This window comes from Bidens hawaiensis, unplaced genomic scaffold, assembly GCF_021521415.1.
Source record: "Bidens hawaiensis isolate Kalapana, Puna unplaced genomic scaffold, B.hawaiensis_p1.1 tig00033618_1, whole genome shotgun sequence".
NCBI lineage: Eukaryota > Viridiplantae > Streptophyta > Magnoliopsida > Asterales > Asteraceae > Bidens > Bidens hawaiensis.
The window spans coordinates 57,748-129,836 of NW_027495784.1; the positions used below are offsets into that span (position 1 = coordinate 57,748).

At 37.6% G+C, this 72,089-nt stretch overlaps 2 protein-coding genes across 3 annotated transcripts; one reads left to right on the forward strand and one right to left on the reverse strand.

Annotated features, from left to right (window-relative positions):
- Positions 1 to 26,700: 26,700 nt before the first annotated feature.
- On the reverse strand, positions 26,701 to 28,700 carry LOC143585185 (uncharacterized). The gene is made up of 2 exons (XM_077067030.1): positions 26,870 to 28,700; positions 26,701 to 26,738 (listed from the first exon to the last, which is right to left on the reverse strand). Exons 1-2 carry the CDS (start codon positions 28,698 to 28,700, stop codon positions 26,701 to 26,703), a joined length of 1,869 nt encoding a protein of 622 aa, XP_076923145.1.
- A 7,062-nt stretch (positions 28,701 to 35,762) lies between these two features.
- On the forward strand, positions 35,763 to 37,041 carry LOC143585189 (uncharacterized). 2 transcript variants are annotated; one of them, XM_077067034.1, is made up of 3 exons: positions 35,763 to 36,004; positions 36,422 to 36,664; positions 36,746 to 37,041. In XM_077067034.1, exons 1-3 carry the CDS (start codon positions 35,774 to 35,776, stop codon positions 36,761 to 36,763), a joined length of 492 nt encoding a protein of 163 aa, XP_076923149.1. In that variant the 5' UTR covers positions 35,763 to 35,773; the 3' UTR covers positions 36,764 to 37,041. The 2 variants fall into 2 exon arrangements, with proteins under 2 accessions (XP_076923149.1, XP_076923150.1); XM_077067035.1 differs by having other exon boundaries at positions 36,422 to 36,547.
- The last annotated feature ends 35,048 nt before the right edge of the window (positions 37,042 to 72,089 follow it).

Sequence of the window (72,089 nt, forward strand, 5' to 3'; positions counted from 1 at the left end):
CTTTAAACATCCTGAATGAAATGCGTGTATGTCCGATTTGCGTGGCATGTAAGTCCAACGTTCAACCTCACATATGTTTGTAGATTTAAAAAGAAATATCTTATATATTTTCAAAAATATGTTCTGTCATTAAAAGTTTTTAACCAAACCAGGGGGTCAAAGTCAAATTGGGGTGATCTGGAGAAAGCCAAATAAGCCTTGAGAATAGATAAGGAGCATCAGAACACAATATGTGTTATCCATTAAATTTTCTGCAACTTAATTGAAAATTAATCATATCACCAAAGAAATGAAAATCATGTTAAGTCTAGACCTGCTGTTGACCTGTCTTTGTAAGTCATAATAATGCTGAGAAGAAATATTGAGAAAGCTACTTAGTCAATATGATTCCATTCCTGAGATCTTTTCAGCTTACAAAAGAAATTGTTTTGAAGAGAAACATAACTGAAATTTGATCTCTAAATGCACCATTTGCTCTTAAACTATGATCTGAAATGCTACATAACTCTGAAATGTCTTTGACAAGTGGTTTAAGTCAAACAGTATTGCATTTTGCCTTTAATAGGTTGAATATGTAAGTTCGGGTAAGGTTTGATGTTCTCTAACCTTTCCGGGCACAAAACAATTAAATATGGTTGAATATGTATTTTTAGGTAAGGTTTAATATTTTATAACCTTTCCGAGTACACTTAGATGTTTTTATCTAAGTTTACTATTTTCGGGCATGCTTTGAAGTATTTGATATTTTTCGGGTAGAGTTACTATTTTAGTTACGTTCCGGGCAAGCCTATTTGCTTATGATTGAATATGTATTTTCGGGTAAGGTTTTATGATTTTTAACCTTTCCGGGCACACTTAGTTACTTTTATCTAAGTTTGTCTTTTTCGGGTATGATTTGATGATTTGAATTTTCTCGGGTAGACTACACTTTTTAGTTTAGTTCCCAAGCGTACCTGATGTTTGAATATGTTAATCCTAGGAAGCTTAGTGCTAACATAGGATTGTCGGGCAAGCTCTTTGAAATTTTTTAAACTATAGCACACTTAGGTGTTTTATGTTTAAATTTCACTCCGAGCATGCTATGTATTACTTGTGATTATGATTGCTTTGAAATTACAAGTGTTTTCGGGCAGACTTTGTCTTCCGGCACACTTTATATTCCGGGTAAACTATTGTTCCCTCAATATACTTGGTAATTTCAAAATCTGACTTTCCGAGTACACTGTCTGCTTGATATCTTTTCAGGCACACTTTCTACTCAAGGAAAGGTTATTCGGGTATACTTTGCTTATGGAGGTTGTTCGGGCACACCATACATTAGGAAGGTTTCTCGGGCACACTGTTCATCAAAGTATGTTTGATTGAATGTGTTTCTGATTTTGATAGGGTTTTTGCTAGATTGAGCTACTTGATTTATATGTGAGAAATTAATTTGGGCATCTTAATTGATTCCTAGCAAGGATGCTTATTTGATATTTTATACTTGATTGTTTGTCTTGTGATTAAGTTCTCAAGAAATCTGGTATTTCGAGTAAGCTTTCCTCATCTTTACTTGACTTTAAATTAGTTAACTTGACCAAGCAAGGTTTGTAAGTGGAAGATGCCAAGTAAACTTTGTCAATTAATAATGAAACTTTTTCCGGGAAAAGTTTAACTTATTAATATTATCGGGTAAGGTTTTAAAGTGGATAAGATTATTATGTTTGACAGCTAATAATTCACTACCGACAAAATGCATTTAAAACTCACTCTCAAAAGGTATAAAAGGGGGAGTTAGGGATATTTTCAACATTATTCTCTCTCTCTCTCTCTCTCTCTCTCTCTTCTTCCATTGCAACTGCTTACTCTCAAAGAAACCTAACCGACTTATCATATTCATCACTAATACAAACCCTAATTTTAATCAGCCCCCTAATTCCGACTCGGTAAGCAATGATAATGTGTTTTCCGATAACGATTAGACTATAATGGGCTTCGATTATGTACTTGATTACTAGTACTCTGTTTTTGTGTTTAGGTTATTAATTTGTCGAAGAACAGGTTCTTAATAAAATTTCTCTCTTTCTTCTACAAATTTATAACTTGAAATTGTGTAAAGTAATAAACTTTTATGCTAATTTCACTATGAATATGTTTGATTGTGTTGTTCAGATATGGAAGAAGAAGAAGAAGAAGAAGAAGTTCACCCTAAGTATGCCTTTGAACCAAAGCATAATATGTGCGCACTGTTGGAAGTCACTCCCAACAATGAGCCAGTGGAGAGGATGATTTCTTGGATGGCTAGATCCAATGTGCGATTTGCTTTAATAGAATCCCCAATCATCTACAGAAATCATTCCCTAGATTTCTGGCGTTCTGCAAGACTTGTGAATGACATACATGGGAAAAGAATTGAAGCAACTGTTGCAAGCCATGAGATTCATGTTACAGAAGGAATGATAAGAAGATGTTTGCAGTTACGAGATGATGACCATAACCACATTAATTTCAAGACTGACCATTTGATGAGAATCTTTGAGCAGACAATGGGGTATCAGGGAACTGTCCATGACGGACAATTTCAAAAGAGGATGTTCCCAATGTTGTATAGATTCTTTATTCACCATGTGATACAGGGATTTGCACCAAGAAAAGGATCATGGACTCTGATGAGTCGTGATTTAGCAAATGCCACTGTTGGTATTATATATGATCTGCCTTTCAATTTTTCTAAGATGATCTTTGATGGCATGATTGGGAATTTGAAGAAGGCAGAAGTTGATAGATTCCTGCAATACCGTAGATTCCTACAGATAATCTTTAACAGGGAATTACAAGGTCTACCCACAATTGGCATGACACATCAGCTGCAGGATCCAGACACTTATAGAAGAATTGCCAATCCAGGAAGGGCAAACAGATACAATCCCAACATTCCATATGAAGTATTACCATGGTTGTTGAACCATAATTTGGAAATTATGCCGGTGCCTATATTAAGCTCAGAGGAGGAAGAAGGTGATGATGATGAGGGTAATGAAGATAGTTCTGAAGAAGGAGACGATAATCATGATGGATATGAAGGAGGATATGAAGGAGGGGCTGGAGTAGCCATGGATAATGTTGCACTGGATCAGGGGGAGCAAATTGATGAACCTGAACAACCACCACAAACCCCATCACACCATCCATTACCAACTGACCTACCTATTCCAACACCTCCACAATCACCATCACACATTGACCAACCCATTATACCATCACCACCACAAACTCCACCACACCAAACTACTCAACCACCTCAAACCTTAACCTTGAGTCAGCCTGACATAACAATTCTTATATCCCCAACACCACAAATACCACCAATCACTAGCCCAATTCACTCAGATCCTTTTATTCCAAGCCCACCTCGTACACAATCACCACCACAACCCATTATCCAAACTCAAGCTACAACTCAAGAACAACCTGATTATGAACCTTTCTCTACATCACCACCCACAACACCACCCACTAACTTAGACTTATTCCAAAGAAATTTGGACTTGATGTTAGAGAATGCTGAATTGAAAATGAGGAATGAGGAGGTAACCATGGAGAATGTTATGTTACTGGATAAGTTAGTTAGAGCTGAATTGAGAATTCAAGCCCTGGAGAAGGAGGTTGAGAAGACCTCAGCTGCCCCAAAACAGGGGGAGAATGTAAATATGCCAACTGAGGCTATGGTTAGTGTTGAAACAGAAATTGAAACAGGTGTAGAAACTATTAATGGTTTGACATGCATCATGAATGCATATGATGATGGTGAGGAAAGTGATGAAAGGAGATCAGAGGATGTTGATTATGAAGGAGATAAATCAGATGTGGGAGAACAAAATTATGATGTGAATGATGAAGTTTTAACTGTGGTATGGAGTGAGGAGGAGGAAGAAATGAGAAATGTCGAGGAAACAGGAGATGGAGTAGAAAAGATAAATGATGAAGAAAATATAACTACCATTGATGTGGCTACTGATAATTTAATTGAAGATCAGAGTAATGAAAATGCTGCTGCTGAGGAGCCAATTGTTGAAATTGAACAACATGAAAGCTCCAAGACTGTAGAGAATGATGAGGAAATGGATGAGTTAGATAGGGATATTGATAATTTCCCTCAAGAAAATGAAGAGGAAGCAGTGCAGAAAAGAATGAATAAAGGCAAAGAAAAGGTGACAAAAGAAGAGCCAGTTAAAGCTTATCCTGAGAAAGATATCTTGTTTAGAGATGATGAAGAAGCTTCTGCTGCTGCCAGAAGAGAACAAGAAAATATTCAAAGAGAAACAAGGGAGAGGGAGATTTTGGCCTAAACCTTGACTCCAGAAGAGCTGGCAGAGCAGGAAGCATTGATCAACCTAGCCAATTTGGCAAAAGTAATTAATGAAGAAGTGGCTGATCAAGATGTGATTGAAGCTCTAATTAATTTGAAGAGAGATGAGGAAGTAGACAATTCCTTAGCCATGGTGGTTAGCATGTTTCAACCCCAAAGCCAACCTAAAAATAAGTCAAATGAAACTGCTGAACCTACCAATCTGAATACTGAAACTGATGAACAGACCAATATGGGTACAGAGATGATGGCTGAAGAGGAGATTGGTGAGTCCATTGCCTCAATGTCTGAAAAGAAATGGGCTCAATAGATTAAAGACGACATTAGACAGAACCCAGATGAATGGGAGTATGTGGATGATCCCAAGTATGGAAAGAAATACTCAAGAAAAAGGGATAGACCATAAACATTTATGCCAGCTGAAGGTACTGAGTCTGCAAAGAAAGGAAGATGGGATGATCAAAATAAATACTTTGTAGAGTCTCCTGATGATGAGGCAAGTCCAATCAGGGCAATACCTTTGCAAATCTTAAGACCTGAAGAATTTATGCAAGGAGTGCCAAATGTGCCAATCCAAGAACATCCACCTTCTGATGAACCCAAGATAGATGCAGTAAATGACTCAACTGAGGATGAGTCTGATGAGTCTAATGATCAAAATGGCAATGATGGAAAAGGTGTAGAAGCTGCCAGTGTTATGTCCTCTCAAGTCACAATGACTGAGGAACAAAGGGCAAACATTGAGCAGGGTCCAAGGGGCAGAGCCCCTGGCTGGGGTTAAGCTGCCAGGTCAGCTTGGAAAAATTTTATTTTCATTAACTGTCTTATCACATTTTCCATTAGCATTTTGAATCATTGAATAATATGCTACTTAAAAGTTCAAGGGTTTATTTGTAATTAAATCATTCTTTTTCTAAGTCCAGGGACTGTTCTGTCATTTTATTAAACTTTCTAGTTCGTTATTCAATCTTTAACGAATTGACTTATCTTAGCGAACTGGTCATTTGTAACAAACTGAGCCCTCTAGCGAACTGGACCTCTGACGAATCCGTCCTTGTACGAACCAGTCCACATAGCGAATTAGTAACGAATTGGACCTTCTAATTCATTATCTCCTTTAACGAATGGCTATAACGAATGGCTATAACGAAAGGGGGGGGTGTTAATTCGTTATCTTTTCCTTAACGAATCAGGACACGAACTAAGCCTAGTTCGTTATCTTTCCTCAGCGAATCTACTTAACGAATCACCCTTAATTCGCTAAATTCCCGTTAGCGAACTAGGGTTAGGTCAGGGAATGTCAGAACATTCCCTGACATACCCTTAACCTCGTACTACTTTTCCGGCGCCGCCTTTCCGGCACCGTCATTGCCGGAAGGCCGCCGGAAAAACGCAAACTCACCGGAAAAACGATTTTTAACTCGTTTTTCACCGTTTTTGGCCCCGTTCGATCCAGATCTGAGCTAGGGTGATCCCAAAGCTCATCATAGGTTCGGTTTATACCCAATTCCACCCGGATCTCGTGATTTAAACGGTTTAACGGTGTTGGCTCGTTGTTTCGCAACTTTATCTAACGGGTTAAGCTCATACAATATTAAACTATCGTTACCTCGGACCGGTGCTCGGTTTCCTTCTTGATTTCGGCTAGAGATAAGGAAGAACTAGAGAGAAATCTTAAGTGTGTGTTTTGGGTGGTGTATGGAATGTGTGAGAATGAATTAAATGAGGGATTAATGGTTTATATAATTATGGATCATGGGCTTAAGCCCATGGTCCTTTCCTCTTTCTTTCATAATCCAAGTCCATAATCCATATCCATTTAACCCAACACTAGGCCAACTCGTATTCTATTTCTCTAAACCGATAACGACCCACTATAAAATAGATGATATTTATTCTATTAATAAAACCGAAATCAGGATGTTACAAAAACCTTGTTGATTGAAAATGTTTCCAGAATCTCCTGGTCGGACCTTCAGCTTGTCTTGTGCACGGATTTTGACGAACGCCTCGTAAACTGACACCCTATTCCTTATGCTCTGACTATGAATTTCCTTTTGACTCTACTACTCTGACCTATGTTCAACCCTCGGCCTTACCTGTTTTATGCTCTATCATAACAAACTCTAAACTTCAGATTTTCTACAAGCACTACAACAAAAAGGGCTTTTTAGGACCTTTTGTGTGGGACGCTTGTAAAATAGGGTCCTAAAATCTATTTAACAGGACACATGAAAATTTGGGGTCCTTTTACAATATACGCTACAGAACCGGTGTCCTAAAAAGTTATTTAATAGGATGGATGATTCTTTGGGGTCCTATTATCATATAACTTAATAAGACACTTATAATGTAAATCCTAATAAAGTAATCTATAAGACATGTAGTTGTTGGTGTCCCATTATGTGGTAATGTAATAGGACACTTTATCACTGGAGGACTTATTATAACATAACTTAATAGGACACTTTGTAGTTAAGTCATAAATGTTCGGTGATATAGAACCCTTTCTAGTCGAAGTCATATAAGAACATAACTTAATAGGACATTTTACACTATGGTCATATAACTTTAACCTTTATAAGACGCATAATCATTGTGGTGTCATTATAATACATCGTAATAGGACATTTGATATTTTAGTCATAAAACATCTGGTTTATAGGACGTTTATTCGCTGGAGTTTTATTATAACATAACTTTAAACAGGACACTTAACACTTGAGTCTTATAACTTTAACCTTTATAGGACGCTTAACCATTGTGGTGTTATGATAAAACACCGTAATAGGACACTTGATATTGTAGTCATAAAATATATGTTTTATAGGACGCTTATTCGCCAGAGTTTTATTATAACATAACTTAATATGACACTTGACATTTGGGTCTTATAATTTTAACCGTTACATGACGTTTAACCATTTTGGTGTTATTGTAATACACCGTAATAGGAAACTTGATATATGAGTTATAAAACATCAGTTTTATAGTACGCCTTATTCGCTAGAATTTCATTGTAGCATAACTTATTGTGACACTTGACACTTGAGTTTTATAACTTTAAACTTTATAAGACGCTTAATCATTGTGGTATTATTATAATATATTGTAATATGATACTTTATATTTAATTCATTAAACATCACTATTATATCACTACAAATAAAATGTCATTTAGTGGCACGCAATTAACTTCTTCATTAAAAACCGAAAACATATTAAAAAAACCAAAATCTCAATAAACACTGAGAACTCAAGTGTTGACCGAGAACTCATAAGTTGACTGAAAACTCATAAGTGTTGACCGATAACTCATAATTTAACCAAGAACTCGTTAGTAGAATTGAGAACTCATTACAAAACCGAAAACCAAAACTTTTCAAAACTAAATAGGTTATTGTTAACTAATTAAATGATATGTTCAAAAATGATGTATTATCTAACAATCTATATAATTGTTTACCATAAAATTCTACTTGTTAGCTTTCACATTGCTCCTCACCCCTCATAGAGCCATCAAATTAACTACTTCAATTCTAAATGGACCCGTTTACCACGTATAGCAAAACACGTGTCATAACATCTCAGTCAAACCCTTAAAAAAATTCAACACAGCCATCTCCACCATATCTTAAACCCGACACCAACACCATTACCATCTCTGCCTGCCACCGGAGTATCCTGTTGCTACTGTGTAGTGTGTAGACGGGTAAAAGATGCGTCTGGGTGTGCCTGATGGTTCGACTGAACGCATCTGGTGTGGTTGTTGACTGTTTATTTTTTCTCTGGTTTGCCTATTCTCTCTGATTTGTAGGTCACTGATGAAAGGAGTTCTTCGAGTTTAGGGTTTGCAAATAGATGAAAGTATCATCCCTTCATATTTTCTTACTTCCGATCAGATATTATTCAACCAACTAGCAATTCAATCGATTCAAGATTCAATCAACGGTGGAAACAATACACAGGTTTGATACTCATTTAATTTTGCTATTGTGTGCATAATGTATTCCATACAAGTTCAATTTTGCGGTTATCAGTGAAGAGGTATGTACCCGCCTCAACACCGAGCGAGGCGGGTCAACCCACAAGATATGGACAAGAGGCTTGAAATCAAGACATTATGAAGGCACAAAGCCAAAACCTACGCGCATGGCGCATATCACATATGCTCACGCATATCACATATGCTCATGCATCGCATGCTCAGGCATCATATGCTCAGGCACCACATATGCTCACGCATCACATATGCTCACGCATCACATATGCTCACGCATATCACATATGCGCGTGGCGCATCCGCGCGTGGCGCATCCGCGCGTGCTCGTGCATATCACATCTGCGCATGAAACATCTGCGCGTGAGAATAAAGAGAAGACCTCGCGCATCCTCAGGATAGGCGCGTATCACACATGCACATAATCAACCTCGTCCTTATCCAAATCAGGATTAGGGCAACCTTGATTGTGCACGTCAGACAACCTTCCAGAAGGTATTTTTTTTAAGGAATAAGAATATGCTGATGTTGACAGCTGCCAATGAAAGGTGGACAACTCAGCAAAACCCATGTGCTACCACGTGATTATAACCAATGAAAAAGCACCAGGTGTCCCAAAGGACACGTGGCGCAAAGCAATTGGAGGAGGCCAACAAGGCCCTAATTAGGTCTGAGCCCAATCATGGGAAACCCTAGCACTATAAATATCACATCAACTCCACAAGGAGAGGGGATCAAATAACATCCAATTACATCCAATTACAGAGTATTCAGCTATTAAGCAATACATTCCATTTCCTTACTCTCATATTATTATCTTCTCCTACAAACACTTATTCTCACACCGGAGGGTTACCCCAAAGAGGACCCCTCTGTCCCTTTCTGAGGGGTAAGTTTACGGTGCTGTTCATTTTGTAGGTGGAAGAACCCAGATCCAAGAGAAACCATCGGTGAAATAGCATAATCACACCCGAGGAAAGTAGATCGTCTACCAGTGAGTCGATCCACGTTTCTTCATTGGCGCCATCCACTGATACAACGGCAACAAGATCTCATCAGATCTCTATAAAAAACAAATTTTCACCATGGTTTCTGGCGTTCGTAACGTTGATCAAGTTCTGGAGGATATTGAACGTGAGGATGTTAATGAGGGACAACAGTTTCTGAGGATGCCGCGTGATTCTACGCGCGCCACCAGTAACCGTCCCTTCATCACAACTCCTCATGGCCAGACTGAAACCCCTCCAGACGATCTCACGTTACAAAATCTTGCCGGCGCGAAACAAAAAGGACCAATGGGTCCAGAAGATGAAACCAATGACCCCAAAGAATGGCTCATAAACGAGCAACGACGTCTAATGGACAAGTACAATGAGATGGTCAAACACAAAAAGTCAGCCGACTTAACACAACGCCTAGCGTTTGACAAGCAAAACGTTCATGGAACAAAAGGGGCGCGCGCGCCGGAAGATGGTCATTCCGTTCACGCTGCACACACTGAGTTTAGTGATGAAGAAGTGCACAGCATGAGGAAGACGCGAGATACTCATGCAGGAGGCTCACAGCTCCGCGCGCACGTGAACATGGCGCCTGGAGCCAGAGCCGATCTGGATCTGCACGCGCCATACAGCCTACCAGTAAGAGGGCAAGTGGACGTAACCACACCATACAGGCCAGCCATCTTGGTGAAACATTCAAAGTTCACCGAGCGCATCGCGAAGGCCCCCATTCAGCACAAAACCAAGATGCCAAGTGGTTTGGGCAAATATGACGGCACAACAGATCCAGACGATTTCTTACAAGGGTTTTACAACACAGGAAACCTAGAAAGCTGGACGATGCCAACATGGTGTCACATGTTTGCTCGCTGCCTCACGGGCGCGGCGCGTGTCTGGTTCGAGAGCTTGCCGACTGGGCAAATCGATGGGTTCGAGGAGCTATTGGAAAAGTTCCAAGCCCACTTCGTACAGCAGCGCAGACACACGCGCGACCCTGATGACATCATGCACTGCGTGCGCAAGAATGATGAAACGATTGAAGACTACATAACTCGTTTCAATCAGGAGTCTCTGGCAATCGGAGGCATCACTGAGCAACTCTTGCGCGTGGCCTTTATTCAAGGCGCGCGCAGTGATCAACTCCGCCGAGCTCTCGTAAGCAGAGATGGCATGCCAACCACTTGGGCCAAACTAATGGAAGCATCGCGAGTCTTCGCGAGAAATGAAAAACAAATTGCCCAAGATAGGGCAAGAGAAAGAGCGCATCAAGCTGAGTCACCGCGCAGCAACGAAAAAAGGGGCAAACAGAACTCTGTATGGTCCAGGTTGCAACCAACCAGTTTTTCTTCCGCAGAAAAGCAGGCGCAACCAAGCTCACCCCAGCCCCAAAAAGACGTTCGTAATCGCGGGGAGGGTGACAAGAGGGAAGGCGGCAGAGATCCTAACAGACCTCTGCCAAGAATATGGACTCCCCTCACTAAAACGCCTTCACAGGTGTTAAGCACTGAGAATGTCCAATTCAAAAGCCCCAAGCCACTACACTACAAGGGACCATCAGACAGTGGCAAGTACTGTGAGTTTCACAAGTCCACAAGGCACAACACTGATGCATGCCACCACTTGAAGGATGCAATTGAAAAAGATGTGAAATCAGGCAAGCTGGCTCACCTGGTAAAAAACTCAAGACCAGAAAATGAACAATCAGGAGCCTCAGCCAGCAAAAAGTACAAAAGAATCTGTGTAGCCGAGGGAGGAAGGCAAGGGCAAATATCAAGAAAGAGAAGCGCGCAAATCCAAGGAGATTGGCGCGAGCAACAAGTCATCTTCCCAAGAATCAGGGGAGGCCCTTCCATCAGCAGTCCTCTTGTCATCACTACACACATTGCTCATTATGAAGTGTCAAAAGTCCTGGTGGACACTGGCAGCGAATCAGACATCATGTATGAGCAATGTTTCAGGAAACTGGATCCGGCAGACCAAGCAAGGCTTGAGATTGTGAATGCACCGATCTCTGGTGTTTCAAATGAAATCATTCATCCCCTAGGTCAAATACAATTTGAACTAACCATGGGGGATGAGAAACACAAGCGAGCCGAAGTTGTCAACTTCTTGGTCTTGCCCACCACTTCTTGCCACAATATGATCTTGGGTAGGGGAACGATTGCCCAATTCAACGCCATACCGTCGCCAGCGCACGGCGCGTTAGGGTTCCCAACACCAACAGGTGTAACTTTTGTTTACCGAGATCATTTGTGTGCAGTGACAAGTACTCCGCGGGAAGGGAGAATGAAACTTCCAATGGCAAACAATGCGCCAGAGGAATGGATTCTCAACCCAAAATTCCCGGAGCAAAAAATCACAATTGGCGCTACGATATCAGACGACACGAGGTTGAGAATGAAAAGATTGCTCACAGCATATATGTCGGTCTTCGCGTGGCAACACTCTGATATGACTGGGGTTCCGCGAGACCTGGCGCAACATTCTCTCAACACCTTCAAGTCTGTAGAGCCAATTGCTCAAAAGAAGAGAGTCATGGGGGATGAGAAGGCGAGAGCCATGAATGAGCAGGTTGAGGATCTATTGCGCGCAAACATCATCCGCCCGATACGATACCAGACATGGGTAGCCAATCCTGTGATGGTAAAGAAAAGTAACGGGTCGTGGAGGATGTGCATTGACTTCAAGGACCTCAACAAAGCGTGCCCAAAAGATTGTTACCCCCTCCCAAACATCGACGCAAAGGTGGACTCCGTGGCGCCATTCAAGCTCAAATGTTTCCTGGATGCCTACAAGGGCTATCACCAGATTCAAATGGCACCACAAGACGAGGACAAGACCGCCTTCAGAACCGACAAGGGTGTTTTTTGTTACACAAAAATGCCCTTTGGTTTGAAGAATGCGGGAGCCACCTACCAAAGACTTATGGATGCTGTTTTCAGCGAGCAGATTGGAAGAAACCTAGAAGTCTATGTGGATGATTTGGTGATCAAAAGCAGGGAGGAAAAACAAATGCTCAAAGACATCGAAGAAACCCTTGGGCGCCTAAAGGAAGTTAACATGAAGCTCAATCCGAGCAAATGCACTTTCGGCGTACAAGAGGGAAAATTTCTAGGTGTAATGGTCACCAAGGATGGTTTCAAGGTGAACCCTGAGAAGGTGGAGGCCATCCTTGACATGCCCTCGCCATCCACCATGAAAGAAGTCCAGAAGCTGAATGGTAGATTGGTATCAATCAACAGGTTCCTAGCGAACCATGCAAGCAAATCTACCCCATTTGTCAATACATTGAGAAACTGCTTAAAGAAAAGCCAGTTCAAATGGACTCCTGAGGCCGAACAAGCTTTCAGAGAGATAAAAGAATGTTTGATAAATTTGCCCGCGCTCACAGCTCCACTTCCTGGTGAAACTTTGACATTGTACCTATCAGCAGGAGAGCGCGCCATCGGCGCAGTATTATTGGTGGATCGCAAGGGAATCCAAACGCCAATATACTACGTGAGTCGGGTGCTGACAGATCCTGAGACGCGCTACTCCATCATGGAAAAGTTAGTTTTGTCACTAACACACGCGTCGCGCAAGCTTCATAGATATTTCAATGGTCATCCCATTGAAGTTCTAACTGGTTACAACATCCAGCAAGTCTTGCGGCGTCCCGCGCTCTCAGGAAGGTTGACAAAGTGGGCGCTGGAATTAGGTGAGCACACGATCGCCTATAAGCCCCGTCCAGCAATCAAGGGACAAGTCTTGGCTGATTTCATTGCAGAAGTCCCCGAAGGAAAAATTGAAGAGGCTCAGCGCGAGGTAGACCCTCCGCGAGCCAATGATGAAGAAAATGTGTGGAGATTATTCACCGACGGAGCTTCAAACAACGAAGGATCCGGCGCAGGCCTTAAGCTGGTGGATCCAGAGAATCATGAATATACTTACGCCATCAGGTTGGACTTCAAGAGCACCAACAATGAAGCTGAGTATGAAGCCTTGCTGGCTGGCCTGCGCATCGCGCAGAAATTCGGAGTTAAAAAGCTAGAGGCCCATGTTGATTCATACTTGGTAGCTGCACAGGTCAATGGCCTTTATGATGCCAAGGAGAACAACATGCCACTCTATCTAGAGCAGGCGAAAAAGCTCATCAAGCAATTTGACTGCTTCAGAATCATTCATATTCCGCGCAGTGAAAACAAATCTGCTGACGCGCTGAGCAAGATGGCATCAACCAGCTTCGATCACTTTGGCAAAGATGTCAGGGTAGAAGTAATGAGCAACCCGTCGGTGGGAGCGAAGTCTGTCCTTGTAACTCATACAACCCCTACATCATGGATAACTCCAGTAGTGGAATTCTTGAAGGAGGGAAAAGTACCGGACGATCGCGCACAGGCGAGGAAGATAAGACACAAGTCGCAGAACTATGAACTGCTTGATGGTACATTATATCGACGCTCTTATCTTGGACCGCTCATGAAATGCCTAGACGCTGAGGAAGCAAGCTATGTGATCAGAGAGATACACGAAGGAAACTGTGGAATACATGCTGGCCCGCGCATGGTGGTTGCCAAGGCAATGAGCGCAGGTTACTATTGGCCAGGCATGTACTTGGACGCTTTAAAAGAGATCCAAAAATGCAAAGCATGTCAGAGCTATGCGCCAAACACCATGCGGCCAAAGAACAACTTGATTCCGGTGACCTCCGCATGGCCTTTCCACAAATGGGCAATCGATATTGTGGGTCCCCTACCGCAAGCGCAAGGGCGAGTAAAATTTTTGGTAGTGGCAGTAGACTATTTTACAAAATGGGTTGAAGCCAAGCCACTAGCAAAAATCACAGCAGAAGCGATGAAGCAGTTTATCTGGAGCCACATCATATGCCGTTTTGGCTTGCCCATGGAAATTGTGAGCGATAATGGCAAACAATTCGCTGACAGAAAGATATCCAACTGGCTTAAGGAATTGCGCATCAACCAAATCTTCACTTCGGTATACCACCCTCAGGGGAATGGCCAAGTGGAGCGCGCGAATCAAAGCTTGTTAAATGGGCTGAAGAAAAGGTTGGAGGGAGAATCCCATTCTTGGGTCGAAGAGCTACCTAATGTCCTATGGGCACACAGGACATTAAGCAAAACCAGCAATGGCGAGTCCCCGTTCAGCCTAACCTATGGAACGGAGGCAATGATTCCAGCAGAAATTGGATGCCCATCCCATAGAGTGCTCATGATGAGCAAGATTGATAACGAGCGCGAAAGAAGGTTGGATCTCAACTTACTTGAAGGGCGCAGAGAGGCGGCTATCATCAGTGAAGCAAAATACAAGAAAAAACTGGAAAAATATTACAACCAGCGTGTGAAAGAATGCCACTTCAAGAAAAATGATTTTGTCCTTCGAAACAATGAAGCTAGCCGCGCGATACCCCCGGGAAAAATGTCCCCCAATTGGGAGGGACCTTATCAAGTCTCGGAAGAATTGGGAAAAGGCGCATACGCTTTAAAAGATTTGAATGGAAAGAAGATCCCGCGCGCATGGAACGCGGCACATCTTAGAAAATGTTTCATGTAAAAAATGTCAAGTTTGTAATCAAGGCTTTTTAAGCCATTATGAATAATGATACGCGCTATCTTCTCTTAATGTGGATTCTATTACCTTTTGCATACATGTTTCACACTTCCCTTTATTAATTTTGAGCAATATGACAACATTGTATTGACATCAAAACGAAATAAAAACGAAGTAAAACATACATGCGCGAGCTTCAAGCTCAAACGCGTTAACGAGTCTTAACTCTAAAACGTCAGGGCCTTAGCCCAATTCTATTACCTTTTGCATACATGTTTCACACTTCCCTTTATTAATTTTGAGCAATATGACAACATTGTATTGACATCAAAACGAAATAAAACGAAGTAAAACATACATGCGCGAGCTTCAAGCTCAAACGCGTTAACGAGTCTTAACTCTAAAACGTCAGGGCCTTAGCCCAATAATGTGAGCCTTAGCTCAAATCACTCACAACATCCATCCTACATACTGCGCAGCCTGACCATAAAAATACCTAAACACAACTAAGGCAAAACAAATGCCAAAACATAGTTGTTAAGGTCTCAGGTCGAGGTCGCGCATGCAATTGTAATGGATATCTGAGCAACACATATTGATACGTAAAGGCTACAAAACTCATAATTCCATATAATAAATGCGCGATAACGTCGCGCAAAAGAGGAATAATGAAAACGCCTAGGCACGTGTCAACATAATCAAGATATGGCAAAATCACTTACAATATGACAAGGATTAAGTATAATAATTTCCTTACAACCTTGTTCTTATTTCAACGTGCAAGCATATCTTATATTCAACAAGCAAACATGCAATATAAAGAGATGAATGGGGAATGCGCAAGATGCGAAGAAGGGAAAAACAAAATTTCATTCCAAAGCATTGAAATTTACAAGTTTACAAGATGATGAGATACAAACTACAAATATAAATAAAAAAAAAAAAAAACATTAAGGGCTTCTCAAGTCTCCACGTCGACGTCAGCCTCTTCATAGTCCTCATCACCGCCCTCAGCGCCTGGCGCAGCCCGCTCCTCGTCATCTCCAAACTGACCATAGTCAAGTTCTTCGTCCTGAATGGATTCTTCTATCACAATAGTGTCAGGAGCGGATCCTTTGGCCACGCCAGAGCCGCTAGCAGGGGCAGCATGCCCCGCGTCATCATCGCCGCCACCAGCCCCTTCGCACTCATCAAGTAATTTCTTTAGCGCGCCGAGATCGGGCTGGTCAGCAAGCGCGGATATCTGCAAATCATAAGGAAAAATATGAGTACAAAAAGACTAGGAAAATAAGTCAAAGTTATCTCATTAAGGTTAAAATACCTGTGCAAGGATGGGAATGGGAGTATTCAAATACTTCTCCCCCATCGCGGCCATGTCCGCGCAGGCAACGTCGCTCTGATAAGGGTACTCGGATGGGTTCTTCTTCAACATGCCATATTCATAGCCATCCGTAAACCCTTCAGCTCGACCCACCAAGCGTGCGGCAGCGTTGAAATCCATCACAAGGGCCTGAAACTCGTCTGAGTATTTCATCGCGTAAGCGCAACGAGTCATGCCCTGTGAGATTAGCCATTGGCGATCCTGCGCGAGGGAAGCAACAGACGTCTCGAGGGCAGGAATCTGAGAGTTTAACAACTCAACAGTTTCCTTAGTCTGTTTCAGCTCCTCTTTGTCGGACGCTGATGCCGCCAAGGCTTCTTCCTTTTCCGCCCGCGCAAGCTCGAGTGCTTCCTGGCTAGACGCTGCCGTCGCCAAGGCTTCATCTTTTTCGGCCTGCGCGGCCGCCAGCTCCCTCTTCAGGCGCGCAACCTCACTCTCCAGCGATGATTTGTCAGTTATAGACTGGACAAGAGCTTGGTCATGCGCCTCCGCGTCCAGCTCCAAGTCGCGCACTCTACGCGCGTACTTGGCCGCGTCCGCCTCGGCTGCCTGAAGCTTCTCCCGCGCAGCCTGGAGCTCATGCCCGCGCTTCACAAAGGCGGTGTTGGCACTTGCCCTGTTCTCATTGAGCTCTGCTTGGAGCTTCTCAGCTCTCTCTCGAGCATCAGAAAGATGCCAAACAGATACTTTAGCCTCTTGCTTGGCTTCCGCAAGAGCATCACGTACCTTTACGTAATCATAGCGAAGCTCTTGGGAGGCAGCAAAGAAAGCCGACCCAGCAAACAGATGATCTTTGAGCAAGTCATCGCGAGCGCGGGCCTCCTGAAACCTCCTTTCAGCTGGAGGCACAGAATGAGCCCAGAAGTCCTCACACACACCCATGGACTGAAATGAGCTGTCCTCAGTAATGTTCCATCTCGGGCGGTAGATGTGATCGGCTTCCTGCAAACACAAAGTAATGATCTAAGTCATCAAAACACTAATATGAAAGTCCGCGCAGCGGAGCAAAAACGAACTTATACCTGCGGAGACGAAGCAGAAAAGTCAGCGGCAGGCCCACGAGAAGACGGCGCCGCGAAACCTCGTGGCGCTGCAGGGCTGGCGCGGCCGCTGTCGGAGCCTTCAGCTTGAACCTCCTCATCCTCCTCAGAAACAGGCCTTTTCTCCTGCGACCTAGAATCAAAATCAGTCTCGCGAGGAGGGCTGTGCGCAGGAGGAGGTGAGGGAGGTAGCGATGCCGCCAGATCGGCGCGTAAAACGGCCTCCTGCTCCTTAGTAATCCCGATGAGGGGAGATTCATCGCCTGCAGGAGCAGGAGCAGAGCCAACGGCGCTGGCACAGGCGCCAAGAGTGCCGCCAGCAGCTTGTACGCCAGCTACGACTCCTATGAAGAAATCAACAAAAAAAAATGGTTCATGACTTGATCTAAAAGAAAAAAGTCAGAAAATAAAAGCACAATACGTACCTTGGCGCAACTCCGTTCGCGAGGCAAACATCGCCATGAAGTCCATTCTACCCTTTTTCGAGGGTAAAACAGGGGACTTCGAAGCGACCTCCGGCGCAGCCTCGGCATCTTGATGCGCTTGAGGTTGATTCACCAAGGTCGCCGGCTCTACAAACATTTGAGTGAGCAAAGATTCATTAGTAATTCTATCAGAATCGCGCTCATAGAACCATGAAAAATAAGCAAAGGATAAGCAAAGTATACCTGTCGAAGGCGCAACGCCGCTTCCCTTCTCCGCCGCGCGAAAGAAGGAGGTAGTAGCACCATACCTCGTGTGGACAGGAGGTCTGCCCACTTTTTGAGGCAGGGAAGATAAGGAAAACTTGAGGGGAAATTCCTGGGTTTTCTCAAATCCCCTCGCCTGAGTAGGAGGATCCTGAGCAACAGGGGCAACATCTTTCTTCTGTTTCTTACTGGCCCCTGCGCCAGTTTTCCCCTTAGCTTTACGCTTTAGTTGGGGCGCCTCCTCCTCCTCCTCCTCTTCCGCGAGCTCCAGCTCGTAGTTTTCAAGCGCGTCTACAATACGTGCAAAAGAAGTGTTAGCCAAATTTGGTATTATAAAGGCAAATGCATAAGTACAAAGGCTTACCAGGCGCATCGCTGTCAAAGAGAAATCCCAGATCAACAGGGATGAACATGTCATCGAAGCGATCGGGGAAGCCAACCTCCCCAGCGCCCAGCGCGACGGAGCCACCCTCCATATGCTCGTCATAGGCGGCGTGGATATACTCCTTGCTGACTGCACAAAACAAGTCAAATGATATCAGCAAAAAGATAAGTACTCGCGCAGAAGTAATGCAATGAGATTAACTTACACAAGCCGTCAACTTGGATAACGGGCTCAGTCGCGCTGTCAGCCCACCTCCTGCTCATACCAACCCCCACCAGCGCCTCCTCGCAAATTTTCATGGCGGGGGATGGTTCGGCAGTCAACTTTTTCACCCAGGCGCCAGTTGGGTTCTTGAAGACACCCACATCCGCAGGCGCAGAAGAGATCTCGCGCATGGTCATGCGGATGGGGATCACACCAGCCTTAATGTAAAAAAATCTCTCAGACCAGTCATGAAGGCTCTTGAATGAAACAGTGCAGCACTTGACCTTCTGACTGCGAGGAATAAATGAGAACCAAGAATCTTGGATCTTGGGCTTGTAAAAAAATTGAAAGCGACGAGGGGTGGGCTCCTCGCGCTGAGATTTGCACATGAACTCAAAGTGAGTCATGCGCACGAGTCCAAACGGATGGACTTGGGATATATGAATCCCATAAAACCTAAGCACCGCACCCACAAACCTTGTCATCGGGAGACGAAGGTTGCAGTGGGTGAAAAAATGGCAGTAAAGGGATATATAGCCGGTAGGCGGGTCCGCCGCCGTTTGCCCGGCCCCAGGCAACATGCAGCCAAACTCAGGGAGAAAACCCTGAGAGGCGATAAGGCTGTCAAATCGGACTGCCTAAGTTTGCAGGGGATCTCATCCCATTTCTTCACGGCCTTGGTCCTCCCTACTTCCTCCGACGAGGCCTCAGCAGCCCTTTTCCCCTTGCCGGTCTTCTTCAACGTAGACATTACTAATGATTTAACACGGCGATGGATAGGGGAGATTGTGTTGTCTGAGCTATCAGACATACAACTGTGACAACGAACAAAGGATGCTTCTGAAGAACAGATATCTGGAAACAGAACAAAGGTAATCGGAATACAAGGAAAGAAAGGAAAGCTTTGAATAAAACAGCAAAGAAGATGAAGAATAAAAACTCTAAGGGCTTGCTTTTATAGGCCCAGGAGAGAGAAAATTTTGGTGTTGATCGGACTACACGCGCCCCCACTCGCAGGTGTTCGCCAACGCGAGCGCGACACGTGTCCCTGACACTGTGTGAGGGGACACGAAAAGAAACGATACAGCTGCTGCCAGAGTTCACGCGCCACCACTCGCAGGAACGGACCAACGCGAGCGCGACACGTGTCCCTGACACTATGTGAGGGGACACGAAAGGCAACTGTAGCACCTCGAGCACACGAAAGGTCTGACACGTCTCCATCACTGACGCATGTCAGCAACAACCAACCACGTACAGGGACGATTCGTTTTCAACAAAAAGGATAGAATTTCGCGCAGCGATGAATAATAAGAAGAAAAAGACAAACCCATACTAAAAGAGCAAACTACTAAGTCTAATATCTATCTTACCTCGCTCGCGCGAGACAAGACACACATTAGACTGGGGGGGCTTGAAGAGGTATGTACCCGCCTCAACACCGAGTGAGGCGGGTTAACCCACAAGATATGGACAAGAGGCTTGAAATCAAGACATTATGAAGGCACAAAGCCAAAACCTACGCGCATGGCGCATATCACATATGCTCACGCATATCACATATGCTCATGCATCGCATGCTCAGGCACCACAGATGCTCAGGCATCACATATGCTCACGCATCACATATGCTCACGCATCACATATGCTCACGCATATCACATATGCGCGTGGCGCATATCACATGCTCGTGCATATCACATCTGCGCATGAAACATCTGCGCGTGAGAATAAAGAGAAGACCTCGCGCATTCTCAGGATAGGCGCGTATCACACATGCACATAATCAACCTCGTCCTTATCCAAATCAGGATTAGGGCAACCTTGATTGTGCACGTCAGACAACCTTCCAGAAGGTATCTTTTTAAGGAATAAGAATATGCTGATGTTGACAGCTGCCAATGAAAGGTGGACAACTCAGCAAAACCCATGTGCTACCACGTGATTATAACCAATGAAAAAGCACCAGGTGTCCCAAAGGACACGTGGCGCAAAGCAATTGGAGGAGGCCAATAAGGCCCTAATTAGGTCTGAGCCCAATCATGGGAAACCCTAGCACTATAAATATCACATCAACTCCACAAGGAGAGGGGATCAAATAACATCCAATTACATCCAATTACAGAGTATTCAGCTATTAAGCAATACATTCCATCTCCTTACTCTCATATTATTATCTTCTCATACAAACACTTATTCTCACACCGGAGGGTTACCCCAAAGAGGACCCCTCTGTCCCTTTCTGAGGGGTAAGTTTACGGTGCTGTTCATTTTGTAGGTGGAAGAACCCAGATCCAAGAGAAACCATCGGTGAAATAGCATAATCACACCCGAGGAAAGTAGATCGTCTACCAGTGAGTCGATCCACGTTTCTTCAATCAGAAAATCATGTTATGTTTATTCAAATAGAATACCTGTTTGAAGTTTGTATACGAGTTAAATTTTAAACTAAAATCAGTTTAACAAACCTTGAGTTTAAACTAAAATTATTCAAACACTGATTATGTGTGTTCTTAGGAAATTTTATATTATTTGGCCCAATACAAGGAATTTGAGTTATAGAATCTTTATTGAGGATAATTTGATCAAAAATCATAATTATACATAATTAGCTTGAACCGAAAACTTGAAGTGTAAGAACTCAAAATGATTTTTTTAGTTTGAATCAAAACATGAAATGTGGGTGAGTGGTGCATCGGTTTGGAATATGAGAAAGAACCAAGTGGGGAGGGGTTAGAAACATGAATAATAATTTCAGCATTGAGATAACAATGCTTTGAGGTTTTGTGTTCATATATATTTTGTTACTTTCTGAAATTTCTAATTAGAGGTTGTAGCAAAGCCCAATTTCCGTTTCATCTATGGTCTCACTCGCATATTTTGGATTTGAGCAGCTTTTGAATTCAATCAACGGCAGTGTTGCAAAAATCCCGACTAGTCACAGATTAATCCCCGACTAATCGCTAGTCCCCACTTCACTGATTAATTTTGGGCTAGTCGGCCAATTAATCGGTTAACAGTCAAATCCGGCCAAAATCGACGATTTTCGACGAGATTCCGACCAAAATCAGTGGTTTCCGGCGAGATTCCGACCCAAATCAACTATTTTCGGCGAGATTGCAGCAAAAACTAATGGTTCCAGCGAGATTCCAGCCAATTTTTGACCAAAATATGTTTGTGTATGTATAAAACTAAAAATTACATACAAAAATGTGTGTGTGTATGTGTATGTATAAAACTGAAAAATATACATTAAAGTCCGATCCGATTAATCCCGATTAATCTCGACTAATCCCGATTAATCGCTATTCCCTACCCCATCGCCCGACCACCGACTAGCGATTTTTGCAACATTGGTCAACGGTACATAAAATCCGTTGTGGACCAATTTATTTTAGTTACCATGCCATCAAATTTGGTCTAACTTACATGGTTACTAACATAAAATGGTTATTTCTATTGAAATAAAGGTTATTGGCCTGGAAACAAGTTTCACTTTTCTGCAAATATTATCTCCATTTTTAAGTATTAGAATTAGTTTCCATTGTAATTGCTTCATATTTTTGATCACATAACATGGGACGCAATAATTCATGCTGCAAGGCTATGACTATGAGTATAGCATGTCGTGAGAGGCAAAGAAGGGAGATGTTAAATAACATCTGACTTTTTTCTTAACAAAGCTTTCCCTTTATAACACTATCACTATTTAGTGTAGATGATTTTTTTTTATTGTGTTTGCATATTCTTAAAATTAAGCTCCATTTTGGAACCTGACCTACCCGCCACCACTGGTAAGTTATTTATACTGTAGATACTATTCAAGTTCTGAATCAACTCAACAAAGAATCTCAGTATTTCAAAGGATGAATGAGAAACTATTGGAAGAAATTAAAACATTATAGGTTAGTTTATGAATTACGCATATTATAACATGTATAAATTTGGCAAAATCAACAGGCGAGAGAAACAACCCTCGTGAAGAGAAACTTGTATGGGTCAGGTAATGTTGGGTTAATCGAGTTGTTCACGTGTCATGTGTATGGGTCATCAGTTGATATTTTATATCTTAGTTGGTATGCATGGAATAGGGAAAAAAAGGTCACGTACTACAGGCTGGATTATCGAGTTATCTAAATTTCTCACTGAATCGGTGCAACTTGCAGCTCTGCAATTATCGTTGTTGCGTAAGGGATCAACCGACGATCCAAGTAGCTGAAATTGGAGCGAGTCATGTAGGTCTATTTGGTTTGTATCATGAGCTTTATTTGTTTGATAAATAGTTTATGGATGACTTCTAAATAGAATGCCATGGTTGTTTTCAATCTGTTTTGGCCCAACCCATTTAGAATTCCAATTTTCCAATGGCCAAGTTTAAAAACGGTTATGGTCCAGAACCTTTTAAACACCGAATTTATAGTGCAGCCCTTCTGAACCCGAACCCACCAAGCCATAAAAGGTTTTTGTTTTAGCCACCTAAACAGTTCGGTTCTCGGTCCCCGACTTACGTACCTATTTAGAGTTTGGATCAGTTCCGACCTGTTTGAGATAACTAAACATTTTTGGTTTGACCCAATACGCATTACATGGTCTGGTGATTGGGAGTTGGAACACGCGCCCAATAACTAAATGGGCCAGAACGGGTTTATGGTTCACATAAATCTATTTAGTTTCTTTTTTATAACTGGTAAACGAGTATTTAGTATTTCGAACCAAACGTTTCGGTACCGTTACCGGTACCAAATGTTTCAAATGTTCGGGATCAGGATTTTTAGGATCAGTATTGGTCGCGGTGGGTATCGGTACCATCCCGAGCTCATCCCTAGCTTGAAGTCTTGATTGCAAGTATGTAAATTTCTTTTTAAAGATGAAAGCATATGCCATTTAAAAGATGAAATCATATAATAATTTTGTATTATGGTATTGCCTGAACAGTCATGTGTTCATATTTACCTTATTTCACAAGTTTTAACCGCACGAGAGGTAGTAACTCAATTATATCAACTGAACATGATTGAATCTGTAGGTTTATTTCATGCGGTATTGTTGTTTTGTATGGCAGGAGGTTTGATACAATTAAATCATGGGAGACCGCAGCCTCTTCAATATGTCGCCAATGCAGCAGTTTTAGCAGCACTCTTTAGTGACTTTCTTGATGCTGCAGACACTCCTGGTTGGTATTGTGGTCCGAATTTCTACTCAACCGATATTCTTCGTAAATTTGCTGAATCTCAGGTATGCTAAAAACGGGTCGAGTCAAATTATTGTTATCTCTAACTTGTCAGCTTAAACGAGACGGGTTAATCTTGAGTCTTGACTGGTTAAATTTTTGTCTTTTCAGCTTGAAACGAAACGGTTCTATCTTGACTGGCTAAAAATTATATCTTTTCAGCTTAAAAAAAGGGGGTCAATGTTGACTTGTTAAAAGCTGTATTTTTTAGATTAAAAATGAAACATGTCAGTATTGACTGGTTAAAGATTGTATTTTTTCTGTTTAAAATGAAACTGGTTAGCTTTCACTAGTTAAAAACTTTATTATTTATTTCAACTAGTACGAAAATGGGTCCATCTTGAATAGTTACAAGTTGTATCTTTTCAGCTTAAAAACAAAACGGGCCAACCTTGACTATTTAAAAATTGTTTTTTTAGTATATATCTTGACTGGCTAAAATTTATATCTTTCCAGCTTAAAACGAAATGGGCCACACTTGACTAGGTAAAAATTTTATCTTTTATAGCTTAAATCAAAACGGGTCAATCCTGACCATAATAGTAATTTCTAGAATGAAAGAATAACAGCTTAATCTATGTGTATTCTTTTACAGCGATGTACACAATCTGCGAACATAAAACTCTAAGTAGAAATCCCGAACACAACCGTGCAGTTTTATTAGAATTCCCGATAATATCAATACTCCAGGTTCTTCAACAAAGTCCACAAAAAAGTCAACGAGACCTACTGGAATCTATTACAGAATATTTTGTGATTTATATGTTTGATATTTAAACTAAATTTGACAGTTATTAGACATTTGTGTTTAAACATATGGAATGTGTTCAGAAGAATATTAAACTTTGTATTGAAATGATGATATTATAGTTTCTACATTTTATAGTTTTATTTTCATTTTTATTAACATGATAAGACGTCTGTAGCATTTACCTTGATGTAACTTTTTAGCGACACATGATAGTGCCAAAAAGCCAATTTTAATTGTTGTATGTTTCACCCAGCTAAGCCTACATAGGTACACAAAGCACAACAAAAATCACAAGAGATAGTAGGTTAGGCGACAAAACTAATATGAAAGAATACGATCATTGAAACACAAATCAAGTATGAATATTGAAAAACTAAATTCGAAACATTCATCATTTCATAGAAAACTATACGCAAAAAACAATAGTTGCTCACTGATAAGACCCTCTAATTTATCTAAAATACATACAAATTGAAAAAGTGCATGAAAGTAATTAACTAATAAAAATCATGAAGCAGCTTCAAATAGATCTTCATCTCCGTTTAAAACTAAGGTATTATTGTCATATATTAAAACCCCCTCTAACCAATTCAATATTCATATCATCATCAAGTTGAAGACCCAACGATGTGTCACTCTGCAAATGTGTTTCCACATCATCAAGACATGTTTGTTCATTCATGTCATAAGAATCTCTAAGCGTTGTCTTGATCACAACTTTCCATCCTTTATGAACACGATCTACAACGTAAAATACTTGTTGTGCTTGAGAAGCTAGTATAAAAGGCTCGTTATTAGGCTTCAAACCTTCAAAATTGAGTATAGTAAACCCATTCTCATCTTGTTTTTTCGTTGAACCATTTGAGATCCAATCACAATGGAACAAAACTACTTTCTTGTCAACATCATACTCCAACTCAATGATATCATTCAAAACCCCGTAGTATGTTACATATCCCACGATAGGATTGTTATGTCTAGCACTCGAGAAGCTATTAGTCATGGCCTCAAGCATAATTCCACTATTTTGTGTTTTCCTATTCTCTTCCAGATCTTTGGTGTGAAATCGGAAACCATTTATGATAAATCCTTTATATTTTTTCACAAACTCAACTGGGCCACTTGCCAAGTTTCTTAGATCATCTGTGATTCTATGATCCCCTCTAGTATGCAGATGTGAAACCTGAATTAAGGCAAGATGCGTTAACATTTAAATTATACATCCCGTTATTAGAAGCTTGAAATTGTTATATCATTAAAATTGTATTTCGAAAGTAATAAACCTATGTCTATTCCTTACATGATCTTGAAACCATGAATCAAAAGTCTCGCTGTGTAAACGTTGAATCTCACGCTCGCGTAATTTCCGATTTTCATGACGAACAATCGTCAGATGTTCCCTATAATTAATGTTAACAGATGATAATGATGATAACAACAATAAAAACTAAACGGTATATATAATTTAATAAATTGAACTGATCTCAACTTCTAAATAACTACTTACGTTCTAAATTCATCAATTTCACTACAATTGAACAACACATATGAATGTGCTTTAGCCAAAATGTCAAGGTCTAGTATCTCCACCTTTGTACCACCAATCGGTCGACCCGACATAGAAAAGACAGGTAAAATACCCTCATAACCACCGTCATCATAATTTCGACTTGTCTTATTATGTATGGTCTCGACATCACTCGATAAGTACAATGAACAAAATGACAAACATTCTTCAGCTAAATATCCTTCCGCAATGGAACCCTCGGGTTTACTCCTATTTCGGACGTAAGATTTTAATGTAGATAAATACCTGAGTGACAAAAAAATATAAGATCAGATTTATTAATTTTCTTTAGAAAAGGTATTTACAAAAATATAAATGTGTACCTCTCAATTGGATACATCCAACAGTAATGAACCGTCCCTCCTAATTTGGCCTCTGAAGCAAGATGAACCGAAAGATGAACCGTGACATCAAAGAATGATGGCGGAAAAATCCTTTCTAAATCACAAAGGATTTTTCCAATCTCAATTTCCATATGAACTAAATCATTTGTATTAATAACTTTTGAGCATAATTGTTTATAGTAACAACATAGCTTTATCACAGGATAACGCACGTGTTTAGGTAACACATTTTGCAAAGCAAGGGGAAGCAACTGCTGCATTAAAATATGGCTGTAATGACTTTTAAGGCCAGACAGTTTTGGTGGTTTTAACTCTACGCATCTTGATATATTAGCTACATAGCCATCTGGAACTTTCACACTTTTAAGCACACGACAAAATATACCTTTCTCTTTTTTACTCATTGAGAAACAAGCAGGTGGCAAATACACTTTGTTGTTATTTTGAACCTTAGGATGAAGTTCAGGTCTAATACGCATTTCTTGCAAATCAAGGCGTGCTTTTACATGATCCTTGGTCTTTCCATCTAGATTCATTAACGTTCCAACGACACTATCACAAACATTCTTCTCAATATGCATTACATCTAGATTATGGCGTAGCAAGTTATCTTTCCAGTATGGTAACTCAAAAAAAATACTTCTCTTCTTCCAATTAAATGGTAGATTAGGGTTGGAGTCCACAAGTTTTCCAAATTTAATTTCAAAACCATTTATCTCATCAAGGACTTCTGACCCTGTTAAGCCACGTGGTTGCCTCTTCTTTTCTTCTGTGCCATCAAAAGACTTTTTATCTTTTCGAAAAGCATGATCACTTGGCAAATATCGACGATGTCCCATGAAACAAAATTTTTTGCCATGAGTTAAGCGTTGTGATTTTGTATGCTTATGGCAGCAAAGGCATGAAAGTTTACCTTTGGTGCTCCATCCGGATAAATTCACATAAGCAGGAAAGTCACTTATCGTCCATAACAAAGAAGCACGCTTCTGAAAGTTACTCTTTGTCGATGCATCATAAGTCTCAACTCCATTAATATCCCACAACTCTTGTAGCTCAGCCACTAACGGTTCCATATAAACATCTATATTATTCCCAGGAGCAAATGGGCCAGGTATAAGTAAAGATAGCATGATATAAGGTTTTTTCATGCACATCCAAGGAGGTAGATTATATGGCATCAAAACAACAGGCCATGTACTATGAGAAGCACTCATTGTTCCAAAAGGGTTAAACCCATCACTAGCTAAACCAAGACTGACATTACGAGATTCATTGGCAAAATCAGGATATTTAAAATCAAATGTTCTCCAAGCTGGGGAATCTGCAGGGTGTCTCAAGTAACCATCTTTTTTGCGACTCTCTTCATGCCATCTCATGGAGGCAGCATTTTTAGATGACATAAACAACCTTTGCAATCGTGGTATGAGTGGAAAATGACGCAAAACCTTTGCTCCAATCTTCTTAATCTTCTTATCTGTATCAAGTATGATTGAATCATCAGCAGGATCATTTTCATTTGCTTTATACCTTGACGTATGACATATATCACATTCTGTTTTCTTTCTGTTCTCTTTCCAATATAGCATACAATCATTAGGACATGCAACAATTTTATCATAACTAAGTCCCAACTCTCTTGTTATCTTCCTTAGGTCATACAATGACTTTGGTATGGAAGCATCTTGGAAGGCTTCCCTCAATGTATCAAGCATCATGCTGAAACCCTTGTCATTACATTTCCCGATACACTTACTATGAAATAGCCTAATGATAAAAGAAAGAACCGAGAACTTTTTACACCCTGGATATAGTTCTTTTTTTGCATCTTCCAACGCTTTATAAAACTTTTTCACATTTTTGTTTTGCATACCCTGACTTTCATTTTGTATTCCTATTTCATTTTCTTGTTTGTTTTCACCAAACCCGTGGAAGGCATCTTGTACCAGCCCTTGCATGTCATCTTCAGCATCTAACATAGGAGTATCACATGGTTTGGAAACCAAATGTAAAATATTGTAGCCTTTAATAAACCCAACAGATTGCAGATGTGTTCTAGCCTCCTCTCGATCAACCCACATTTGATTACCGCAATCAATGCATGGACATGAGATTTGACCATTTTTACCCTCTTTAGAGAAGATAAAATCAAGTAATTCGTCAAGACCTTTTTCATATTTGGTGGTAGCCCTTGGTAAAGACATCCAACGCGTATCCATCTTAAACCTGGATTAAACAACTAACAAAAATATGCATAAGTTGGTATTAAGAGTTTCATAAAAATTGCAGTTTATATAAAAAAACTGCATTTACGTTTTTTTATAAATTTGCATAAGTTGGTATTAACAGCGTTTGGTATTAACTGTTCTTATATTTGCAGCATTTTTTTATAAACTGCAGCCTTGACACACGTTTTTGTAACACCAGTTTGACTGACTTAAACTTAATGAAAAATTATGAAACTTAGTTTTCTGAAAACTAGACTATCAGAACTACATTTTAGACTCAAGAATCGACCAAAATAGTTTAGTTATCAACAAATTATGGTGCCATGAATCTTAGGTTTCGAATCTGTTTTTTATAAACTGCATAAACTGCAGCCTTGACACACGTTTTTGTAACACCAGTTTGACTGACTTAAACTTAACGAAAAATTATGAACTTAGTTTTCTGAAAACTAGACTGTCAGAACTACAGTTTAGACTCAAGAATCGACAAAAATAGTTTAGTTATCAACAAATTATGGTGCCATGAAACTCAGGTTTTGAATCTGTTTTTTATAAACTGCAGCCTTGACACACGTTTTTGTAACACCAGTTTGACTGACTTAAACTTAACGAAAAATTATGAAACTTTGTTTTCTGAAAACTAGACTTTCAGAACTACAGTTTAGACTCAAGAATCAACCAAAATAGTTTATTTATCAACAAGTTATGGTGCCATGAAACTCAGGTTTCGAATCTGTTTGGAAACTGTTCTCAACAGTTTGCATGTTTAAACGAGTTTAAATGGATTGTTCGGTTCCATTTAACATGTAAACGATCCACATAGTCGAATAATTTCACCATCATAATATTCTCAACAAAATTATATATACACGAATCTAAGGAAATACTAACCTTGCTTTTGCGGATTGAACCAGATTGAAACCTCGTGATCTTCAGTTTGGCATCAACACCAGCAATTTCTTTTTAGTGGTCAAAGCTAGGGTTTATAAATCTTGTCACTGCAGAGCTTGTCAAGACAGGCGATAGGCAATACGCGGGTATGTAGAGCTCGGCTCTTTTATGCTATTGAATTTTTTAGAAAAGATATTTATATTTTTTAGAATGGATATTATTTATATTTTTCTCAGAAAAGATATTGGATTTTTTTGAAAAAGATATTTATATTTTTTAGAATGGATAATATTTATATTTTATAGAAAAGATATTGGATTTTAAGTTATGTGTAAGTTAAACTGGGTTTGTCTCCATTGGAAAAAGGTTCGGTGGACGCCAATATTATGAAAGTTGGGATTACCAACTTAATTTCTTAAGTTGGAATTATTACCGGCCAAAATGTCAAAATTTGGATTATTAAAATCCAATATCCCATTTTCACCCCTAATCATATCCCTTATACATGCCCAGTTAAGAAATTGACCAGTTTGACCCATTTACCCAATCAGACCCACCCATCTAGTCATGTCTTATTTATTTTTAGTGTAACTTGTTGTGAAGAAATTATAAATTTTGTTTTCAATTGATTATAAACTCTGCATCACATGATTTGATGTAATCTTTTTTGCATCACATGATTGTTTAAACGTGATATAAATGTTAAAATGAGTCATTAAGAGCAATTTAACGTTCAACATGGTCTATTAATATGACATGTTATTAATTGTTAGCGTCAATTATATGGCCAGTTGTAGTCCTATACCTCGTAAACTTCCGCACCTTGTATGACCATATTTGAGCATCAATGATGCTAAGCGACCGCTCTAAAGAATAAAAATGACCGCCTTAAAAAACACTCCAACTATGGTGCTCACGATTTTTTAAGGCGGTTTGTGAACCACCTCAATAAATGCATCATTAAGACCGCCTTAAAATCCTTTTCTTATTTAAAAATAATAATAATAACTAATAAATAACATGAATTTTCAACAAATTTAATTTAATAAATACCTTTTTGCATTAAAAAAAATAATAACTAATAAATAACAGGAATTTCCAACAAATTTAATTTATAAATAACCATATCCAGTACACCATGGGATTCGTTCACAATTTACATTAAATTAAATGTCATAAAAAACTTAAGTAAACATACTAAACTAGAAAAGCTACTTATCAACGAAACCTAGCTAGATTCTGTTTTAAACTAGTAATGCCTTGATCCACCCTCTCCCGGCTACTGATCGAGAATTCATCTACAAATAACATAGTATGACATTATAAAATGGAACTTAAAATTATCACATGTGCAAACAATATGAAACTCGAAACCCATAGCTCGTAACCTGTAGCATGGGCTCGTAACCCATTCTGTCCCGTTGAACATAACCCGTAACACAATTTGTCCCTTAACTCATAACCATATATTTATCGTTACCTTAATTTGGTAATCGTTTTGATAGTTAGAATCCATATCCCTTTATTTTACTCTTGTACCCGTAACCCATGTTACTGTTTTACATGCCTATACAAAAATAAGAGTGAAACCAACCAACAATAATTATATAAATTTATTTAATTAAATAGATATGTATATTTCATTATACGGGATCCTCTAAAATATGTTTACGATGTTGTACCCATAATTTAATTGAAAAATATTTTTTATAAAATTTGGAAATTCCCTCCTAATTTCAATCCAATTCCCGTCATAGTAGGATCTCAAGTAGCCTCTCTAACTGACTCATCGATATTATTTGTTCTACTTCAAGAAATTGGGTTCCAATTCATTCAATTTGTATTGAGTGCTCTTCCTTCAGCATTAGGTAAACATCATCTTTTTGTAACGATCAATTCCTTTTTTCTGCTTTGCACTCACGCTTCTAAGAAGTTGCGATTTCTTTATGGGGCCTGGGGGCGAATTATAGATCAGGTTTATTGCATATATATATATATATATATATATCGATTAATCAAAAATTCATGAATTTTAGATCAGGTTTATGGGAATGTGATCAGGTTTATATCAAGTTTATTGTATATTAACTGCTGATTTATGTTGTTAACTGGGGTTATGGCTATGGATATGTTGTCTTGAGTGCTACAGCAGTGAATTATGTGAAGTTTTATATTTATCAAAGTATGAAACATCGTTTTGTTTCAACCAAAAGATTTGTTTGTTTGTTTGCTGCATTTAAAAATGCATTAGTATTGGTTTATTTCTAATAACAAACACATGGAAAACCTCTATTTGAATATGGGTCCACTGTGTACAAGTTGGTTTGTGTCAGTTTTAGACCCTAACCAATGAAAACCAAAATTTCCGACTACGGAATTTTGAGAACCAATCAGTTTAGGTGGATTCGAATTCTCTTAACCGACTGTTTGCATTCATTCAGTTCGATTAGGGTTTCTTAACCAATGATAGTTTTGGGCTGGGGGATTTTGGCAAATCTTGTGATGTGGATAGTGCATATGTATTGTTTGATGAAATGCCCGAAGAAGATTCTAACAATTTAGGTGTTACATTGTCGCTGTGATTTCCCAAACAATTTAAGTTGATGGCTAATAAATCGTATTTATTGCAGACTAGAAGATATGCAAGGCCAAATCTCCACAACAAATATGAATGATTATGAAAAAAGTAGAATGTCGAGGGTTCAAGAGAAACAAAAAAAATTACAAGCTATGGGATTGAAAAATATTGTTAAGTCTTTGACAAGTCTAGGAGAGAGTGACAAAACAAAGAAAAAGAAAAACAAACCAATGGATACCTGCAAGAAAGATGTAGAGTATATGCCTGAATCTGACTTTGATTTTGATGATGATGTGGAGCAAGTTTATCAAGAAGAAGCTGCTACAAAAATTTCTAAAAAGGTACTATAAAAAATTCGGATAATATGTTTTCTTTGTGTTTATTCTCTAACAGTTTAACTTACAGATGCAACATTACATTGCTCCGCAATCAATGAAGAGATGTGCTAATTTTGCACACAAACGATTCATTGCTCCAAATGTCTCCGGCGTGCTCAGATCTTCAAAATCTCATATTCAAAAGGGACGAGTGATTGATACAAGGAGAACAACAAATAGTAGGGTACTAGGGTAGACGAAGGCCACACGAGAGGGAGATTAGTTTCAGCTAAAAGAAAGTTATATGCAGTTGACAACGATGATAACCACCGGGAGCGTGACATGATATTTCATGGTACCTATATATTTTTTTTAAATACTTTACATATGATATGTAGTTAGTATTAAGTCACATTTAATTAATTGTTTCCGTTGCTTACCTTTTTCTGATGAAGAACAAGATGCTGAAATTGATGACATCGAAAACATAGAATTGAATGAAGCTTATGAAGAACAAGATAGTTTTCAAGATGATGGAGATAAAGATATGGATGATTTAGAAAATGCAAATGATTTAGAAAATGAGAACACCGAACTATTTGAAAACGAGCTTGAAGTTCCACAACAAGAAAATGAAGAAGAGCATGAAGTTCCAGAACTAGAAAATGAAGAGGTTTGTTAAAATTCCCCAAATTACCCCTGAACTTTGAAACCCTTTTATAACTGATCTTCACAAACCATACAGGTTTGTTGAGTTCTGAACTGACCAAAACGGTTCGGTTTAGAGGTTGGAGCTTTTAAAAAAATATAATTAAAAGCCGCTTTCTTAAACATACTTATGAGTATCATGAAAAACTGCATTTACGTTTTTCATAAATTTGCATAAGTTGCTATTAACAACTCTTGGTATTAAGTGCGCATAAATTTGCAGCAGTTTTTTATAAACTGCATAAACTGCAGTCATGACACACATTTTTGTAACACCATTTTGACTAACTTAAACTTAACGAAAAATTATGAAACCTAGTTTTCTAAAAACTAGACTTTCAGAACTACAGTTTAGACTCAAGAATCGACCAAAATAGTTTATTTATCAACAAGTTATGGTGCCATGAAACTCAGGTTTTGAATCGTTTTTTTTTAAACTGCATAAACTGCAGCCTTGACACATGTTTTTGTAACACCAGTTTGACTGACTTAAACTTAACGAAAAATTATGAAACTTAGTTTTTTGAAAACTAGACTGTCAGAACTACAGTTTAGAGTCAAGAATCGACCAAAATAGTTTAGTTATAACAAATTATGGTGCCATGAAACTCAGGTTTCGAATCTGTTTTTTTATAAACAGCAGCCTTGACACACGTTTTTGTAACACCAGTTTGACTGACTTAAACTTAACGAAAAATTATGAAACTTAGTTTTCCGAAAACTAGACTTTCAGAACTACAGTTTAGACTCAAGAATCGACCAAAATAGTTTATTTATCAACAAGTTATGGTGCCATGAAACTCAGGTTTCGAATCTGTTTGGAAACTGTTCTCAACAGTTTGCATGTTTAAACTAGTTTAAATGGATTGTTCGGTTCCATTTCACTGAAGCGTACAGTCTGGCTTACTGTTTTTACCAAAAAACAGGCCGTATTAAACATATCTGATAACTTTCTGTTAACTGTCCTCGCTTTTTACTACCTTGAACAAAACTATGCAGAAAGAAATAATATTTTCGTAACATACTACCTATTAAAAAAACGAACTTGAATGAACATAAACAAATGCACATTAATGGTGTAAATGAATGAACACATTATCGGACGTTCTAAAACATAAATGAACGAACAATCTTACTAAAAAAAATCTGAATGAACAATTTATTGTTCGTGTTCGTTCGTTAAGCTTTAATCGGACAAACGAACAGTTAACAAACACAAAAATGAACAAAATTTCGTGTTCGTGTTCATCCGTTAAGGATATGAACTTGTTCATGTTCGTTTGTTAACTTTCTAGATGAACGAAAAATAACACAAACGAACATATATTAAAAAGAAAATACCCTTGGAGTTTAATTTGGTATTCATCAACAAATATAGAAAAAGTCCTTTAAACTTCAACCATTTTCGTCCTTCAATACCCAAACTGCCCCTGCAGTTCCTATTTCAATTTATTTAGTATTTTTAATGTATACATGCACATTGTAAATTATGTTTACTTTTTGTAGTTCGGAATGTACGTAAAAAAGTGAGAGGACCAACCCGTATGCCAAAAATTTGGGTCCAAGAAAAAGGGGATAGAATTCCTATTTTAGTTAATGCACACGGACAACCTATTAATGACAAAAGTAGTCAACTGACTCATTTCATGGGAACCCTTTCAAGGAGTGGAAAGTATTGTCCGATTTATAAACCATGGAATAAGGTTAAGGACGCTAAAAAAAAGTGTTGCTTAAACTCCTAAAGGTACATAATTAAAAATCTATATGTTAATGACTAAAGTATTTGTTTTCTTACGTGACTTGTTCCATTTGTAGACAAAATTTGATATTCCAGAAGATGCTGAAGGCTGGATATTGAAATCATTTGGGCAGAAGGTGAAGAACTGGAGGGAAAGAGTTAAAGAACTATACCATGATCCGTCTTTGTCACTTCAGGAACAAATAAGTTATAGGCCAAAACAAGTGCAAAAAAAAAACAATGGAGGAGACTAGTGAAGTATTGGAATAAAGAAAAGTCTAAGGTATGAAATAGCCTTCCACTTCAAATAACATTAGTTTATTTTCCATTTTAATATTTCACTTTCCTACTGAAGACGGTAAGTGAAAAAAACAATGCGAATCGGGCAAAGAAGAAGATAATGCAAGTAACGGGCACAAAAAGTTATGCTCGAGTCCGCGAAGAGCTAAAGGTGATTGTATAAGATAATGCAATTGTTAATGTAGCATGTCAATATCCGTTGTTAATACTCATTTTATTTTTGTTCAAACATACATCTACGGGAAAAGATCCAAGTCGATTGGAAATGTTTCGTGCATGCTTCTCCAAACATGGAACTACAAAAAATGAGGAAGCTGCAAATGCAAATGTAAGTAATATGCTTATATATACATATCTTTTCTATGTGTTCTTGATGGTGTTAAAAATACATATCTTATTTTTGTTATTATATCTAATACATACACAAATACAACAACTTAGTTCTAATCTTCCTGAGGGTTCGATCGATAATCCTGAACAAGATGATGTTTTTTCTAAGGTAACGGGTAAAGATCGAAATGGTGATGCAGTCATGTATGGTCTAGGTGTCCGTGGTTCTGATGTTTGGGGTGTAATACCAAGTTGTTCAGCATGTCGTAGAGAAAACATCCAACTGAAGTCTAAATGTGAAGAACTTACTAGTACCGTGGTCCAGTTAGAAGCCCAGGTGTCCGAGATGAAAGGGTCGAAGGATGCATATGGTGTTCCACCTATTACATCGTCATCTTTCCCCATTGTAACTAGTGGACCTCCACGTTTACGAGTATTTTTCTATATAACTCTTTAGTGTTCCATATTTTGTAAGCTATATTTTCTACTTCATCAGAAATATGTTAAAAACAATACATGTCACTATATTTTGCACAAAGTACATGGTCAAAAAGAGGATTAGTATGTAATTTGGATACTTTGTTAGACTTAGGATATGTAGAAGCTGCGAAATAGAGGTAAATCTTTAGCTTGTAGACTCGTCCAAAAATTGATTGTAAGTTGGTGATTAAATAACGGTTACATTGGGCTACACTAGAAAACAACAATGTCTATTGATGTTTTTTTTTCAGATTATTTTTTCTATAAAAAGTTAGCCTGCTAGTGTAAAACCTTCTTTTTTGTAAATTGATTTTTACACTATAATGACTCGAGTTTAATATATAACTGTTATTTGAAAACTAAAATCTAGGTCGGAGATGAAGTTTTCATCAAAAGCATTCTAAACCCTATTGAGCATGTAGCAAGAGGATGGGTGAAGAGCCTGGACCCAAATGAGCAAGTTGGTTGTATAGAGATTGGACCAAAATGGTGTGAGGTAAATGTTCAAGTAGCAATAAAAATAGATGAAATGTTGGTGAGACAATATGGGTTATTTTCAACAATTCAAGATTGTATTGGTGCATCCATCGCATGGCCTTGTCCATTCATCTCGGTATGTATTTGTTAAACTTGTGATATGAATAATTTTAATAACATGGAACTTAATGCTTATACATGGATGGTTTATTTGTAGGTAGTCCGTGAGGATTGAGGACGCATGATGACTCGGGATTTTGTGGTTCTTGTTTCTTTTATTGTTTTTATTTTTTTGTTGAATGTTACAAGAGTTTATGTTGGATAATGTTATAACTTTTTGACATTTATTGTTTTTGTTATGAACAAGCTTATTTAATATAATGAATTTTTCTTTCTTTCAATATTTAGATGTCCATAAACGTATCGTAAAATTATGTGTGTGGACGTTTAAAAAAGGGTTGTATAATATGATTTGTTAGGACTTCGAATTTTTATCCTATTAAACGTTAAAACATTGTAAAAGTGTCATAATATATATATTTTTTTAGGACGTTGTTTAAGTTGTTCATAGACATATTATGCGACCATAAAATTTAGTTTCATAATCTTGTTTAGGATATTAGGACCCTTTTCTTGGTATTATAATATTGTATCATAAGGGTCCTATAAATTAATTTTTAAGGACACTTGTATGTGTGTCAAAAGTTTACAATTAGGTAAGCACATGTCAAAACATTGTAAAAGTGTCCTAATATCTTTTTATTGGGACACTTTTTGGGTTGTTAATGAATATATTATGCGACCATTAAATTGGTTTCATAATCTTATTTGGGATATCGGACTTTTTTCTTTGTACTATAATGTTACATCATAAGGGTCTTATAAATTAATTTTGAAGGACGCTTGTAAGTGTATCAAAAGATTAAAGGTGCGTTAGCACATGTTAAAACGTTGTAAAAGTGTCCTAATATGTTTTTATTGGGACGCTTTTTGGGTTGTTAATGGATATTTTATACGACCATAAAATTGGTTTCATAATCTTTTTTGGGATATCAGGACGCTTTTTGAGTTCCGAGACTTATTACGACCCCTTTACATGAAACGCTTTTCTCGTTGGTCCTATTAAATGAAAGGTCGTATAAAATAACATTTTAGGACGCTTTTGTGCGTACTAAAAAGCCCTTTCTGTTGTAGTGAAGATAATCCTATTGTCTCAACTCCTTAAACTCAGTACTGACAGACCTTCACCGTATGGACACAACTCCGAGTAATCGATCAAACTCCTGCAACAACGTTACTTGTGGAATATATAAGCACTCTCTCATTTTGTTTTCTCATATTCTTTTCTTGGTATGGAACTTTGACATGAAACTTCCTTCACACGAGAAATTTTCTCTACACTTGAAGCATCTTATATCGCACATATGAGGACTAAATCCATCATGCAACCAACCGGAAAGAACAACCTCTGTTAGCCGGCGTAAGATTCTCCATTTTCAAAACCCTCCCGTGGAAACCAACCAAAACCATTAAATCTGTAATTAACAAAGTGGAAGCATCTGGTCGGCAATGCCATTTTTCTTATGGATACGATCCTAGACAAGACACCTAATCCTTCGGGCTAAAGTTAAGAAACGAGTTCAGACTATTCTATTTCTCCTTCAGTTATACTTCGCATTGGCAAAGTAATGATTGGTGATAGGAGCCACTTTTGATATTCTATTAGTGTGGTGGGTTTGCTACGGTACACCCTATATATAAGCACTAACAGTATGTTAACGGTGGGGACTAGAGCCAGATCGTTTCCCGATCTTAGCCCATTAAGCATATTCACTCCTACTTTGACTTTGTAGAACCGGTACACGAACCAAAGACCATGAATCTCAAATTTCGTAAAGCATCACAAAAAAAAATCATTCATGCAAGACATTTCTCAATTTTTAATATTGTTATGCGCTTTGACACTTTTATTATCGATAAACTATCGTTACGGTCTCAAACTATCATAATCATTAAAATTTCGAGACGATATTTCTTTTAACAAGGGGATGATGTGACAACCGAGAATTTTTATTATGCGTGTTAAATGCTTATTTGTTTAGTTCGTAACTTGTATTGTGAAATTGCGATCGATTGTGCGTAATTTGTAATTTTTTGGCTTTTATAAAATAGTTTTAACAAAAATATCAACGAGACTTTATTCTTCTTAAATTGTTTTATTTTAGTCATAACGATTTGTTATAACCCGGTTCGTTGTTAAAAAGTTTGTTTTTAAGCCAAAACTTGTGTTAACGAGGACCATTCTTGTAAATTAGGATTAAAACATATTAAAATAAATATCCCCAACCCTAATTCCACCAAAAACCATCGACCTACAGCTTCTCCCAATCTCTCACGACCTCAAGCCACCAACAAACCATAATCACCTTCTATTCAATCTTAATTCTTGCAATTGGTGGTGTCTTTGATTGATTCTTATCATTCCTAATGCTAGTTGGTAACGGTTAGCGAGTCAAGTGCATCCTTTTGGTTTTGAGAAAAGTCTATTACATGCAACACCAGGTGATTTCATGATTTTTCCTATTTGTTTTTTGGAGAGAAAACACAAAACTATTTTAGTATACTTGTTTTCTAAAAAGAAAACACCAAACATTTTCCTTACTTGTTTTCTGGATTGAAAACACTAAACTATTTTCGTATACATGTTTTCTGGATTGAAAACACTAAACTTTTTCGTATACTTGTTTTCTGGATTGAAAACACAAAACATTTGCCTATACATGTTTTCTGGATTGAAAACACGTACGCACTTACATACTGGTTTTCTGGATGAAAAAGCAACAACTTATTTTGGATTTATGTAATTTCTTATATATCACAAGTTTATACTAGATGCCCTTATATCACTTAAAGTCCTTACGTTACCTTGAACCGATAAGATGGGATCGCGGGGTTATATGGAGTAGTACTACTGGGTTTGACAAACTCCACCCGGGATAGTCACTCTAGCACGGCTATGATGTCGTAAAACGGGTGTTATATTTCCCTAACTTTTATACGCCAGTGTTGGTGAAAGACCTGGCAAGAAGGCATACATATAGTTAGCTTCGGTTCAAACGTCTAGTAGCTTGTAAATGGGTTAGCTACCCTGGTATATTTGAAAAGTGCTAAATCTACTTACACATATACTACTTATTCTACGTATATTACATATACTATATATACTAGTTTTTACTAAAACTTTTGAACTCACCAACCTCGTGTTGACCCTTGAGTATTTATACTTGTTGAGGTTTCTAGATGTGCTAAGGAGAGGGTTTGCATTGCTTATGTTTGGAGTCATACTTGTTGCATGTACCTTTATTTCACATTGTTTACATTTGATGAGTTGTGCATGTTTGAGCACATGGTTTATTATTTTAAGCCATTTACTTTACGCTTGCGCAAAACTTTAAATTGTATGGTTTGGTTTTTGTTTTCTCATGTTTGAATGAGACCTAAATAATATTTTGAATATTGGATGTTTGGTATAACAAATGAGCTAGATCCTGGTATGTCACACGCCTCGTGGTTAAACTCTGTTAGTCGAAATTTGAGGGTGTGACATCCAACAATACTCGCACGATTCACTGGACCAAACAAATTCATGTGAAGTCATTCAAGTGGTAGAATTAAATAACTTCGTTGGGTGAGACTTCTTCTTCAGTTTGCCTTTCTTTCATGCAACATAGTGATCAATTAATATGAAATGCTTGTGTGAAACTCCTTCCACCAAATCATTTTCCATCAGATGGTTCATCTTTTTGACACGAATGTGACCCATACGGTTGTGCCACAAAATCAAGTCTTTCTTATTTGCTTTAGAGATAAAACACGTTTCCACAGAAGTTGAAGTTGATACTTTAGTACTCATGTTAAGTACATAAATATCATTCGATCTAGGAGATAGCATAACAACCAAGTCTTCAACAATGATATAACACGGTTTGAGAATTATGCACTCATTATCGGTAAATATGGTGGTGTACTTTTTATCACAAATCTAAGATACACTCAGCAAGTTGTGATCCACCTTGTCACAATAATTTACTTTCTTGAATGTAATACTTCCATTTGAAATATCTCCTTCTTTAGTTATCATACCGCCTTAATTCCCAGCAAAAGCCACATATCCCCCTTGAATATTCTTTACATTTGATAGAAGGTTAAGATTTCCGGTGATGTGACGAGAGCATCCACTGTCCATTATCCATTTGTCTCCAGATATAATTGTGGATGGACTCTACACAATCAAGAAAAACTAATTAGAACAAAATGCAGCCCGGGCCTCGGTCTTGGGCACCTCTTTCTTTTAATCTTAAATTTTAATCTCATTAGACCCCAATTTTGATATATGCACTTGTGAATAAGTAACAGGTCTCATCAACTTTCGTCTAAGATATGCATATTTGATCACAGTTGTGTCATAATTCTTGCAAATTGGTTGTGTGGGTACAAAAATTTGTTCTTTAATTTAACTATGTTGTCATTAACATGAAACACCTTTTGTGGATTCATATCATGAAACATAATATGAGTCTTATTAACTTGAGACAGTTGTCTCTTAAGAATATCTTTCACAAGAACCTTTGATGGTTGTTCCTTGGTGACATGCTTGACATTCTTAAGTTTCCTAGTTCCACAATTTCTAACACACGTTCGCCACACAAGAAACAAGTTCTCATATCCATGAAAGCACGTTGTGGTTTGACAGTTAATTGTGAAACATTGGATTGATAAGAGTCATTGAAACTTTGACATTATCCAAATCAATAAAAGACACATCCTTTTTTTTCTTGTAAAAATCCAAATTAGAACAATTCGAGAAACTTTGTAAAGTATCAGTTCCTGTAGAACTAACAGACTTCACATGTTTAACAATTTTTATTTGTTGTTGCATAATTGGTTTAATGGCAGGCTTGTTTAAAAATTTGGGTATTGAAAAAATTTGTTCAAGATCATGCAAACTTGTGGTTTCATTCTGAAAGACACACTCGATCATTCTAAAAAAGCTTGTTAAAAGAATGTCTTTCTCCTCAAATACTTTGTTTACACCTGTTAACTTAAACAGGCGTCCAGTGTTTACGTTACCAGTTGAAGGATTAATGAAGTTCATTAGATCCTGATCAGAAATTGTGGGCTTTTCTGATTTATTGGTTTTAACAGTTGAGTTGTTAATCTTGGTTGTATTTGAACCATACACCGCCTCATCAAATTCATGAGGTTCACTTAAAATGTGATTAGAATGTGGAATATTCTTTTCTTTGTGTATATTTTGTGGTTCAAACACGTCTTTGATTACAAACAATTTATTACTCTAAATATGATATCCTTGAATCGATGAAGTATTAGTTGGTTTTTCTTGAGTAATGTGTGTTGGTTTCTCCACATTAACAACCGATTCAATTTTAGACATTTTAACATTTGAAGAATTGTTATTAATAATCTTTTCTTCTTTCGTAGAAAATGGATTGTTTGAATAGTCATTATGAAATGGTGGAGGCACCTCAACAAAACCTAAACCCGTTTTCGATCATTTTTTCTTACCAGAGACCTCAATTATTTCGTTTAGCAAAAAAGAAGATTTCATAAACTTTCCCAACTTATTTTTCAACTCAAGAATTTCATTTTCGGGCTCAGTTACTTTTGTTATAGATTTGAGTATCTCTTGAAACTCTTTATCGATTATAATTAATTTGCCTGAAAGTTCTGCTTTCAGATCATGATTACTGTTTGACAATCCTTCAATTTTATCTTTTGATCTTTTCTCAAGATCTGAGGATTGTCTATAGTTATCAAGAACTATAGCAAGATCTTTCAGTAACGTTTCATTATTAGCGTTAATTAAGTCAAACTTGGACGTTAATTCCTCACAGTAAGCACATGAAACATTTTCAGTTACTTTAACTAATTCATCTGATGGTTTTTCAGACACAACCGAAGCAGAGTTAGGACTAACCACATCATTTTTGGCCATACAGGAAAAAGTACTTGGATGCATGCGACTTGAAGCATCAGAATCAGATTCAGTTTCTAATTGGCTTTGGGTAGTTAGTCCTTCACCTTTTGCGACTTGAAAATTCTCAGAAGACTCACAAAGCAAGATTTGCTTGATTACTATTTCCATTTCCAAGCAATCTCCGGTTCCAATCAATTCCATCAACAATGCGCAATGCTTGTGAACCAACATGCTTGACAGAATCACCCCCAGAAGTCTTTCCTTTTGAATCAGAAAACTTCTTTCCCGGACTTCTATCTTGGTTACGAGGTCTTGTGTATTCCCTTTTGGGCTTATCACATTCTTTAGTGAAATGACCAAAATCTTGAAAGTTTTAGCATCTCGCTTTTAACTTATCAAACCCAACCCTTCTGTTTAGAGTCGGCAGATCCTTCCCTGTTTTCTATATGAACCGCTTGGCCTTTTTACCAGTCATGGCCATTTGCCACTTTAAATCCATGAGTTCCAAATCATCTGGATCGATTTGTTCATAATCTTCATCAGTTAGCTCCCTTGTGGCAGTTTTACAACCCAACAATTGCTCGTAAGAGCTCATACAAGCGCTAAGGAACGCATGATGTTGTTCAACATCCTTCATGTTAACATTTGGTGGTTGAGCTGGAGAATTACCAGCACCAGGAAATGAATTGCTTGACCCACCATTATTATTAGATCGAGAAGCCATGAAACAAACAATTGGCATTAGCTCATTAACTGATTATGGAATCTCTTGAGCGGTTTGAGAATAGAAAGCATTGATCGGAGTTGAACTTTCTTAATGGTAATGATCCACCATATAATGTAGGATCTTGGTTATCCTTTGAAGATTTTTGACATCTCATATCTTGTTACCTCTCTTAAAATTTCTACATGAACTCCAAAGCCATTAAATCTTCATTTTTGAAAAATGAATTCTCTTTCAACACGAGTAAGAAAGTAGATTATGAAATCGGTAGTGAATTCTTGACAGTATCAGTTTGATCTGATTGAGATGGTTCTATCTTTTGCTTTGTCATTTCAGCAACAAGATGATCGAATCTTGTAAGCATCTCTTCAATAGTCTCTCCTTTCAACAAGCAAAAGTTTCAAAATTGAAACTTTAAAATGACCTTTTTACTTTCTAATGTGTTTCCCACACTTCTCTGTCGTAGATGTTGGAAAAGAGCAGCACGTATTTAATACTTCCCACTTGATGAAAAATAGTATTTGGTAAAGCCATGGTCAGTGTTTAATAGGCTTTAGTTTCAATCTCTAAAGCCTTTTTCTCTTCATGAGAATAAGATTCATAAAGCTTAAGTTCAAAATTAGTGCTTGAATCACCAATCATGGGAAGGGTATAAATAGTATCAAGGCATCTAGAAAAATCGGGATGTACATATCCAAGATGAGCTCTAAACCTCGACTCCCATTTTGCAAAATCACTAAATTTCATTAACCGTGGACATTTCAAGTGTGAACCAATTTTAGCGTCCAGGTGTAACATATGTTGCATTTTCATATTTTTTGAAGCTAATGCGTAAAACTTAGTCATTGCTCACAAATATGGGTTCAAATGACCAACTTTTAAAACTTTTGGGTATAAAATGTCCAAATTATAAAATTAAGGGTCAAACTTGTAACTATTGTAACAAATGAGTAACGGTGTAACGAATGGCCCAAAACTATAACGAATGGTTATAGCGAATGAATGTGGATTTCTGGTAACGAATAGGTTCCTATTCACAAGAATGACCAAGTGTTGAATGAGGTTACGAATGACAGTCACAAGTGATCAGACAAATGAGTAACGAATCAGCAGACGAATGGCATGACGAATAGGTGTATGAATGGCATGACGAATAACATGAAGAATAGGTGTACGAATGGGAATATCACGAATGAGCTTCTGTATGATGAATGAGCAACAATAACAAACTGACACGTGGCATAAAACAGTTACACTATTCATGCGAATGAACAGTTATGATATAATGAATACACCTTCATCGTAACGAATGGCTATTCAAACCTTCAAACAGATTTCCAGATCTTCAAGTTTTCCAGATCCAAACTCAAATCCAAACTAACTTCGGACTTGGATTTCTCGTTCAAAACAACACCAATTTAAACAATAAAACTATCAATATACTCATCATCTCATTCCGAACAAACCCTGACCAATCTAGACAACCAATTCACACTTAAACCAACCCAAATTCAATCAAAATCAGTCCGTACTCACTCTGTTCCCGCTGAAACCAATTAGCACATCAATTCCATCAAATTTATATACAATAAACCAATTAAACTATAACGAAGCTAATAAATCTGATTACGAACTAAATAACCTTAAAATTAACAACAATTATTAGTCAAAAGCTGGATAACTTATTCAAAATCAAGCGGAGCAGTTTCATATCTCAATTACATACAATTAACACATGAATCAACATCAATTCATGTTAATTATGATCAATATCACCTAAATAATCGAACGTACGACTCTGATACCACTGGAGAAACCAATACGTGATGATTTCAGTTCATACTCATGGATCTAGTTCTTGATATAGACAGATGATTATAATATACGATTAGTTGATTTACGTTAATTGAAGTGTGAGAGAGTGATGTGTGAAAAACGTATATAATATTAAATACCAAGTTTTACCGAATTCACCTAAAAAAACACACAATCGGAAAGTGTACCGGTCGCAATTTAGTTAGAAAGTAAGAACGGATATCGAACCTAGGAAACTATGGGTAAATTCAAATTATTAAACCTAAAAGATTACTAACCTAAACTTTCTTTTGATTTTTTTAGAATTTTTTTTATATTAATTAAACTAATAAAACTTAACTAAATAAAATTTAAACTAAAAATAGAACATTATAAAAATTGGGTTTTACTAATATGCGAGAAACGACTACATAGGTTATGGAATCCTACTAGTTAAACTTAATAGCTAACAACCTTGACTTGGTTAAAAAACAATATCTTAAAAAAATATGACACTAAAGACCACTAAAATACGCTAGATCGCCTCCCGGCCTCACCAACGACACCCTAGAACTCTAATGACATGTGAAGCTCAATTGTTAAAGGGTTGGGTCACCTCCCAGTCTCACCTTACCTAATAATACTATGGTACCCCAAAACCCAAATCACCTCCCGGCCTCTTCGGATACAATATATATTAATATAAAGGGGGTAATTTTAATTAACTTGAACACAACTTGTGTCACAATAATCTAAGGGACCTAGGATAACTCACTCCCGTGCAATTATTACCCAAACCCGCAAAAGACAAAGATGACACAACACTAAATTACCTCCCGGCCTCTCTAGTGAAAGAACAATAAAATATAAACCACTTTTATAATTTACTCCTACGGTTATTTCGACCATAAACCGCAAACAAGTTGAAAACACAAAGTAGACAACCTAATCATGTGCCTAACAATCACCAAAAACTATTAAACACAAGTGGAATAAATATTAAAGTAACAAACTAGATTCTATTACGCAACAATATCATGACCAAACAAATTAAAAACTTTACCAGAATACCAAATCAACCAAGATCAAATACTAGTTCGTCAAATCATCAAATTTAACATAGTACTCAACCAAAACCTAGGCAGTATAAAAGTTTTAGCTACTCATAATAATAAAAAAAAATCACAAAACAAGAATATACTATGTCTTTGATAATCCATAAAACAAAATTAAAATAATAGAATATGCCTTTTGTTTACTTGGTGTGATGCTGTGTCCAGAGTTGCTGCCACCCAAATTATGTATATCACTTCTTTTCTTCCTTTGACTTATATGTCAATCAAGTCTTCTGCTTTTTTCGTTTCTTTTGAACTTCTCGACCAAACACAAAAAAAAAACCCTGCAAATAATATTCTCTATTCTTTTCTTTGCTGCTCCCAAAAACCCTCACGTGAGATTCCAACACAAAGAAACAAAACCTTAAAAAAAAAACTCAACAGTAAGGCGCCTCCCACCAAATTAAATTATTTGATGCCCCTTTTTTATTCATACGTATCTCTTTTTATATCCATATAATAATATGGTAGGGTTTTTTTTATGTTCACACCAACTCATGCTGGCCCACCTCATGTATATAATTTTCGGCCCAAGTTTGTATAACTATTACGGTTTATGTTACAAAGTACAAACTGCCAACAACCCATGGTTACTCACATTTGGCCCACCTCACGTGTCTTGTAAAATTTGAAGTTTATTTAAAATAATTCAACGAGCTCTCCTGCACTTTGTAAAAATAATAAAACTCATAAGTAACTGAAGCATGGTTAATGTGGAATTTTATCTTTTAATAAGCATGTTAACATTAAACTCCATAAAACATGTGACCATTTATTCCACCAATTATTACTTTGATTCCATTGTGGTCTCAAGTTTAGCATAAATACTTTAATTTAGCTCATTTAAAAATTTAATCTTTCAAATCCAATTACGAGCCAAATATAAATATATTCAATAAAAAACTGGCTCAAAATACTAGAAAATTGTAGGGAATATTTATATAATAACATGTATATTTTAAACCATATCAAATATCCCCACACCTAAACCTTTTTCGTCCATGAAAAAGTATTTTGCAATGGAATCATAATTCAAGACTAGTTTTAAAAACATATAGGTTATCTTTTAAGCACAGATAAACGCAAAAACCACGATTGCTGATATTGTTGTCCACTTAAACCCAGCCACCAGCCTGTCAAACCCCCAATTGCATTAAGCGCTTTAAGTTCAAAAACCACGTCTACACCTACCCCATCTCAGACAAAGAGAGCTAGAAAAACTAGAGTCAAAGCAAACTGGTTTGACAAATCACCATAAGCCAAGGACTCGTTGATGGTACTAATTAGATGCACTCGGTGAAATTTTGATGGATGAATGGTCATGTGGAGGTCGTACGAGCTATTCCTAAATATTATTGGACTTTGTCCTATAAATTCCTAATTTTTATTTATTGACTAAGAACCTTCGAGCCCCAATAGTGTATCCTTAGAGTCACTATCCCCAAGGTAACACGTAAACTCTAAGTCTCGTCTAGTATGTGCATCTTTGGCCTCTTTTACTAACTTTAAACAATGCTTCTTTGGCATTTTACAATACATAACTTTCTTCACAAGCATTTTCTTTTCTTGAACAACTTTTTGAGAATACACAAACATAACTTTCATAACAAACTTTCAAAACAAACTTTTTTTTTCTTTTTTTTTTCAATCTTTTATATCACCCTAAAATATATAACTATTTCTAAGCTCGTAAAAAGATGGACATGTGGTGTGTGCTGATTTGAGTGCATCTAAGTCTTACCATCTCAAAGTTTTCAGATTATGGTAATCCTCCCTAAGCATCGAAATTCGGCTTCACCGTTTTTCAAATTATTATATATATATATATAAACACATGCTAAAGGGGACTATCAAAACTAGTTGGGCCTACCGACACATCCCAAGTTTAGTGCGCTATCTTTTATTTAATCTCATATATAATAGTAGTTTTAAAAACCAATCTCAAATTTTTCTATCATTTTCCATTATTTGTAAAAAATTTTGTTAAAATTTCGGGTTTATTTTTTTTAACTTTATTTTTTTAACCATTTTTTTTATATTTTATATTTTTTCCTTTTTTTCTTTTTTTAATAAAATTTGAAACTTTTTTTTTTAATTTTTTTTATTATTTTTTTTAAAAACTTTTTTTTTACTAAAAGAAAACATCAGTTTCCATCCCCACACTTAAAATCTACATTGTCCCCAATGTAGGAATAGAAAAAGACAGAAAATAAAGCAGAATAAAAAAAAATTAAGCAAATAAAACAATAAATTGGAATAGACTCCCCTGGTAATAATGCAGTTATCTTCAAAAGTCTCGTTCCAAGGCGACCGTATAACATTTCATTCGCGGCCGCGGCTTCTGGGTGTCCTCTACAATATTATAGGCTCAGAAAAATCCACGTCCGATTGGAGATTGAGTACGAATGAGAAAATCCAATCCTGCAAAATAAAACTCAAAACAACCCAAAGCAGACATCAAACAGACTCTAAGGACTAAAAGACTCAAAGAAAAAAAAATAAAGCAGAATAAAAATAAAAGAAAATAATGCAACTAAGTTTTATACAAACTATACAACTCGGGCAAAGTCCTGAGTGTTCTCTCCTCCTCTACTCTCTAGACGGATCAAGGTAGATCGCCTCCTCCTCGCGATCACCAAGTGGACCTACAACATAATGCTTCAGTCTATGCCCATTCTCTTTCCAAGAATGTCCATCCTCAGCCACTATCTCAACCGTTCCATACGGAAATGCCTCCTTCACTACAAACGGACCAGCCCATCGGGATTTCAATTTACCCGGAAACAACATCAACCGGGAATTATACAAAAGCACCTTATCCTCACACTTAAACTCTTTGGGACCTTTAATATGTTTATCATGACGTTCCTTTGTCCGCTCCTTATACCCCAACTTCTTTCATACGCCTCATTCCGTAATTCCTCAACCTCGTGAATTTGAAGAAAACGAATCTTTTCCGCCGCAGATAAATCAAGATTTACGGCTCTTAAAGCCCAATACGCACGATGTTCTAACTCTACTGGAAGATGGCACGCCTTTCCATAAACTAGCCGAAAAGGAGTGGTCCCGATAGGCGTTTTGAATGCAGTACGAAAGGCCCAAAGTGCATCATCTAACCTTTCAGCCCAGTCACCGTGACTGTTCCGTACTGTTTTCTCTAAGATCCTCTTAATGCCACGATTGGTGTTTTCCACTTGAACACTAGTCTGAGGATGGTAGGCCGTAGAAAGTCGATGGGTGATCCCATAACGTTTCAGAACCTTATCCATCTGAGCATTACAAAAGTGGGTACCCCGATCACTGATCAGGGCCTTAAGAGTACCAAATCGAGCAAAGAGTTTTCGAAGGAATCCCACTACAACTCACGCGTAATTTCTACGTAAGGCTTGAGCCTCCACCCATTTAGATACGTAATCGACCGCAACGAGTATGTATCTGTTTCCTCTAGACATAGTAAACGGACCCATAAAATCAATGCCCCATATATCGAAGATCTCAACCACCTGGATGGGGTTTTGGGGCATCTCATTTTGGGATGAGATGTTACCAGCTCTCTGACACGCGTCACACGAACGAACAAACTCATGCGTATCATGAAAAATAGTCCGCCAATAGAATCCTGCATCAAACACGCGTTTGGCGGTATAAGTTGCACCAAAATGGCCACTAGTCGGGCTCTCATGACAATGTCGAAGAATACTACGAGCTTCATCACCAAAAACACATATTCGAATCACCTGATCCGAGCCAATACGGAATAAGTATGGATCCTCCAAAATGTAGAACTTGATATCTGCAAAGAACTTCTTCTTTTGCTGATATGTCAGTCCGGGCACTAACTCACCAGAAGATAGATAATTAGCAAGATCAGCAAACCATGGAAACCCCTCATCACTCGCCTTTACATACAGTAGAGTCTCACCCGGGAAATCATCACCTTCCCTGTTCCCGGGTTTTGTCCATGTCGAAATTTTCCAGTCGTGACAAGTGGCCGGCGGCGACATTTTCAGCTCCTCTCTTATCTTTAATTTCTAAATCGAACTCCTGAAGCAAAAGGATCCAACGAAGGAGTTGAGGCTTCGCATCTTTCTTGGCAAACAAGTAACGCAGAGCCGCATGATCAGAGAAAATGATTGTCTTAGAAAGCACGAGATATGAACGGAATTTATCGCATGCGAAAACAACCGCAAGAAGCTCCTTCTCTGTCGTGGTGTAATTCTCCTGAGCATCGTTAAGGGTTTTACTAGCATAATAGATGGGATGGAAATGTTTCTCTCGACGCTGCCCTAACACGGCTCCAACAGCAAAATCGCTCGCATCACACATGATCTCAAACGGAAGAGTCTAATCGGGAGCAACTAGAACAGGAGCACTTACTAACCTCTCCTTAATCAACTCAAAGGCCCTCAAACACTCCTCATTAAAATCGAACGGCCTATCTTTCTCTAAAAGCTGGGTCATCGGATGGGAAATGTTCGAGAAATCTTTTATAAATCGGCGGTAGAATCCCGCATGGCCTAAGAAACTACGAATTGACTTCACAGATGTTGGCGGTGGAAGTTTGGAGATGGTGTCTACCTTAGCTCTATCTACCTCAATCCCCGCACTAGAAATCTTATGACCTAAAACAATACCCTCACGAACCATAAAATGACATTTCTCCCAATTAAGCATAAGGTTCGTCTCTTCACATCTAGTGAACACTCGATCTAAGTTACACAAACAATCATCGAAGGAATTCCCAAAGACAGAAAAATCATCCATAAAGACTTCCATGGAATCCTCGATTAATTCATGAAAAATGGCCACCATGCACCGCTGAAATGTAGCTGGGGCGTTACATAATCCGAATGGCATGCGTCGGTACGCGAATGTACCAAAAGGACATGTAAATGTGGTCTTCTCCTGATCACCCGGGGCGATGGGGATCTGGAAATAACCAGAAAAGCCTTCAAGAAAACAATAGAACTGTTGTCCTGACAAACGCTCAAGCATCTGATCGATGAATGGAAGCGGGAAGTGGTCCTTTCGTGTGGCCTCATTAAGTCTGCGGTAGTCGATGCAAAATCGCCACCCTGTTACAGTCTGTGTCGGTATGAGCTCATTCTTTTCATTCATGATAACTGTCATACCGCCCTTTTTAGGGACCACCTGGACTGGACTAACCCACGCGGAGTCGGAGATCGGAAAAATTAAACCAGCATCGAGCAACTTAATAACCTCCTTCTTGACAACCTCCTCTGCCTGCACTACAGGTTTAAACTCGTCTTCCATAAAGATTTTATGTGTGCAAAACGACGGGTTTATACCTTTGATATCCATAAGCTTCCATGCGATGGCATGCTTATGAGATTTCAGAACAACCATCAAGTTCTCCTTCTCCTCCGTCTCCAAACTCGAAGAGATGATGACGGGAAGTTGAGGCCCCTCCCCTAAGAACGCATACTCAAGGTGAGATGGTAAATCTTTTAGCTCTAAAGATGGGGGTTTCTCAACAGATGGTTTTTCGATCGGAAACTCTCGCTCTTCAACTGCAAGGACATTAGAAAATATTTGGGAACTCCTGATTGGCTCGTGTTCTCCTGCCTTAGGTAACTACTGCTCCTCATTCTCCTCTAACTCCAAATCAAACTCTGTCATCTCGAATGACTGATTCTCCACATCGATGATCTGGGTGTCGGACGTGTCTCTCTGGCAGACCTTTGTAAGATAGTCGCCTACATGCATCATGAAACTGTCGATGAAGTAGAGAGTGTCATCATGCTGCTGAGTATGCCTCATGGATTTCTGCACGTCGAATGTGACCGTGTCATCATGAACTCGAAGAGTCAATTTGCCATCGGCAACATCAATGAGAGCGCGTGCGGTGGCTAAGAAAGGACGGCCGAGGATAAGCGGAACATTCGAGTCCTCATCCATATCGAGAATAATAAAGTCGACCGGAAAGATGAATTTGTCCACCTGCACCAACATGTTCTCCACAATGCCCTTTGGGAACTTAACGGATCGGTCTGCCAGCTGGATACTCATTCGGGTGGGAAGCAGCTCTCCCACGTTAAGTTTGGCAAACACGGAATAAGGCATGAGGTTAATGCTTGCACCGAGGTCGGCCAAAGCATTGCTAACATGAAGATTACCAATCAAGAAAGGAATGGTAAAGCTGCCAGGATCTGTCATCTTGCTAGGAAGCTTGTTCTGTACGGCGGCAGAACACTCCTCACTAAGAGTAACAGTCGAAAGCTCCTCAAGTTTCTTTTTATTAATGCGCAAATCTTTAAGAAACTTGGCGTGTTTTGGCATGTTCGCGAGAGCTTCGATAAACGGAAAGCTCACATTCTTAAGCATGTCGAGAAACCTAGAGTACTGCTCCGAATCATTCTTCTTCACTAGACGACCGGGATATGGCGGTTTTGGCTTATAGACGCGCACCGGTTCCTGCTCAACCTGCTTCTCCTTCTCAACTGATGCACAGCCTAACCGTGAGGTACTTGCTGGGCCTCGCCTCTTGTTCACCTTATCAGGCGGTGTCTCCATTTCCATATCCTCGTCAACTTACTTCTCACTTGGTGTATCTCTAACTCCACCTCTCCCACTTCGGGTAGTCACTGCCTTGGCCTGAGCATTGTGAAATGGTTTAGAATAGGTGGGACCAGGATTAGGGACGATGTTACTTGGAAGACTCCCTGTGGGTCGTTGATCAATCTTTGCGGACAACTCACCAAACTTGGCCTCGAGATTCTGAAATGCGACCTGTTGTCCCTTCATGAACGTCTCATGCTGCATAAGAGTGGATTTGGTATTGGCATCATTTTGTAAGAGCTGATTTAACAATTGAGATTGGTTAGCCAACATCTCCTCGATCTTAGAAGTACTATTTGGTACAGGAGCAGGTTATGGGGCGGGTTCTTGGAACAGATTCCGGCGTTGCTGATAACCGGTGTTACCTGCCCGCCAATTAGAGTTAGAATTATTGCTTCGCCACCCAGAATTGAAGGTACGGTTTTGATTGGCAAGAAAATCTACCTCCTCCTGAGAATCAACAGGACAATCGGCTGTCTCGTGATTTCCACGACATATCTCGCACCTACGAGCTTGCAACTTAAGCTCTTTAACTTCCCTCTTCAATGCCTCCACATCTGCCGACACACTCGTATTCTGATCAACATGATGCACTCCACGTGATGCTGAGATGGCTGCGGCCTTGGCAGCCGAGACGGACCTTCTACCCGGTGTATGCTGATCCCCTAATGCAATGCTCTCGAACATTTCTTCAGCCTCCTCTATGGTAAGTTTATCGAGCATGTTTCCTCCGGCGGCGGTATTGAACCGCTGTTGGGTTTCGGGAGTAAGACCGTTATAGATTTTTTCAACCACAGCCCAATCGTTTAGGCCATGCTGAGGACAACGGCTTATAAGAGTTTGGAAACGCTCCCAAGCGGAATAATATGACTCATCGGGGTCCATATGAAAATAACGGATTTGCTCGCGTAGACGCCCGGCCTTTGATGGAGGGAAATACTTCCTGAGGAACTTGGATTGCAAGTCGGCCCATGTGGTGATTGAAGCATTCGGAAGAGAGTCAAACCATGTAGTAGCACGACCAGAAAGTGAGAATGGGAATAACTTAAGTTTCGCAGATATTATTAATATTAAAAGTTTCGCAGATCCGCACGAATCGGGACAGGTGTCCCGGAGCATCTTCGTCATCCAAGCCGTGGAATAGAGCAGAATTAGTGATAGAATTCATGACGTGGGAGGGAATTTGCCAGTTTTGGTTATTAGTCGCAGCAGGTTGGACAATCGCAGATCGGGCTCCCACGATGCCATCGTTGGCTCTAGCATGAACGGTTTTTCTCGGCAGTGGAACGACGTCGCCCATATCTATTCTAGGAGTTGAGACGCTAACCTGAATGTCGGGTGAATCGCTCTCGCTATCTATAGTCTCCTTAAGTCGCTCCTGAAACTCTCTCTCAGGCTCTTTTGATGCAATGAATAAAGGTGGGCCTTGAGAATGGGTATTATGCATAAACTAAAATAAAAAAATAATTTAGATTTTTTTTTGTTTTTAAATTAACTAAAACTAAAGGCAAAAATAGCAAGTAAAAGCACCTAAAGGAAAAATAACAACTAAAAAGCAAATAAACAGATCAGATAATCAAGTCGGTTTAAACAAAGAATTTGCCAGTGTCCCCGGCAACGGCGCCAAAAACTTGATGTGTGAAAAACGTATATAATATTAAATACCAAGTTTTACCGAATTAACCTAAAAAAACACACAATCGGCAAGTGTACCGGTCGCAATGTAGTTAGCAAGTAAGAAAGGATATCGAACCTAGGACACTATGGGTAAATTCTAATTATTAAACCTAAAAGATTACTAACCTAACTTTCTTTTGATTTTTTTAGAATTTTTTATATTAATTAAACTAATAAAACTTAACTAAATAAAATTTAAGCTAAAAATAGAACTTTATAAAAATTGGGTTTTACTAATATGCGAGAAACGACTACCTAGGTAATGGAATCCTACTAGTTAAACTTAATAGCTAACAAATTTGACTTGGTTGAAAACAATATCGTAAAATAATATGACACTAAAGACCACCAAAATACGCTAGATCGCCTCCCGGGGTCACCAACGACACCCTAGAACTCTAATGACATGTGAAGCTCAATTGTTAAAGGGTTGGGATACCTCCCAGTCTCACCTTACCTAATAATACCATGGTACCCCCAAAACCCAAATCACCTCCCGGCCTCGTCGGATACAATATATATTAATATAAAGGGGGTATTTTTAATTAACTTGAACACAACTTGTGTCACAATAATCTAAGGACCTAGGATAACTCACTCCCGTGCAATTATTACCCAAACCCGCAAAAGACAAAGATGACATAACACTAAATTACCTCCCGGCCTCTCTAGTGAAAAAACAATAAAATCTAAACCACTTTTATAATTTACTCCTACAGTTATTTCGACCATAAACCGCAAATAAGTTGAAAACACAAAGTAGACAACCTAATCATGTGCCTAACAATCACCAAAAACTATTAAACACAAGTGGAATAAATATTAAAGTAACAAACTAGATTCTATTACGCAACAATATCATGACCAAACCAATTAAAAACTTTACCACAATACCAAATCAACCAAGATCAAATACTAGTTCGTCAAACCATCAAATCTAACATAGTACTCAACAAAAACCTAGGCAGTATAAAAGTTTTAGCTACTCATAATAATAAAAAAAATCACAAAACAAGAATATACTCTGTCTTTATAATTCATAAAACAAAATTAAAATAGTAGAATATGCCTTTTGTTTACTTGGTGTGATGCTGTGTCCAGAATTGCTGCCACCCAAATTATGTATATCACTTCTTTTCTTCCTTTGACTTATATGTCAATCAAGTCTTCTGCTTTTTTCGTTTCTTTTGACCTTCTCGACCAAACACAAAAAAAAAACCCTGCAAATAATATTCTCTATTCTTTTCTTTGCTGATCCCAAAAACCCTCACGTGAGATTCCAACACAAAGAAACAAAACCTCAAAAAAAAAAATCAACAATAAGGCGCCTCCCACCAAATTAAATTATTTGATGCCCCTTTTTTATTCAAACGCATCTCTTTTTATATCCATATAATAATATGGTAGGGTTTTTTTTATGTTCACACCAACTCATGCTGGCCAACCTCATGTATATAATTTTCGGCCCAAGTTTGTATAACTATTACGGTTTATGTTGCAAAGTACAAACTGCCAACAGCCCATGGTTACTCACATTCGGCCCACCTCACGTGTCTTGTAAAATTTGAAGTTTATTTAAAATAATTCAACGAGCTCTCCTGCACTTTGTAAAAAAAATAAAACTCATAAGTAACTGAAGCATGGTTAATGTGGAATTTTATCTTTTAATATGCATGTTAACATTAAACTCCATAAAATATGTGACAATTTATTCCACCAATTATTACTTTGATGCCATTGTGGTCTCAAGTTTAGCATAAATACTTTAATTTAGCTCATTTAAAAATTTAATCTTTAAAATCCAATTACGAGCCAAATAGAAATATATTCAATAAAAAACTGGCTCAAAATACTAGAAAATTGTAGGGAATATTTATATAATAACATGTATATTTTAAACCATATCAGAGAGTAATCCGGCAGAGTAACGGCTCTTGAATAATTATAATCACACTTGTTAATTTACTGAATAGGGATACAATATAGAAGATGATCGCCATTCGTTGAATGTCGTCCATTCGTCTTCATTCCCTAATACTAACTTAATGTATAACGGCTGACTCATTCATTAAACATCCTTAACAATTGAACTATACTTTAATGACTGGCCTCATTCGTTATACATTCCATAACGAACGACCAATAACATTAACGGATGGGCTCATTGGTTAAAAAATCTTAACGAATGGCCATAATACATAGGAATATCAAACACTATTACCAAATGTAACACCCCGTAACCGCAGCGGAAACGTAAACGGGATGCAACAGACGCCTCTGATATCAACCACATTGTTTATAAAGAAAACTGAATGCATTAATATACTTCAAAATTACATTATCTCGTATTCCATTACCGTCTAGGTGATACACGCATCATACAATACGATACATAATTCTTTTTATTATAATGTATCCTAACATCCCGCACGCAAAACTTACACACATCAAGCACTTAGCACGTAAGCAATCACTTCATCTTAGTTGTACCTGAAAAGCATGTGAGAAAACGGGTCAACTACGAATAGTTGGTGAGTTTCACAATTTGGGTAAACCATGATAAATCATTATCATAAAATAATACTATTATCGATGTAATTATGCTGAGCCCACAAGTGAAACCTCGGACTATCTCACACAACCCCCGTGGCATATCCCCCGCCCACGGACCCGTGGCATATCCCCCGCCCACGGAACTGCCCCAAACCGCTATGTCTAACATTACATAGCAAAATATATATAACACCCAAAATAGACATGTGCAACTGGCTGGGAAACATCAGCAAATCCATGCCGGACCAGTTGGGTTTGTCAGACCAATAGTACTATCCACACTCTACCGGCTTTCAGTTAATCACTCGTGTTCCGGGGCCTTAGAATGTTAGCAACTCAGACAATTACCATCTTAGTACATTTCCGTACGATTCCCATACAATAAAATATATATAAATCCACGCAAGTCCATGCGTTCAGTATGTATTTAAACATTACAGTAAAAACATGCTTCCGCCCCGAGAAAATATTCGAAAACAGTTCAGAAAAAGGGGTTCGTGAAACTCACCTTAGCACATGCAAGCAGGTAACAACAATCATTATCAGTTAACACGTCCAATCTGTAATATGATCCCTACGATCGTTACTATACACTCATTATTAATATAACTTTAACCAAGTTACCGGTACATTTGGGGACACTGTTAACCCAGCACTGTACCCGTTCTGGGGGCAAGGTTAACCCAGAAACACTTCTCCGGACTTAGATTGTGATATCGTTTAGAGTTCCATGGTCACAACTACTTTTAGTCGTTTTTCTCGTTTTGCGTGCCTAGCACGGTTATCCGTTTTTACGTTTCAAAAAAGAGTTTGGTCACACACGACCCGAGAGTAGTGGTTGACTGATAATTTAATTAAAGATGTGAAATTACAGCTCGGTTTAGACGCCCCGATTGGCCGCGGGACCCGTTTCCGTATTTGGCGTACCGGAAACTGTTAAATCGGTTAAAAATACCCAAATCATCCGAATTATTTTCGGATGATTCATTTTTACTTGTTTAACTCAATTATATGAAAATAGTTCATTTTTAGGGTTTTTATACACCAGTCAGCTCGCTTAAGCGAACTTCACCGGTTTACGCGTTTTAACTTTAAAAGTTTGATAATTAGCACAAATAATTATCCGTTTAACCTCGGATCTTGAAATTTTGCACAAATAACATTTTGACAGTGGGGAAATTTATAGCAATATTTCCAGAATTAAATTTTACATTTAAAATTTATTTATCTATTTTTAAACACCATTTAAACACTAAATATGTCGTAAATACCAAACGACCTTAGAAAAATACCAAATTTTTTATGGATGTCCCCTGCCATCCACATAGTCCCCTATAATTTTTCCAGAACCAAAATCTTCTTTTACATGCCATTTTCACTAAAACCGAGCTAGAAAACCCTAGAACTCGTTTAAACGAAAAGTCTACTTAGACTTCTCCAACTGACCTCAAATTTTGTGTGTGACTTATACATGATATAAAAAGATTATCTGAAATTTTCCAGAAATTTTCATGATATTTAACTATTTTTCACCATTTTTAGCCAAAACCGAGCATTAAATTCACAAAATATTCATCCTTTGTCCAAAAATTACCAAACATTCACAGAACTCCTATTTTCATGTGTAGAAAATCCCTGTAAAATTTCATGACCTAACTCTAAACCATCAACAATCTGTCCCAAAACACATACACCGAACATAAACCGAATATACCTTTCGTTTTCCGCCACTACAAGCTACAAACTCGTCTTTCCGCCTTATCTACCACTAAACACAGAGCCTACAAACAACATACCACAATACCAAGCAAGTTACACTCACGATCAAGCCATTTCTTTCATGGTTTCGGTTATGATTCCAAAAACAAAGATTTAACCGTAAAAATTCGTTTTTGATTCGTTTAACTCCTTTCTTGGACCAAGATCCCTTTTATAACCCGTATACATCACTTGATCATGCAAGAATCGGTTTTCATCATTGAAACCTCATTTTCTTGCAATTAAACTCAAGAAACGAAGATGGAAACGTGATTAACTCGATTCTTTACCTTGTTTTCTTGCTACAAACTCTCGGTTTTGGATCATGATCTTGAGAGGATTGAAGGATGTTGATATGTTGGTGTAAAAAAAAAAAGAAAATGAAATGGGGTAAACCCATGGAGACCGATCGGACTTGATAGGGGGGTGGGGTGGGACCCACCTCTCCATTCTTATCCACACATTTGGATTCTCGTAATCCGGATAATGTTTTGGATAATCTGGTTCAGTTCGTTTTTCGGTTAAATGTTTAATTCGGCTTAAAACGAGGCTAAAACGGTCGTTTTTCGGCTTAAAAATGAAATTTATTTAAAACCGATTTAAAAACTTTAAAAACTTAAACCATGACTTTCATTAACTTAAAACATCATATTATTAATGATTGCGCATCTTTTTCGGCTTGATCGATCGTCTCTTGCTCGGTTTAGTATTAAAGGTTTCGTTTAATGTACCGACGTACCATTAAATCAAAATTCTTTTTCCGTGCTTTAATTCACTTATCCCGAAGCTTTAATACTTCGTAAAATCACTAAATATCATATATCTCGTCTATGATTGAACCCCTCGATTCGTTCGGGTTTCAATAACTATCAATCGATTAATCGCATATTCAATGCGATGAATTATATATTCACGTACAATCAATACAGTGAACCATGTATTCTCGTATAATTACCATGGTAACTCATGTACCCGACATAAAATATGACGTAACTATCGTCTACCGGTTAGGGTATCCCTGGTTTCGTCGGAATCGTTACACCAAAATACCCAATTCATTAATAATATAATAATTACAACAGATAAACAAAGACCGAGACGACAAAACCATGCACTAACAGAATTAACAAGCTTTACAGGTTTAACAAGTTTCACATTTTGTTTTAAGATAGGTTTAGAAACTTTTTTATTCAAAAATTTGGATGTTGCATAGGCTTTTTCAAGATCATGTAAGCTCGATGTTTCATTTTGAAGGATACTCTCGATCAATTCCGATTTGATCAAGTGTAATGGAATGTCTTTCTCATAGAAAACCTTGTTAAAACTCTTTAAATTAAAACCCCTTGATTTTGCTTTACTAGCAGTTGGAGTAATGAAATTCATAAAATCCTCATCAGACATGGTCAGTTTTTTCTGATTTCTTGGTGTTTACCTTTGACTTGTTTACTTTAAATGTATTCGAACCATACATAGCTTCCTCAAATTAGTGAGGTTCACATAAAATGTGATTAGAACAAGGAATGTTCTTTTCTTTGTGTACTTCTTTTGGTTTGAACACATCTGTTGGGACTTATATTTTAGACCGACGCATCAAATTAATCTGTGGGTGAAAAATATATTATTTGGTCTCAACCAAGGGTGGATGGCTTGAAGACCAAGTCATGCTAGACTAGTATAAATAGATGTTTTTATTCATTTGTCTAGTATGAGTGACTGTATTGTGTATGTGTGAGATTTAGGGTTTTATCCCTTTGAGAGAGTCTCTGCCGCCAGGATGAGCTCTCCTGGTGGCGGCTGAGATATTTCTTAATTGATTGTACGTATGAATGTATGTATGAGTGTTTCATCTTAATGAGAATCATTCGGCTAATATTTCATACTACCTTTTCTATCTTGTTTGTGTTTTGATTACAATTGTTCATCCTACTTTATTGTTGATTGTTAATCAAATCAGGCTCTCTCCCAATACACCTCATCCGTCCAACTGATATCATCATTCAAGAGTAAATCAGAATGAGATTCGATACTAACCCTGGTTCCGAGCTCCACACCGTTGATTGGTATTGACAATATTTTTCACGCTTCCGCACCGGGGCTCGGTTCTCACAACATCCTAAATTACTACTTCATCAGTAGTTTCAACAAAAACTTTGTTACTTTGAACTTAAGTTCCTTGAGTTGAGGATTCGAAAACTGGTTTTTCTTGGTTAATGTGTTTAGGTTTCTCCACATTAATTATTGGTTCAACCATTTGAGGTGGATTAACAGTTGAAAAACTATCATTTACAACATTTTATTTCTCTCTTGAAAATGGGTTATTTGAATATACATTGTAAAACGGTGGAGGAACCTCAACAAATCCAAAGCCAGTTTTAGAATTTTTTTTGTTTACCAGATACTTCGATTATTTCATTCAACAGAAATAATTAATTTCCAAACTTTTCCAACTTGTTTTGCAACTCAAGTACTTCGTTTTCAAGTTCAATAATTTTTGTACTTGACTTAAGAATTTCTTGAAACTTTCTATCAGTGATAATTAGCTTTCCTGAAAGTTCACCCTTAAGATCATGATTACTATTAGACAGTCTCACAATTTTTAATTGTAATTTTTTGCTCCGAGAGTCTTGTTGATAGTTATCATGAACTATCGCTAAATCTTTCATCAAGCTCTCATTATGTACACGAATTATGTCGAACATACACTTAATTTTTTCACAATGAGCACAAGATAAATTTTCAACATCAATCACATTTTCACCTTTTACATTATCATTGTCAACACTAGAAAGATTATGACTAACCTCTTCGATCTTAGCCATGCATGCAAAAGAACTTTTAGGCTCGTGGCTAGACACGTCGGAATCAGACTCGATTTATGACTTGCCACTATCAGCAATCAATCCTTCACCCCTTGCGTCTTGAAAATTCTCAACAGACTCGAACATTGTAAGATTTGCCTGGTTACCATTAGAATAACTTCCCAAAAGTCTTTGGTTCCAGTCGACACGCTCAAAAGTCAATAACGCTTGTGATCCTCTTGGTTTCACAGATATAACCCCAGAAGTCTTTTCTTTGGAATCAAAATACTTCTTTCCATCACCTTGATCTTGACTACGAGGTCCATTGTATTCATTCTTGAGATTATCACATTCTTTGTCAAATGTCCAAGGTCTTGACAATTGTAGCAATGCACCTTTAACTTATCAATACCGACTCTTTTGTTTAAAGTAGATTGATCTTTCCCAGTTTTCTGCTTGAACCTCTTGACTTTCCTTACAATCATCGCCATATTCCATTTAAGATCCATCAATTCCAAACCATCCGGATCTATCTGGCTGTAATCTTTATCAGTTAACTCACTTGTGGCAATTTTACCACCCGCCAATTGCTCATAGGAACTCGTAAATGCACTTAAGAAAGCAAAGTATTGTTCTTCTTCCTTCGTGTTTACATTCGATGGTTGAGCTAAAGAAGAATTACTAGCACCGGCAAATGAAGTGTTTGACCCATCAGTATTATAGGTACTGAATGCCATAAAGCAATCATTTGGCATAGACTCATTAATAACTTGAGGAACTTCTTGATTATGAGAATTGCAGAAATTGTAACTAAACTGCTACTCATTGGTAAAAAACCACCATAGAGGGTAAGATCTTGATTATCCATTGAAGAATTCTGCCATCTTAAAGCATATTCCCTTTCCTCATTCTTCTGCATAAACTCCAATGTAGTCAGCTCCTCATTCTTAAAGCATATTCCCTTTCCTCACCCTAGTAAGAATGTGGAATATGAATTTTGCAATGAGTTCTTAACAGTGTCAATTTGGTTAAATTGAGTAGGTTCCAACTTTAATTTTTTTATTTCGGCAATAAGATGATTGAATATAGTTAACATTTCTTCAACGGTCTCTCCCTTTAATAAACAAAAGTTTCAATATTGAAACTTTTACATGATCTTTTTGCTTTCCAACGTGTTTCCCATACTTCTCATTCTCCAATGTTGAAAAAGTGAAGCACGGATCTTAATACTCCCAACTTGATGGAATATATTATCAGGTAAATCCATGGTCAACATCGAATAAGCTTTAGTCTCAATCTATAAAGATTTCTTCTCATTTTGACTGTAAGTATCAAACAATTTTTCTTCATATTTGGTACTTGGATTACCAATCATAGAAGGACTATAGACGTTATTAAGGCTTCGATAACAATCAGAATGTACGGATCCTAAATGAGCTCTAAATCTCGGCTCCCACTTGGCAAAGTCATTTAATTTCATCAATCTTGGACACTTCGAGTGTGATCCAATCTCAGCATCTGTTGCATAAACATATTCTGAGAAACTAACACGTTGAAATTAGCCATTTTCTAAAAATATGGGGTACAAAGTGTTAAACCTGAAAAGCTACGGGTAAAACTGTCAAGTAATGAAAGTTTTGGGTTAAACTTGTAAAATTTGTAATGAATGTGGATTTATTTTAACGAGCAACAATCTGGTTTTGGTAACAAATGGAAGATGGTTTAACGAATGAACCAAATATTATAATGAATGGTTATAGAGAATGGGTATTGTTTTTGTAGTGAATGAGTTAATAATTATTACAAATAGGCTACTATTCAAACAAATGAGCCAGTAACAAATGGTAGCACAAATAATCAGACGAATGGTAGCACGAATGGTAAGAAATGAAGTTTGATCACTGATGTATATAAAAATATACATATTTTTAGCATCAAATAATGTCTAAAAACTGCAACTTCTATCGTATAATATAGTTAAAATAACTACTTATCATGTTAAAATGTATTTTCAGGTAAATCCAAGCCTCAAACGAAGAAACGAATGAAAAGCCAAAGAAAAACCAAAGAAAACAACAAAACATGGGGCTGTGCTTTCAGGAAACACGGGGCCGTGCTTTTGGAAGCACGGGGCCGTGCTTACCTTTTAGAAATGACAAAAAGAATTAGCACATGTCAGTAAAAAGCACGGGGGCGTGCCTCAGGAAGCACGGGGCAGTGCTTACCTTCCAGAAACGACAAAAAGAATTAGCACTTGTCATTAAAAGCACGGGGCCATGGCCACGTCACAGAAAAGACAAAAAAAATCTGGCACATGTCATAAAAATGCAGGGGGCGTGCTCATCAAGTACGGGGCCGTGCTTCACGCTCCAGATTGCCTATAAATAGTGGCTCTTGTGCCATTTGAAGAGTGTGCCTTGAAGAGATTTCTATCCGATTCTCTCTTATAAAAACACATACTAACACTCACTTTAGAGATTTAGTGAAGAGTTTGAAGGCTTGGAGATCATCACCATCAATCATCATCATCAATAATCATTACCATCATTAAGAAGAAGGATTCATCTACATTTGGTTAGATTGTTCCAAGTTTAATCATGTGTTTGTTACTATCAATCATCTTAATGTTTATCATCATGCTCATTATGAGCTAAACTCCTTTTACCATCTAAAATCTATGAAGAAGCTTTGTTTTACTTGATAATTAATCAAGATATGTGATGTAGTCTAGTAAAGTACATGGTTATATTACAATTATCCTTTGATGATAAATGTTTCACCATCTTAAATCACTAATTCAAAGTTGGTGGTTGTCAATTCCATTGACAATCGTTCTGTTCTTGAGAGAGAGAAATACTTTGATACATTATCGAAACATGGATCCTTATATTGTACTTAGAAATGATGAGATATAAGTTATGATGTATTTTTCTAAACCTTGGTAATCCGAAAATAGCTTTGCTTAGGATATCAAATTAGTTAAAGAAATCATATGTTAACGGAATGTGTAATTATAACTTACATAAATCAACCAAGGGGAGGTTGTGTGATAAACTACAATCACCAGAAGTTGTTAGAATTGGTATTTGAGAAATCGAAGTCAATACTAATCTTTCTACTATACGAAACTACTTGCCAACTTAAATTGACATTATCGAGATGGTATGATATTAGAAAAGGGTGGACTTTAAAATGCGTATGCTATCTCCTTAGTGCCAAAGATGCTCACTTAAGGTTTAAGGAGCCATCTATCATATATTGCTATGGAAAGTTGGTGAGTTTCAAGTACGTCTAGTTGGTGAGTTTCAAGTTTCACGAGTACGAACAAATAAGTATACGAGTTCGTAAAGTTCATAGTACGTATGTATATAAGTATGTGTATGATGTATTATACTAAGCCACAAGTGAAACCGAAACACGCTAAAACGCAAGGCCACCCTTGCCCATGTACTCCCGTTGGCATTTAACAGTCACTTTGCCCCAAGTATGTACTTTGTCCAACACCACATAGCCGAATGTAATAAGTATAAATGACAATGTGCAACTGGGTTAACAGGTTCCGGTATACCCCTCCGGCCCTGTCAGTTGGGTTTTTCAAACCGATTGTACTATCCACACGTCACCGGCACGAAGTTAATCACTTGTGTTTGTGGGGACTTTCAAGTGTTAGTACTTAGATAATTCACATCAACACACGTTTTTAAGTATATAGATATGTATATATAAACATGCTTTCCACCCCAAAAGTTTGTAAAAAGGTTTAGAAAGTGGGGTCGACAAACTCACCTTATCGTAGTTTGAGCAGGTAATATGTATTAGTAAGTAAGGTGCCTCAATTATAGCTTGACTCCTATAACCGATATCGTACTATTAATACAAGTACAGTGTTAAACTAAATCGGATTGTATAACTAGTCTGGGTATAGCTGATAAGCCCAGAACATGACCGTAGTCATAGATTGTGACGTTGTACATTATGAAGATCTGGAAAAAAATGAAGAACAGAGCTGCTGACGTCACGAATCAATGGAACAGTGGTCTGCTTACGTCATCTTTCTTCAAATCTTCAATCAGCAACAAGAATCTTTCCAAAATAGCAGCAACGAGCTTTGATACCACTTGTCAGGTCCCCGATTTCAACTGGATCTTACTCAAATCATGTCATAACTCACACAAATAGACGTGTTGATAAGGGAGTTAATGACGGGTTGCTATATTTAGAAAGTTCACCGTTTGTTAAAGGCGGAATCAATAATAAACACATGGTTGCTTAAAACGTATTCAAAGGTAATAAACACAAACAAGAATTACTCAAAAGATTTCCGTATATATAAATGAATCATACAAAGTGGATAATCGTTTTAGGGTTTCTTGATAAGGAAGGTTTCAGCCGTCACACATAAAATTCTTTCTTAATAAATGTGACTATCTGCCTTGTTTTATGTCCTTCCTTTTTTAGGTGTGTCATAAATTATTCCATTTATAGGCCTGACACCTGTAGACAGCTGTCATTCCTTCTAGAAACCCTACCCGATAATACATATTCAAATTACATATTCGGAAATATTCTAAGTGTAAAACAAGTCTTCCAGGTAGGCTTTGCATCAATCTTGTCTTTCCGAGTATGCTCGGCCATCCTTCATAACTTGGTAACATAGAAGTGTGCTCGGGATCAGTTTCCGGGTAGACTTTACTTGAAGAGTATTTAACCAAGTAAAATACTCACCGGGTAGACTTCAATCTTCTTGGCTTTATCAGACTTTGCCCGAAAAATCCTTACGAGCAACCTTGTTCTTCAATGGTCCTATCAACTCCTTTCCTGGAATAAGCTTATTAGCAAAGTGTGCTCGGAGGCACTTTACCTTGCTAGAGTTGAATCCTGCCCGATGATACTTGTGATACTTCATTAAACACTGGGCATACCCGGACCATCTTTATTAATGAATACCTTGCCCGATCTCCAAATACTTGGTTTCTTGAGCTTGGTTAGCCTAAAGCTTACTCGGAAGTGAACTTTACTTGGCTATGAAGAACAAACCTGCTTGATAAAGTGATCCTTGCCCGGACTTGAATATATTAGTGAACCATACCCGGTCACGTACTAATTAGCAAACCCTACTCGGACATTCACTAAAGAAGACTTAGTGAAGATAACCTTGCCCGATAGATAAAATATCGTGCCCGGCTAAGTAAAAGCATGCTCGGAGGTCTAAGGTTTGCCCGGATCCATACTTAGCGAATTCTGAGGAGGTTGAGAAGATTCCAATCTTCCATCTGATCAGTTTTGTGTCAAATCTTGACTCAACATTTTGACATATCAGTCAGTTCGTTAAACACAAAACCGCCGGTTTCGTTAACACAAATATAGTTTAAATATTTGATTAATCATAACTAATTATATACTTATATATAAATTATGAAAAAAATTTAAAAAATAAATTAAAATATGAGAATTTTATAAAAATATATTAAGAAATTTTATGATTAATTATCTATTTATAAAAATTCATTTGTTGTGTTATAATTAAGTAATAAATAGCCCGTTTATACCAAACGACATCCGAAAAATCCGATAGTTTTTCCAAGTGATCTCAATATCATCACATATCTCCTTAAAAATCTCTAGAATCTAACTCTTTGTCCAAAATGCCGTTTTGTGCGTTTTTCGGTTGTTAAAACTCGATATAAACACCCTTGCACAAACCATACTTAGACATGTCCAATTGTCCCCAAACTTTACCAGTGATCTTAAAATCACATTTAATGTTTCCAAACAAAATTTCATAAATTTTCATAAAGTTTAACTATTTTTTCCAAATAAACGTCAATAAACGGTAACAAATTTGCCAAATATTCTCCGTTTATCGACAAATTACCAAATTTGAACAGGGACTCATTTATATGATCCCTAATGTCCCTGAAAATTTTCACAAGCTAAAAAAAAGAACGTCACAACATAATATTAAACAGCCCCTAAACGAGAAATACGGTATTACCTTGTCGGTTTTCGGTGATTTTCGATAGTTTAAACGACTTTCCGGGTCCTGGATTGCGAAATAAGTATATAATATCATATAACATCAAACCAAGCATAAATCATCCATTGAACAGCCTTGTTAATTAGGGTTTCGGTTTTGGTTTTAAACCGAACTTTCAAACCGTAAAAACGTCGTATTCATGTTCTAAACCGCGTTTTTGACCAAAAATCAATATGTTCTTGCTTTGTAGACATGTTTAAAATCAATACATGATTTTACTTGATTTTTATGGTTTATGAATAGTTAAACATGTTTAAAACTAATCAAAGCCTAATTTTCCATGTTTAAATCTTACTAAAGAAGATTGAAATCTCAAGAATTTAATGTTTACCTTTAGGGTTTTTGGAAGGGATGATGAAGAACTCAGCTGATCTTGATATTAAGTTGGTGAAAGTGATAAATATCTTACTATTCTATTATATACAACAAGCTAGAACCAAGGGGGGGTGTCCCACCCTTTTGCGGCCGCAAGTATACGGGGCCCATTGGGCCTCTTTTTGGCCCAATGGTGCCTCGGTTTTCTTGATACACGTAAATTTCGGTCCAAAACTTAATTCGGGTTCGGTTTTTCGCAAGAAAACTAGTTCGAGTGCGAAAAATAGCGCAAAAACGAGTGTTTTTCAGCCTATTTTTGTAAAATAAGAAAAACGTACTGACTCGTTGTAAAAATCCAAAATATTTTCACGGATTGATTAGAACATGTCATATAAGTGTTTTATAAATCTTTTTCGGCTTAACGGATGCTACGATGCTCGTTTTGGTGTTAACGATTGCGTTTAAACTCATAGCATATCAATAAACGAAACCTTTTTCGTTTAAATGGTTTTAAAAGTACTGGGGCCTAACTATAAATATGTTAGCCTCTATAATATATATATATATATATATATATATATATATATATATATAACTCATATATGACCCCTCAGAACATAAACGGGTCATAATCAGTACCGGTCGGTTACTCATTTAATCGCTACGAATTAACTGATTTATCGTTTACTCGCTACGTAATGAATAAGGTATACCTCGTTTTGTCACGAATGTCACGGAATCATAATCATTGGCTTGGATTAATGGTGAAGTTGGTGGAGATGGAATAAGGGTCATTGGCTTGGTATTGTGGTGGTGAATTGTCTTGGGGTGAGGTGGGTGGTGTATGAATAGGTTGGGTTAGGTTTAAAGTCTCCCCCCGAGCCTCAACATGTACTTGTTCAATGTTTTCCACCTCCAAAATCATATGATCACCATTATCATCATTGCCTCCATTATCATTATCAAAATCATAATCATCATCATCATCATAACTCTCACCCTCCTCAGGAGTCACCCTAGGTGATTCTGGCACCTCCATAATTTGCATGTTGTTATCAATTAACCATGGCAAAAATGTCAAATTCAACATTTGGATCAAAGTTACTTGTGGACGCCAACCTTGCTGTCCTCCTGTATACATTTAGATCTTGTAAAGCGTGTGTTGTTCCCAAGGTTGGTGAATCGGGGCTCACAATACTGAAAATAATTTGCAAGAATCTGGGATAGACAAAATCTATCACTTATAGCTTTCCCAAATTTTCCACTAAGCCTTCAAGATAAGTCTTTAAAAATTGAACGGCCGGTTGTAAATGATTGCAACTGTGGCATTGGCAATGTCCCTGCTCATGACGGTCCATGTTCCCCTTCTTGGTGTGAATCCATGTATGATATGATGTATCAAAAATCGTTACAGGTTGGGAAACATCCCCTTCTTAAATTGTCCCTCATGGACATCTCCCTGGTAACCCATTGTTTCTTGAAATATTTTCAACAAGCGGTTGGTAGAAAAATGTATGGGAGCTTCCACATTATCATGCAATTGTAGGTTGGCCCTTATCAAATTTTCTATTATTGCCACCTCATGTCCTGCCATAGTAGCCTCAATACTTCTTCCAAATTCATCATTTATCAGTTCAGCGGAGTTCCAGAAATTGATTTGATGATTTCTGTATATGATTGGGCTTTCCGTCAGTGAAAAACGAATATTTGACCACCGCATCCATCTAATCATCAACTCAACAGGTCTATTATCATCAGTGACCTGGAGAAGAGCACACATGTTGTGCTTTTTCTCAAACAGATGCGTCATATCTGTACACACATAGACTAGAACACATTCAAAGAAACGATTAGTCATTAAAGTTCATAGCTTTAACATGTAATAAGTTATAATTTGAAGAAGAAATGAAAGATAGTCTTTAATAACCTGTTTTTTGACAAATTGATAACCTACACATAAAATAGAATTATCAGTAAACATGAACTTTAATAAACCTAAACCATATATTGAGTGTTGGAAATCATTCAATTGAAGCTTACCGAGTCAGATTAAGTTGGCTGAGAAACTTAGGTTAGGATTAAAAACAAACGATTGGGTTTCTAGGTAGTGAGCAAGTCGGCAATAATGCAGGGTGGAAAGAGGGAAAAAGGTTAAATGAAAATTTTTTATAAGTCCCCCTTATATAGTGTGTGTTGTACACATTTAAAAGTGGGTTTCAAATGAATTTTGTTGTTTTACACATGAATACTGCCAAAAACCCAATTTAAAATGTACCAGTACAAAGCCTGCTCGATAAAGTTCATTTCCAAAGCTTGCTTGTCCCAGAGTTTGTTCAGATATTTTAAAGTAATTAAAAACTAAACTAAGTGGATAAGATGAAGGAAGCTTATTCAAATATACAAGATTGCTCGAGAACTATATCACAAGTTAAATAATCACGTATACTTCATCAAATAGGCAACCATACTCGGAATCAATAAAGAGTTCAAAAATAATAACTTAGAGGTATTTCTAATTGTTAACCTTACTCAAATACATTATCTTCACAAACCTTACTCGATTATACTTAAAAAAAGAAAAAATTTAACTAATATTCATTCAAGTGTACTTTAAAGCAAAGTATACTCAAAAATACTTCAAGAGTGCAAAGTGTGCTGGAGAGAGCTTGTTATCCTTTGATATGCAAGTGTGCTCTAAGCATAATGTGTACTCAGAAAGTGAAGTTTTCTTGAGATTTTCGGAAATGAGCAAGTATGCTTGGAGAACACTTGGAATATAATATTAATAGACAAGTGTGCTCTAAACATGAAGTTTGCTCGATAAACAAAGTTTACTCGAAAACAGTAATTTCAGAAAATAACATATATTTCAATCCAAATCTATGAAGTATGCTTGACAAACACAAATTTCAACTAAAACACCCAAGTTTACTCGAAACAAGTATTTAAAGCATATTCATACAAGTATCACATATTCATCAAGTGTGCTTGACAAAGAAAATTTTCTAAACATCCAAGTTTACTCGAAAGTATAAAATCATTAAAGTGTACTCGATAATACATCAATAGTTCTCTTAAGGACAAATAAGTATCAAGTATGCTCGAATGATTTAAACTTCAAATAAAAACATCTAAGTTTACTCGAAAGTTTAAAAGCATCAAAGTTTACTCAAATTAACATACGCAAACATATTCAAGGTTAAAATGCAACTCTTTTTGACTTAACAATATTTCAAACAGTTTTATCATTAAAGTTCAAAATTTAAGAGCAAATGGTGCATAATGAGATCAAATTTCAGTTATATCCTTCCAACTATTTCTCTTTTATGAATAGATCTCAACATGGCATCATATAGATTAAGTCACCTTTCAATACTTTATTCCCAGCATTATCATGACAAATCAGGCAGGTTAATAGTAGGTCTAGACTTAGCATGAATTTCATTACTTTGGTGATATGCTTAAGGTTCATTTAAGTGCATAATACAAAAACGGATAACATTTATTGTACTATGATGTCCCATATCTCTTCTCAAAGCTTATTTGGCTTTCACCAGATCACCCCAATTTGACTTCAATCCCCTGATATTTGGTCAAATTATTTTCATGACAGAACACATATAAACTTTTCTTAATGAATTTTTCTTTTCAAAACATTTCAAACAGTTGAGGTTGAACGTTGGACTTACATACCACGCAATACGGACTTACTAGCCATCCGTTCACGATGCTTAGAACTTATAATAATGCCCCACCTTTGTAGTTCTAGTTTTAACCCTCTTGTTTGATTTTCTTTCAAACTTTGTGAACATTTTCAACTTTTGGTTGATAATAAAATTTTTGTTCACATTTGTTCTTTGTCATATCTATAAGATGTTTCATTTTGAGTGACCAAATACCACCAGGCTTGTGTATGACTGGATAATCACTTTTCTGTCTATCATTCGGAGAGAATTATCTTGAAACATGCATATTTAACAATGTATCTCCACGTTAAGCTTAGCATTTTCATTATGTTTATATCACCTCAGTTTTTACACATCATGGAAAGCAACCATACATATTAATGACCGCATTAATAGTCTTTTTAGCCTATTAAATCAATATGATTGGCATAAATAATCAATCTACTATCATTCCCCAAAATATTGTATCAATTTTCATTGAAAACCTTTTAATCTTCTTTAAAGCTTTGAACTGAATAATCTTATCA

What these genes read in the sequence shown, in the direction of transcription:
- LOC143585185 (XM_077067030.1), bottom strand. Translation starts at nt 28,700, where the DNA reads ATGGATACGCGTTGGATGTCTTTACCAAGGGCTACCACCAAATATGAA. An exon ending in AATGAGTAAAAAAGAGAAAG is followed by an intron (nt 26,739 to 26,869) that starts GTATATTTTGTC and finishes ATTTTAATGCAG; the next exon opens with CAGTTGCTTCCCCTTGCTTT.
- LOC143585189 (XM_077067034.1), top strand. Translation starts at nt 35,774, where the DNA reads ATGTATGGTCTAGGTGTCCGTGGTTCTGATGTTTGGGGTGTAATACCA. An exon ending in GTGGACCTCCACGTTTACGA is followed by an intron (nt 36,005 to 36,421) that starts GTATTTTTCTAT and finishes ACTAAAATCTAG; the next exon opens with GTCGGAGATGAAGTTTTCAT.